Source organism: Triticum aestivum, chromosome 2D (genome assembly GCF_018294505.1).
Source record: "Triticum aestivum cultivar Chinese Spring chromosome 2D, IWGSC CS RefSeq v2.1, whole genome shotgun sequence".
Lineage (NCBI taxonomy): Eukaryota > Viridiplantae > Streptophyta > Magnoliopsida > Poales > Poaceae > Triticum > Triticum aestivum.
Genome location: NC_057799.1, coordinates 598,446,568 through 598,518,656, shown reverse-complemented (window position 1 = coordinate 598,518,656; position 72,089 = coordinate 598,446,568). Strand labels below are relative to the sequence as shown.

Genomic DNA, 72,089 nt, shown 5'->3' with positions numbered 1-72,089 from the left:
ACTTAGAATTACTGGATGAAAATCTATATAGATAGATTGAAGCATCTGATAATGCTAAGACATGTACTATGACAAAAGTTTTAAAGAAGTTTAAAAGGAGATAATGTTTTCTCAAAATGTCACATAGCATAACACTGTGCATAAATCAATAGTTGATGAGCATGTGTGGATGAATAGAGTTCATGTGCTTCAGAGATTGAATTCATCATTTATGCTATCAAACATACAAAGCCATATATTTCGTATAAACTAATCGTTAATAGTAAGCACCGTAGTGATCCCAGAGAGGCACACTATTTAAAGATTAAGTGCCTCAGTTGGACGAAGGTTTTTGCTTCTTGTCCATGGAGGAGATGAAGAGATTGTTGTAAATAGTTACACAAAATATTTGTTGTAATGGTTACACAAAGACATCCTCATAACTAATTAACTATCGGGCTATAATTTTGAAATAGTTTTCAGAAATGAACATAATTGTGGATCTACAAATGATATAGATTGAGGCTTGAGAAGTTTTTCAATAGAATATAATCTGGACCAATAAAAGTGTATTGATTGATCATGGTGTAGTTGCAAATGAATATTGACTATATGGAGATATAGCAAATGGACTATATGGAGATATAGTGTTACTATAGAATGGACTATATGGAGATATAGTGCTACCATTAATGTAACAAATGAATTAAACAATGGAACCAGATATTACCGACACAAATAACATTGGGATTTGAAGAATGTCAGATCCGGTAACGAAGGCTCTACCTCTAGCAAAGCATGTACTACACCAGATAGCCATTGGAGTTAGATAACTGAAGCGAGCCGAAGGTGTGCCGCCAATCGCCCCTCCCACACCAGAGCCGGGCATGACTTGTAGTAGATAGTCGGGAGGTTGTCGCGCTAAGGCCACATAGGACCAGCTCATCAGAACAGCAACCTTCGCCGATGACTAGTAGCGTAGACCGGAAGGATCCAACCTAAAGACATACGAACGTAGACGAACGATCAGATCCGAGCAGGTTCACCAAAGACAGATTCACCGAAGACACACCTACACACGCCCGCCGACGATGCTAGACGCAGCACTAGGACGGGGGCTAGGCGGGGAGAAATTTATTCCATCTTCAGGGAGTTGCCGCCCTCTCGTCTTCCTGAACAGGACAGAAACCCTAATAAAACTCAAAGAAACTTCTAAAAACGAAAACCCTCCTTCCGGCAAGGGCCGGGATCCACCGCGCCCCCATGGCCCTAAGGCCATCGGAGACAAGGCGGACCAGCGGCGACGTCAGTGAGAGGCAGAGAAACCCCAATCTCCTTTTTGGGAGGAGGTGGCGGCTGCGTCCGAAATCACTTACCCGATGACTATCCTCGTGGGTTTTTTAGCTTCGTAGCATTTAGAGGTAATAAATCTGATTTATTTTTTTCTAAGCTCTTTATTTGCACCAATTATTGTTACTAACCAACGTGGACATTGCGAACCAACCTGTGGTTGGATGGTTAGGTGCACAGTGGTATCCCCAACCCATCAGGGTTCAAGTCCTGGTGCTTGTATTTATCCTGAATTTATTTCAAGAATTCCGTCGATGCGTGTTCAGTGGGAGGAGACGCTCTCATCGACTACGAGGCGCCTGCGATGACTTCGTAAAATCTATATGCCGAGTCGGTCTCTCGGAGATGCTCATACGGATAAGGTGTGTATATATATATATATATATATATATATATATATATATATATATATATATATATATATGAGCGTTTTCGTCTATACTGTGCTAAACAAAACCTACGTGGACAGGGTTCCGGTATGTCACGTGACAACTCCAAAACTATATATACACACGTGTTGTACACTTTACATACGGACGGTGAATGCCCGCCTAGTATAGCTATCAAAAAGCGCGCTCCCTCCGGCCGGCCGGCGACATTCCGCGCGTGCAACGAAGCAAGATCATGAACGAATGACGGCCGTCAGCTAGGCTGCACAGTGACGGCAACCGAACCCTCGTGGCCAACCACCGTCCCTCGGCCAGTCACGCCGGTCGGTGCACCACAATCTGCAGCTCAGCCTCACCGGCGTCGAGCTCGGGGGTCACGGCGAAGGCATCCTCCTTGCCGTGCCGTGCGAGCTCTCATGCATGCTGACCCGGAAATGCATCCGTCGAATGCCGCTCCCTCGGTTCGTCACGCCGGTCGGCGCACAACGATCTGCATCTCCGCCTCGCGGGCCGGATACCACTCCGCGTCACCGTGATCCACGCCGGCCTCCAGCTTGGGGATCACGGCGAACGCGTCCTCCTTGCCGACGCGGCGGCGGCAGACGGGGCACGTCGAGTGCGCCTCCAGCCACGTGTCGACACAGCCCGCGTGGAACGCGTGGCGGCACTTGGGCAGCACCCGGAGCAGCTCGTCGGCCGCCGCGTCGAACGCGCCCAGGCACACCGCGCACTCCGGCTGCGCGGCCGCCGCGGCGCCGCCCATGTCCCCGAACCTGACCACCGGGAGCGCGTCGACGACCGAGAGGCTCAGGCCGGAGCGGCACCGGTCGCACGTCGACGACGCCCGGAACCCGAGGCCCAGGCGGCCGGCCGCGCCGCGGGCACCGCGTTGCCTGCAGTGCTTGGCGTAGATGAGGAAGAGGAAGAGCCCCAGGAGGACGCCCGTGAGCACGCCCACGAGGACGGACACGTCCGTGCCCGGCGGCGGCGGCAGCGGGGGCGGCACGCCCAACACGTCGGCGGCCGGCGTGGAGGACGCCGACGACGGCATCGCCATCATCTCGTGTCGGTCATGGCCGGCGCGCCCAAGTCAAACCATTCGAGGGAAAAGGAAAAGGTTGTTGCCTGGCACGGCGTACGAGTGGTGCAGGGCGTGCGAGCTGGTGGCGCGAGGGAGGCCAGCCGGCGCCTTAAAAATAGAGGAAAGCTATCTTTGATCCGTAGCTAATTTTCGGTACTTCCTTTCGGGAATTGGATTGTGAAATGGTGTGATCAAATGGTTGTATTGTCTATCTACCACGCTAATTTCCCAATAATAATACAACTCATTATTCATGCATCGAAACCACCCGATGTGACACTGCAACGTCGAGCAACTGTACTATAATAATGACAAACGAATCAACTGATAGAGATGTAACGAAACAGTGTTGACAGACAGTATCGTTGTTTGGCATTGAATGTGCAGTGGTTGATGTTTGGAGGGCGCGAAAGGGGTCACAGAGAACTTTATGCTTGTTAGAATTAATTACAATTTGTAATTAGGGGAAAATCTTCCCTTGCCCAAACCGTCGTGCGGTTTGTCCCGTACAGACGGCTTCTCACTCCTGCCCCCTGGAACCGACGCCTCCCTTCGATCGCGTCTCTCCAGATGGTATAAGTAGCGCCTGTAACCATCAATCAAGACAGAGATTTCACTTTCGATCTCAAACACGTTATCACGCACGTAGAATAGCCAGCGAGAGCAAAAGAAACATCAGAGAAAGGAGAAGAGAGGGAGCACTCGCCGCCGGTGAGATGCCTAACCTCGTTTCCTTCTTCCTCCGCCTGATCCGCGAGGACGGTCGTCGATACCGTCGTCGCTACCATGGAGTGGGTGGACTCCGGCGTTTCCGTCGCCGGATGCAAGCCATCCGTCGATTCGGCCGCCGCGCCGCTGGAGATGGCGCTCCTGGCCGCCACCGCGCCGCTGGACGTGGTGCTCCTGGCCGCCACCGCGCCGCTGGACGCGCCCCCCGCGGTGCTCCCCTCGCCCCTGGACGCACCCACGATGGTGCTCCCGGCGCCCGTGGCCCGGCGCCCATGGGGTTCGACCCCTGGCTAGTGGCCGGCCCGAGCGCCTCCATGGTGCACAGGGCTGCAGCCGCGCCTGCACCGCCCCCTGGATCTCAGCCTCCACCACCTCCTCCGCCGGCCGCGTGGCTCGCGCCGTCGACGCCAACGCCCGCCGCCGAGGCCGACGGCCCGCCCGGATACTGCCCCGTGCCGATGCGCGCCGTCGTGAACGAGGAGGAGGCGCTCGCCTTCGTCTCCGCGCCGACCGGTGCCTCCGGAGTCGTCCGCCTTGGAGCAGGCATGGAGGACGCTGACGCCACCGCCACGCCTCAACAGGAGACGGCCGCGGGGTCGAGCAGCCGCGCTGAGCAGCGCTTCGGTCGCCTATTCGGGCACGTTGTAGCAGCCCTCGACCGCCGTCCCGGCCGCCGCCAGCTCGTGGGCTCCGGCGAGCCTCGGCCTCGCCAGCGCCGCGCCTCCAGGAGTCCACCCGGACCCCGTCGTCGTTGCCTCATCTTCGGACGAGGAGAGCTCGGCGGGGCTGCGCCGGTAACCACTGGAGAAGAAGGGATGCGGCGGCGGCCACTCCTCCCCGCGGCGGCGCTGTGACCAGAGGGTGGGGATCGAGCAGTGGTGGGGGGGTCGGAGTATCCGACCCGTATCCGTAACCGCTCTCTCCCCTCTGCTTTATGCGGTGCGGCGGCGGATGGGCTGGCCAAAGGACGTGCAAGCCTAGGCCCAGACGCATTCGGGTCCTCGTGGTGGCTATGATTTTTTTCTCTGTTTCATTGATCATTAGTACTAATTATTGTATTAGTGCAGTTTTAGACTATGTTTAGTACTATTTAGTACCTAGTTTGACTGCTACTTACATTCTAGTCCTGTTCTAGATTACATCTGACTAGGACTTGTGTAATTATTAATGTGTTTATATTATGTAATGGATTGATAATATAAATAAAGTACCGGATTTCATCTGGGAAGTATGACATGTTCCATGTGTTTACCACATATCAAGTTCTCTTGAACATGTTTTAGCGATCGAGATCATCTTCTCTCGCACACCAAACTTGCAAATTTTTGAATATTTTTCTCCCTCATTATATTTGGAATCACAAGGTAATGAGTTGGGATCTACTGCTCATTTGCAGATTATCCCATCTTACTGTGAGGTCTACGCTTTGTCATTCTCGACAAGCGATTACCTCCAACGTGTATTCCTTATATCTGAATTGTAGCATACACAAGGTAATGGCGATATAGCCTATTACTGTGAGATCTAAATGATCTTCAAAGTGTTATGTTCACACAATTGAGGTTGAGAATTTTTCAAGTTTACACTTGAGTATCAAATTTTTGCATTCTTATTACAGAACCATGATGGTTTTTAATTTACCACCTGTAAATTAATTATCTCTGGTTTTCTCATGTAGGCAAAGATGACTGCCAAAGAGTTTGAGGAGCTTGCCCTCAATGGCCACAATTACCCTACATGGGCTATGGACATCAAGATCAGTCTTGCGTCCCGTGGGATAGCGCGTGCAATACAACCCCCGGAGACTCCTCTCCCGGCTGGGGCCACGCCGCTGACAGAACAGCAGAACTATGCTGCCTTATTCATCATTAGGCACCATATTCATCCAGATCTCAAGTCTGAGTATTTACAGGAGGAATCTCCTAGTACTCTGTTTCTGGCCCTCAAAACGAGGTATGAACAGCAGAAGGCAGTAGTCCTGCCAGAAGCACTCCATGATTGGACTCATCTCCGTCTTCAGGATTTCAAGTCCATCGGTGAGTACAATCATGCTGTTCATAAGATATGTTCCAAACTGCGCTTTTGTGAGAAGGAACCTACTGAGGGGGAGAAGATAGAGAAAACTTTGTCTACTATGCTCCCTTCAGATAGGATCCTCCAACAACAATACCGTGCTCGTAACTACACTGTCTATTCCGAGCTTATTCACATGTTACTTCAGGCTGAAAAGCATGATGAGCTACTTGCTAAGAATGGCTCTCAGCGCCCAGTTGGGGCACAACCTTTACCTGAAGTCCATCTGAATGCTGCAAATAGACAAAAGTTTAATGGTACCCCTGGGGGTAAACAATCCAATTTCGAGCATAAGCGAAAGCGCAATGGGAACAGGAGATCTAGATACCCAGGCAAGGGAAAAGGCACTTCAAAGCCCAGGCTTGATAAATCTAAGCTTTGCAACAAGTGTGGATGCTCCACGCATTCTACTGAAAAGTGCACAATGCCCAAGCATCTGGTTATGCTGTACCAGCAATCTCAGGGACACAAAGCACCTCAAGGGAAAAGGTTTGAAGCCAACTTCAACCTTCATCCGGATAGCGCAAAAGGAGCTGGTGGTTCGCACGATGTTCCTCCTGGACCGAGCAACGCCGTGGTTCCTTATCTGCCTGAGGCTACTGCTGAAATGGAGAACACGTTGATTGAGTACACCGCAAACAACGTGTTTGGCGACTTCGACTAGTCCCTCAATCTCCTAGTGATCTACTTAATTATGTCCATTTGTGATGATTGTAATAAGAACATAAGTTTGTTGTTGTCTTTATATTGTATTGTATCAGCACATTTGATATAATAAAGATTGTATTCTATATATTACTATGAGGTTTTCTTATTGAAAATTCTTTGTTTTATATAGTTTTCTACGGGGACAATCCGATGGAAGAGGAATTATGCCTTGTGGACAGTGGTGCCACAAACTCCATACTGAGGGAGATGAAATATTTCCAAACTCTGAAAAAGACGAATGGAGATATTCTAACTATCGCTGGACGCGATACTGTGATTGTTGGTACTGGACGTGCCATATTCACCCTCCCAAGTGGTACATATGTGACAATTGAGGATGCTTTACTATATCCCGATTCTGCACGTACCCTGATCAGTTATCGAGATATCCGTAAAAATGGTTTTCATATTGAAACCCATGAAGACAACAAAGAGGAGTATCTACTCTTTACTAAAGATGATAGATATGGCAAAAAGGTACATGAGAAAATTCCTTCTCTATCGTCTGGTTTGTACTATACGTACATCAAACCCGTGGAACATGTTGCATACAAAGTAATTTTCAGAATGTTAACGCATTCCAAACCTGGCATGATCGCCTAGGCCATCCTGGAATAGGGATGATGAGAAAAATTACTAGCAATTCCATTGGTCATAATTTGCTTGAGTCAAAATTTCCTCAATCTTCTGATTTTGTGTGCACATCTTGTGCCACGGGAAAGCTAATTTTGAGGCCCTCACACCTCAAAATACAAGCTGAACCACTTCAGTTCCTTGAAAGTATTCAAGGAGACATTTGTGGTCCCATTCAGCCATTATCTGGACCTTTCCGGTATTTCATGGTTCTAATTGACGCATCTACACGATGGTCACATGTGTGTCTTCTATCCACACGAAACCATGCATTTGCCAAGATAATGAGGCAAGTCATTAAGTTGCAAGCCCATTATCCTGAAAGTCGAATTAAATCAATTCGAATGGACAATGCTGCAGAATTCTCCTCACGTGCTTTCAATGATTATTGCATGGCTTTGGGGATTGAAGTTCAGCACTCTGTTCCATATGTCCATACACAAAATGGTTTGGCTGAAGCGTTGATTAAGAGGATCAAACTCATTGCAAGACCTTTGTTGACGAATTGCAACTTGCCAACCTCTTGTTGGGGTCACGCTGTTTTACACGCTGCTGACTTGATACAATTGAGGCCAACTGCATATCACAGTTCTTCCCCTCTGGAATTGGTACGTGGAAATCCTCCAAGCATTTCCCATCTGCGTAAGTTCGGATGTGCTGCATACATCCCGATCTCACCACCACAGCGGACATCTATGGGCCCACACAGGAAGTTGGGGATCTATGTGGGGTACAAATCACCGTCGATTATCAAGTACCTGGAACCCCTGACTGGGGATCTGTTCACAGCCCGTCACGCTGATTGCATATTTAATGAGGAACATTTTCCGGCATTAGGGGGAGATTTCAAGTACCAGAAAGAATGCCCAAAAATTGATTGGAATGCTCATGCCATTTCATCCTCTGATCCACGTACCCAAGAGACCGAACTTCAAGTTCAGAAGATCATTAATTTGCAACATCTTGCAAATAATCTGCCAGATTCATTTACTGATTTGAAAGGTGTTACAAAATCCTTAAACCCGGCCAGAAACGCGCCAGAAAGAGTGGAGGTACCAATAAAAACCACTCAACTCCCTATTCCTAAAAAGAGGGGGAGTAGTACAGCCTCTGACCCGAAGCATGCTTCTAGCAAGCAGCAAAGGAAATCGAGGAAAAAAACCTCGGAGTCAGTAAATGCAGGTCAACTCAACGTTGACAAACACCTGATGGGTAGTATACACCCGGTGGAAGGGCAACCTCCACCACCCAGTTCCAGTATGCACAAACTAACTGGGACATCGGAACACCCAGACTCGATCGTATTGGGAAATCACGAAGAGTCACTAGGGGTGCAGGAAATTTCCATCAACTATGTTGATTCTGGAGAATCATTTGACCGTAAGACTACGACTGTCGACATATATTTTGCTGAAAAGATTGCAGATACCCTTCTCACTGATCATGATCCAAGGTCTATCGTTGAGTGCCAAAAGCGCTCCGACTGGCCTAAATGGAAGGATGCAATCCAAGCAGAAATTGCCTCGCTTAACAAAAGAAAGGTATTCACTGAAGCAATACCTACACCTCCCGGTGTTTTCCCTGTGGGATTCAAATGGGTTTTTCTCCGGAAACGGAATGAGAACAATGAGGTGGTGAGATATAAAGCAAGGCTAGTAGCACAAGGTTTCACGCAAAAACCCGGCATTGATTTCACTGAAACATATTCTCCAGTAATGAGTGCAACCACTTTCCGATATCTTATATCCTTGGCAGTGCAATCGTCTATCTATGCAGTTGATGGACGTCGTGACCGCATACCTTTACGGGTCACTAGATTCGGACATATATATGAAGGTTCCTGATGGAATCTCTGTCCCGAATAAAAATGCAAAACGCAACATGTATTGTGTAAAGCTGAATAAGTCATTATATGGCTTAAGGCAGTCGGGACGGATGTGGTACAACCGACTCAGTGAGTTCCTTCTTCAGAAAGGTTACTCCAATAGTGCTGATTGCCCATGTGTTTTCATCAAGAAGTCCTCTACAGGATTTTGCATCATTTCTGTGTATGTTGACGATCTCAACATCATCGGCAGCACACCAGACATTGATGAAGCACGCAATCACCTAAAGATGGAATTTGAGATGAAGGATTTGGGTAAAACCAAATTTTGCTTAGGTATTCAACTTGAGCATCTTCCCTCAGGAATCATGGTACACCAATCTGCCTATATCCAGAAAATATTGGAGAAATTCAATATGGACAAATCCTATCCATCTAAAACTCCCATGGTGGTTCGATCTCTAGACATAGAGAAAGATCCGTTCAGACCAAGGGATGATGGAGAAGAGGTGTTGGGACCTGAAGTTCCATACCTTAGTGCTGTTGGAGCGCTTATGTATCTTGCAAATTGCACAAGACCTGATATTGCATTTGCAGTGAATCTACTTGCTAGACATAGCGCAGCTCCCACCAAACGTCATTAGTCTGGAGTGAAGAATATCTTTCGATATCTCCAAGGCACAAAGGATCTTGGCCTATTTTTCCAGTTCCAGAAAAATCAGGACTCTGATATGATTGGATATGCAGATGCCGGTTATTTGTCTGATCCCCATAATGCCAGATCTCAGACCGGCTTCGTGTTCCTACATGGTGGCACTGCTATATCATGGAAGTCTTCGAAACAGACTCTGGTGGCAACATCTACCAATCATTCTGAAATAATTTCATTATTTGAAGCAACATGCGAATGTGTATGGCTTCGCAGAATGATAAACCACATACAACAGTCATGTGGAATGGGTTCGATAAAATCACCTACCATTATCTATGAAGATAATGCGGCCTGTGTTGCGCAGATGCAAACAGGATACATCAAGAGTAATATCACCAAGCATATTTCTCCTAAATGGTTTTTCCCCCATAATCTTCAGAAAAGCGGGGAAATAAGCATTCTGCAAGTCAAATCATGCTACAACCTTGCTGATTTATTTACCGAGTCTCTACAAAATTCTACATTCCAAAAATGTGTTCATGGAATTGGTATGCGAAGACTTAGGGACTTGCAGGTGTCAGGGGGAGTCTCTTCTTGAGATATCCTCATTTTAATGACATCACATTATGCTATCTTTCTTTGTGAGTATATGTTTCAGGATCTCATCAAAGATTTTATGAAGAACTTTTGAAGGAGAATCTTTTGAGATGATAGAGCTTCCCGGATAATCGTGAAGATGGTTCTACATGGTCAAGTGTAGATTAGGGGGAGTGTTAGAATTAATTACAATTTGTAATTAGGGGAAAATCTCCCCTTGCCCAAACCGTCGTGCGGTTTGTCCCGCACAGACAGCTTCTCGCTCCTGCCCCCGGAACCGACGCCTCCCTTCGTTCGCGTCTCTCCAGATGGTATAAGTAGCGCCTGTAACCATCAATCAAGACAGAGATTTCACTTTCGATCTCAAACAATGCTGACAAAAAAATTAGGTAAACGGCATCAAGGTTTTCAGAGGTGCAATGGAGGTATCTAGGGCTTCAAAATAGATGAAACTATATTTGATCAGGTTAATTTTTGACCAAGTGGTACTACCGTATACCGCACAGAAAAACTTATCCCAATCATACAACTCAAAATACACGAGTTCAATCACAATTCAGAGCCATGCGACAGCGAAAATCGAGGCAACGTGAAACTATTGTGGTATCAAGGATGAATGAATAACTCAAAGAAAGATACTGTAACAAACTAGCTTTTCCACTATCATTAAGGATGACAATGACACTATGTTGTTGTCAGCAGCGGTACTGAAGCTCAGGCTGAAACGACACCCTGCAACAGCAAGTAGTAATTTTGGAGGACTGAAAGTTCCAGCTCAGGGATGATCAGCAACAGACAGAGAAATTCGCCGTAATCTAGACAAAAAAGTCTGAACACGACAAAGACAACATTGCGGAAGATAGCAAAATGCATACAATTGCTAGTCACACGACTGATACGATAAACCGACATAATTTAGTCACCAAATTCAACACTAAGCTTGTGAGTTCTGAATGTAAGATTACATAGGTACTCCACCGTTCACAAATATAAGATGTTTTGGATATTTCAATATGTACTACATACAGCTGAAATGAGTGAACACAATAAAACGTGCCTATATTACATCCGATTCAGAAAAAAGTTATGCATCCTGGGCTCAGAGTATTTGACAAAATAACCAACGACATCATTGTTTATATGATCCAAGTAATGCAGTCTGAATTGCAAGATGAACTTTACAGGTGCAGATTTAATTTACCCCTAAATTGAACCAAAAGTTGCAGAAGCTATCTAGTTGCTCATTTTTTGGGACCAGATCAACACAGGTACACGACCCGTAACAGCGATTTAACTACTTACCACAAAAATTTCAGATAACAACATCCATCAAAATATAGACAATCAGGGGGGGGCATCGCCCAAGACGCATATGACTGTTAGTCACCAAATTTGACAATGAGCTTGTGAGTTCAGAATGTAAGATTACATAGGAACATCCTGGGCTCAGGGTATTTGAACAAAATAACCTTACTACCTTAGACATATCATCATTCATACAATCCAATTAACTCATATTGAATTGCAAGATGAACTTCACAAGTATTACCCATGAATCGAACCAAAAGTTGCAGTCTTGCAGAAGACATCTAGTTGGTCATTTCCCAAACCAGGTCAAAACAGATGTACGACCAGTAAGAGTGATTTAACTACTTACCACAAAAATCTCATTTAAAAACATACATCCAAATATATTAGACAGAAGCAAAGTATACTGACAATCAGGGGGCATGGCAATTAAAGTATACTGACAGAAGCAGAATATACTGACAATCAAGGCTCAAGGGGCATGGCGATCAAAGCATACTGACAGAAGCAAAAAAACATAATGACAATCAGGGGCCATGGCAATCAAAGTATACTGACAGAAGAAAAATATATCAAGGGCTATCTTCATCATGCAAGGCTTCTAGATTGTGACGTCTAATCTAACTTAAAAGGAAACATCAAGGCACAAAGAGAACAATCAGCCTGATTCGCCACTACCAATACGAGATTGCGCCTGCAGTCTGTAGAAAGCAGCCCATGAGTATTGCCCATCAAAATATACCGACAATCAGAGGGGGGGGGGGGGGGGGGGGGTCCATCTGTACTGAAGGAAGCAAAATATATCAAGGGCTATCTTCATCATGCAAGGTTTCTAAGTATTGTTATGTCTAACTTCCTCCAAAGGAAACATCATGGAACAAAGAGAACAATCAGCCTGTCTTCAGCACTAACAATATGACATTGCATATGCAGTTTGTACTTTGTACGGATCAGTCAATTATAAATCATGAACTGCACTAAGCCAATGCCATGATGCAAATGAAGTTAGAACCAAAAGGGAATTATCAGAGAGCGAAAATCAAAAAGGCTCTGCTACTACGAAACAATAATCATCACATGATTATCAAGAATGCACTATGACAAGCACTAAGCCATTGCCACGATGCAAATGAAGCTAGAACCAAATAGGAATTATCAGAGAGCGAGAAATCAAAAGCACTCTGCTACCACAAAACAATAATTATCACAAGATTATCAAGAATGCACTATGACAAGACACATAATTAAGCAATCCATAAATAATGCAAAGGTAGCAAGCCAACAGTGTATAAGACTACCTAATGGAGAAGAATCAAGTTATGATGAGAGCACAATTTAAAAGGCAGAATGGTACGGCCGACATGCCATCATACATTCAAGAGTTTCACGCGGAGAAGGTTTGCAACTTCCGCAAGCGCTTCACAGCCGAGGAAGGGCTCTTCTTCAACATCTTCTTTGCAGACTTTGCTTTTGCCTTGGCCTTCTTCACCGGCGTGGAGCTTTCCTTTATAGGCCCAGGCCGAACTCCACTTTTTAGTGCACTCCCTCTTGGAGTAGCAGATGGTGGGAGCCTCAAGCACTGTGGTGGTAAAGGAGTAGGAGGGTTCCAAACTAGATTACTCTTCATTGAGAACCTCACTTTCTTACCACTCTTATCTCCATCCTGAGCAGGAACATTACCTTCGCTACCCACACCTCCACCAGAAACTTCTGATGACCTATCAGAAGATTTTGAGCGCTTCCTCTTCTTTGCCACTTTAGCAGTAACTGGTGTCACCGGCATCCCAGCTTCTGCGGCAGCCTTCTCAAACTGCTTTTGAAGATTGGACATCAAAGCCTCATCAAATGTAATGGCATCAGGGTCATCGCCCATCTGCTGGTCCTCTGATGTGGCATCTATACTCTGCTCACTGCTATCCCCTCCATCACTATCCTCAACCTTATTTTTCTTCTTCTTTTCTTTTTTCTCCTTCTTGTTCTTGTCTTTCTTCACCTTCTTCTCTTGCTTCAGAGCCTTGATCTCCTCCTCCTCCCCACCTTCAACTAATGCAGCCTTCTTTGCCTTCTTCTTCTTCCTCTTCTTTTCCACCTTTGCCTCATCCAAATCCATGCCATTTTCTACCACTGCCACCATTGGCACCTGAGTGCCCTGAAACTCTGGCTCAGAGATCTTAACCCCAGACAGCTCCAATCCCTTTTCGAGCTTAACAAAGGCATCCCTCAGCCCAAACACCACCTTCCGATTTCCCTGCACTGTCTCAGCACTCGCCCCGATATCCAGGAACCTCTTGCTGAATCCAAACAACAGCCCGACCTTTCCAAGCTTCTCCTCCACGCTCCCCTTCTCCACCCCTTCTCCTTTCCTCGCCATCTCAAGCAGCTGACTGCCGCTCTCCAGAAACCTCTCAAACAAGCTGGACCTAACCTTACTCACCAGCACCCTGTCGGTCGACTTCTCCAGCACAGTGAAGAAGGGGGCCAACAGCAGCTCCATCGACTGCAAGCTAACCGGGAGCACGGGCAAGATCTCGTCGAGGAACACATCGGCGACATGGTACCCGAGCCCACGACCGGTGGCGTTGTCGGCCTCCGGTAGGACGGCCTTCTCCGAGATGACGGAGACGATCTGGGCGGTGACGTCGGGCGCGAAGGAGCGGGCGCCGAGGAAGAGGAAGGCGTGGTGGAGGAAGCGGCGGTTGAGGAGGTAGAACTTGTCGAGGCGGTGGACGTCGATGGCGGACCACTCGCGGCGGATGGTGGCGAGGTAGGCGGCGAGGAAGTCGGCGGCGGCGGCGGGCGTCGCGGCGGCGGAGACGGCGGCGGCGAGGCGGGAGGCGAGGTCGGCCTGGTAGAGCGGCTTGTCGGCGTGCCAGAAGCAGAAGAAGAGGCCCTTCCAGAGCTTGAGGAGGTCGGTGGCTGAGAGGTGCGGCGCGGAGGCGGGGAGGAAGTCGGCGAGGAGGTGGCGGACGGCGCGCTCGCGGGCGCCGGTGTTGCAGGAGGCCAGGCGCCGCGTGATGGCGGCGGCCTCCGCGGAGGCGGCGGCGGCGGCCATGGGGGCGGGGGCGGGGGCGGGGTGGGGAGGAAACAGGGGATGGTGGAAGGAGCAAACCCTAGCGTTCGATTCGGGGAGGGTCTCGGCGTTTGAAATGACCCCGTTTCGTTTTTTATTTTCCGGTTCGGATCGGGTGCCCGTGTAGGTCGGAGTCTGACAGGCGGGCCTGGACGTGGGGTCAGTTTAGGAAACAGGGGACGTCAGGCGGGGAAAGGATATGAACCATGGATTTTTCGGTCCACCCCCTTTCGGCTCTAGACCGCTTTAATTTGATTCGGGTTTGGCTCCCTGTTCATGGGAATTTCCTTTGATTCATATATAAACCATCGTCCTATACTAAAGGACTACCAGAACACAAAGGCACCGTTGCCACACCGTCTATCGAGAAAGAGAAAATGTCGTTGATTTGGACTATATCTTTATCTTTACCTACTAATAAAGCAGTTATCGCTTCCGGTCGTCCGTCATTAAAATTACCCTCCAACTTAGTAAAAATTACCCATCAATGCCACCTGGAAAAACGATTTGATTTTTCGGACCAAAAATTGCCGCCTCCTTTGTTGTCTTATAGGGGCGCGACGATTATAGGTCACAGAACGACGAGCAGCAGAGTGGTTGGCCGATTGCTCCTTACGCGATCAGACCAGGGTTTGGTCCCCAAATTCCACAATTTTAATCTTTCTTTTCTCACGCATGTCCTACCCATGTGCGGGGCTTCACTCCCCTGTTTTTTTATTTTACATTTTTGTATTTTCTTTTCTCATTCTGTTTTCTTTCTTTTTTCTTCTTTAAATTAATTCGGGATTTTAATATTCTAAAAGTTGCGAGTTTTCAAAAAAAAGTTTGACAAATCATAAAATATATGTGAATTCAAAAAATGTTTAGAAAATCATAAAAAATTTGCAGATTCAAAAAATGTTGGTGGTTTTGCAAAACTGTTCGCAAAATAATTTAAAAAATCGCAATTTGGAAAAAAATGGTCGGGAAATTAAATCATGCTCATGATTTTGAAAAAATGATCGTGTATTCAAAACATATTCGGGAATCTGAAAAAAAATGTCCATGACATTTTAGAAAATGTTCACAAAAATAAAAATTAATATTTATTTCTTAAATTTTGTTCCCAATTTTAAAAAATGTTCATCGATTCAAAAATTGTTTGTTGAGATGAATACGAAACCGGTTCATACATTTAAAACAAATTGTAACAAAACTAATGTTCATGATTTTTTTTGAGAAAAACAAAATTAAAAAAATGTTAGTCCATTCGAAAAACTGTTCACTGATTCAAAAGTATTTCATGTCTAGGATTTGATTAGTTTTTCGAAAGTCTTTATATGTCTTGGCGTTGGGAGTAGTTCGTGGTCAATGAGATTTGTTTTTAAAGTTTTAAACGTTCCCTAGCACAACATAATGACAAGTGTGCCATGCACCGGCAAACTCATAGCCTTGGGATTTACCACGTCGAATGCATTGTGATCACGTGAACATCGCGACCATCATCGGCTAAGGTGAGAAAAAAATGACAACATGGTGAGCCACTGTGTTAGAATAGAGTACGCTCATATATCAGGATATTGAGTCATACTTATTTGGTTAGCCATAATTTTTTGTCTCCCATTGTAACGCACGGGCATATTTGCTAGTACATATACAAAGAATAGATATTCTTGTTGTTTTCCTAAAGCTCTCGAAATGTGGATTTCCTCAAAGATTTTTTTTTATTTTATGATCAAATTTTGTTGAATTTGAGCAAATCTTATAAGAAATGGAAAATACCGGTAGGTGTTTGGTTCTACCGGTGGTGGCCGTAAAAGCATCAAGAGTTTGTTGTGTAGTGATGTGTGAGAGGTGGAGAGGAACATGAGTACCTGTGGCAGGCTACATGTAGTACCCCTCTGTCCATATATACAGGGTCTAATGCGTTTTTTGAGGCTAATTTTGACCATATGTTAAAGCAATAATATATGACTTGCAAATTACACAAAGCATACCGGCAAATTTGTACGTGAAAGAATCTTTCAATTATATAATTTTCACATTATACATATCATATACTATTAATCTTATCAATAGTCAAAGATAGTCTCAAAAACACATTAGACCCTATATATATATGGATGGAGGGAGTATCCAAGAACAAATTTATCCCGCAAAAGGAATATCATCAATATGTAGATTGGTACTAGAAAGAGGCTCACAAGGAAGATATGTTGTCTCGTGTTGTGTACCGCCAGCCCAGATTTGACCCATCTTTCATTTCCAGCCTGGTCGGATATAACAGACCTAGGTAAGTTTATGTAGATTGTGCGTGCTTGTGTTGTGTGGGTGAGTGTATGTGAGTGTCTTCGATTGTATTGTGTTTAAAAGAACTTCTAAAAACAGGTAAGTTTGTGGAGCAGCAGCCGTAAAAACACTAGACGAGGCTTGTGGGCGACCAATTCGATCAAATTAGATGGCCACGAACGTCAAAACATTTTGAGCAATATATCTTGCTCCATTATACTGTTCCTAATATCATGCACTTTTGCCACATTGTTCTTCCATTTTCATTTATTATCATAGAAAAGGGAAAAGAAATAAAAAAGAAAAAGGGAAAGCATAAACAAAAAAGGAAAAATAGTGAAATAATAGAAAGGGAAAAGAAAACCAAAAGGACAAGGAAAGAGGGTGGGGGAGAAAAGAGATCCCACACTTATGGGGGCAGGCCCATGCGAGGGCAGAGTAAAAAGAAACGGCTTCGCTAATCTTAGCCGATTGAGATTTAACAGTATCAGTTGATGCTTTGGTCTTTCGTTTGTCCTTAAGATTCAGGTAGAAGGGATGTGTTAGATCCATGGGAGCAGCTTGCTAATGGTTACCCCTTGAGGGACAACCGCAAGGGTCACTTTCGTGGCGAGCACGTCAAGTGGTACATCCAGGTGACTCCCAGTGTCGCACTCTAGGAGTACCATCGGGATTTTATTTATTTGTCTTTCTTTCTGCACTCGTTTTTAGGTTTTACTAGCAAACATGCTCGTGCGTTGCAACGGGAGAACAAAATATCATGTGCTCGTCTATCACCAACCTCATGGTGCAACCATCACTTGTGTGCAAACAATTAGAGGTGCTTTTTTATACTTGCGCTTGTCCCTAATGTCTCGAATGAAAAATATTAATATCATAGATGTTTTTTTATATAAGATCTCATTAGGATCTACTGTCTTCGATTAAGAAGTTTCAGCTAAAATTAGAAAAGGTGCTCAAGGTGGAGAAGGAGAAAACTAATTGGAGAAGACATAGCTGGTGATTGGAAGTTATAGCTAGTTGTGCAAGCATTCATGTTTAAATTATACATGGTGGGGCAAAGGATTAGTCGTCAAGACCACCAGCACTATTGTGATTATGGGCCTTGCCATGAACATCTATCACGTCTCAGGTCGAGGCTGGCATGCTGCCCGATGTGTCGTCCCGCCACATGCATGTACAGTACCGCATCACGTCCAGCTGTGTGTGAGTGTGGCATCATATAGCTGAGTGTGTTCACGATGGCAGAGACCAGTGTCATGGTTGGAGAACCTGGTCCATGGTGTACATATGCGTAAGGCCATCTAGTTCGGCGTGATGCTCACACGGTCACACCAAGTAATCATGTGCTTTCACGATGGGATGGGAGAGACCGGTGTGCAGTCCCATGTCGAACACCTCAATGGCCACCTCAAACAGCTCGATGACAATCTGGATGTCACGCCCATAGCTTTGATATGCGATTAAGGCCCGAGGCGTACATGGAGGAGGCGATGGCATCATCGACCTAAAACGCCTGGAGCACGTGGGGAGAGGCGGTGGTTAGGGGACGATTGGGTCAAGGTTATGGGTATATATTAAATATAATAGCTAGCCTAATTGGTTGATTATTTCGGTCCAAGCCAAGACGTGGAGGACGTAAGTTTCAATAGCATCGTTTTGCATGCATTCGTTACCAATGCATTTTGATGACTCGATTAATTTTTGTGGGCACATGACAGCTCACATGGGACAGTTGACAATTTTTGAAAAAGGTGATCATGTTGGGAATCGTAGCATAATTTTAAATTTTTCCTACGCTCACCAAGATCCATCTATGGAGTATACTAGCAACGAGGGGAAAGGAGTGCATCTACATACCCTTGTAGATCGCGAGCGGAAGCGTTCCAATAAACGTGGATGACAAAGTCGTACTCGCCGTGATTCAAATCACCGATGACCGAGTGCCGAACGGACGGCACCTCCGCGTTCAACACACGTACGGTGCAGCGACGTCTCCTCCTTCTTGATCCAGCAAGGGGGAAGGAGAGGTTGATGGAGATCCAGCAGCACGGCGGCGTGGTGGTGGATGTAGCGGGATGTCGGCAGGGCTTCGCCGAGCTTCTACGAGAGAGAGAGAGAGGTGTAGCAGGGGAGGAGGGAGGCGCCCAAGGCTGTTGTCCTGCTGCCCTCCCTCCCCCACCCCTTTATATGGGCCCCCTGGGAGGGGGGCGCCGGCCTAGAACCCATCTGGAGGGGGGGCGGCGGCCAGGGGGGTAACTTACCCCCCCAAGTCAAGTGGGGCGCCCCCCACCCTAGGGTTTCCAACCCTAGGCGCAGGGGGGAGGCCCATGGGGGGCGCCCCAGCCCACTAAGGGCTGGTTCCCTTCCCACTTCAGCCCATGGGGCCCTCCGGGATAGGTGGCCCCACCTGGTGGACCCCCAGGACCCTTCCGGTGGTCCCGGTACAATACCGATAACCCCCGAAACTTTCCCGGTGGCCGAAACTGGACTTCCTATATATAATTCTTCACCTCCGGACCATTCCGGAACTCCTCGTGACGTCCGGGATCTCATCCGGGACTCCGAACAACTTTCGGGTTTCCGCATACTCATATCTCTACAACCCTAGCGTCACCGAACCTTAAGTGTGTAGACCCTACGGGTTCGGGAGACATGCAGACATGACCGAGACGCCTCTCCGGTCAATAACCAACAGCGGGATCTGGATACCCATGTTGGCTCCCACATGTTCCACGATGATCTCATCGGATGAACCATGATGTCGAGGATTCAATCAATCCCGTATACAATTCCCTTTGTCAATCGGTATGTTACTTGCCCGAGATTCGATCGTCGGTATCCCAATACCTTGTTCAATCTCGTTACCGGCAAGTCTCTTTACTCGTACCGTAATGCATGATCCCGTGACTAACGCCTTAGTCACATTGAGCTCATTATGATGATGCATTACCGAGTGGGCCCAGAGATATCTCTCCGTCACACGGAGTGACAAATCCCAGTCTCGATCCGTGCCAACCCAATAGACACTTTCGGAGATACCCGTAGTGCACCTTTATAGTCACTCAGTTACGTTGTGACGTTTGGCACACCCAAAGCACTCCTACGGTATCCGGGAGTTGCACGATCTCATGGTCTAAGAAAAAGATACTTGACATTGGAAAAGCTCTAGCAAACGAAACTACACGATCTTTTATGATATGCTTAGGATTGGGTCTTGTCCATCACATCATTCTCCCAATGATGTGATCCCGTTATCAATGACATCCAATGTCCATAGTCAGGAAACCATGACTATCTGTTGATCAACGAGCTAGTCAACTAGAGGCTTACTAGGGACACGTTGTGGTCTATGTATTCACACATGTATTACGATTTCCGGATAACACAATTATAGCATGAACAATAGACAATTATCATGAACAAAGAAATATAATAATAACCATTTATTATTGCCTCTAGGGCATATTTCCAACAGTCTCCCACTTGCACTAGAGTCAATAATCTAGTTACATTGTGATGAATCGAACACCCATTGCGTCCTGGTGTTGATCATGTTTTGCCCTAGGGAGAGGTTTAGTCAACGGATCTGCTACATTCAGGTCCGTATGTACTTTACAAATATCTATGTCTCCATTTTGAACACTTTCACGAATGGAGTTGAAGCGATGCTTGATATGCCTGGTCTTCCTGTGAAATCTGGGCTCCTTCGCAAGGGCAATAGCTCCAGTGTTGTCACAGAAGAGTGTCATCGGGCCCGACGCATTGGGAATCACCCCTAGGTCGGTAATGAACTCCTTCATCCAGACTGCTTCCTGTGCTGCCTCCGAGGCTGCCATGTACTCCGCTTCACATGTAGATCCCGCCACGACGCTTTTCTTGCAACTGCACCAGCTTACTGCTCCTCCATTCAAAATATACACGTATCCGGTTTGTGACTTCGAGTCATCCAGATCTGTGTCGAAGCTAGCGTCGACGTAACCCTTTACGACGAGCTCTTCGTCACCTCCATAAACGAGAAACATATCCTTAGTCCTCTTCAGGTACTTCAGGATATTCTTGACCGCTGTCCAGTGTTCCATGCCGGGATTACTTTGGTACCTTCCTACCAAACTCACGGCAAGGTTTACATCAGGTCTGGTACACAGCATGGCATACATAATAGACCCTATGGCCGAGGCATAGGGGATGACACTCATCTTTTCTATATCTTCTGCCGTGGTCGGGCATTGAGCCGTGCTCAATTGCACACCTTGCAAGACAGGCAAGAACCCCTTCTTGGACTGATCCATATTGAACTTCTTCAATATCTTGTCAAGGTATGTACTCTGTGAAAGACCAATGAGGTGTCTCGATCTATCTCTATAGATCTTGATGCCTAATATATAAGCAGCTTCTCCAAGGTCCTTCATTGAAAAACACTTATTCAAATAGGCCTTTATACTTTCCAAGAATTCTATATCATTTCCCATCAATAGTATGTCATCCACATATAATATGAGAAATGCTACAGAGCTCCCACTCACTTTCTTGTAAACACAGGCTTCTCCATAAGTGTGTGTAAACCCAAACGCTTTGATCATCTCATCAAAGCGAATGTTCCAACTCCGAGATGCTTGCACCAGCCCATAGATTGAGCGCTGGAGCTTGCATACTTTGTTAGCATTCTTAGGATCGACAAAACCTTCCGGCTGCATCATATACAACTCTTCCTTAAGGAAGCCGTTAAGGAATGCCGTTTTGACGTCCATCTGCCATATCTCATAATCATAGTATGCGGCAATTGCTAACATGATTCGGACGGACTTCAGCTTCGCTACGGGTGAGAAAGTCTCATCGTAGTCAACCCCTTGAACTTGTCGATAACCCTTAGCGACAAGTCGAGCTTTGTAGATGGTCACATTACCATCCGCGTCCGTCTTCTTCTTAAAGATCCATTTGTTTTCTATGGCTCGCCGATCATCGGGCAAGTCAGTCAAAGTCCATACTTCGTTTTCATACATGGATCCTATCTCGGATTTCATGGCTTCTAGCCATTTGTCGGAATCCGGGCCCGCCATCGCTTCTTCATAGTTCGAAGGTTCACCGTTGTCTAACAACATGATTTCCAGGACAGGGTTGCCGTACCATCTGGTGCGGAACGTGTCCTTGTGGACCTACGAAGTTCAGTAGTAACTTGATCCGAAGCTTCATGATCATCATCATTAACTTCCTCCCCAGTCGGTGTAGGCACCACAGGAACATTTTCCCGCGCTGCGCTACTTTCCGGTTCGGAAGGGGTGACTATCACCTCATCAAGTTCCACTTTCCTCCCACTCAATTCTTTCGAGAGAAACTCCTTCTCCAGAAAGGACCCGTTCTTAGCAACGAAGATCTTGCCTTCGGATCTGAGGTAGAAGGTATACCCAATAGTTTCCTTAGGGTATCCTATGAAGACGCATTTCTCCGACTTGGGTTCGAGCTTTTCAGGTTGAAGTTTCTTGACATAAGCATCGCATCCCCAAACTTTTAGAAACGACAGCTTAGGTTTCTTCCCAAACCATAATTCATACGGTGTCGTCTCAACGGATTTCGACGGAGCCCTATTTAAAGTGAATGCGGCAGTCTCTAAAGCATAGCCCCAAAATGAGAGCGGTAAATCGGTAAGAGACATCATAGATCGCACCATATCCAATAGAGTGCGATTACGACGTTCGGACACACCGTTTCGCTGAGGTGTTCCAGGCGGCGTGAGTTGTGAAACGATTCCACATTTCCTTAAGTGTGCACCAAATTCGTGACTTAAATATTCTCCACCACGATCTGATCGTAAGAATTTTATTTTTCTGTCACGTTGATTCTCAACCTCACTCTGAAATTCCTTGAACTTTTCAAAGGTTTCAGACTTGTGTTTCATTAGGTAGACATACCCATATCTACTTAAATCATCAGTGAGAGTGAGAACATAACGATATCCTCCGCGAGCCTCAACACTCATTGGACCGCACACATCGGTATGTATGATTTCCAATAAGTTGGTTGCTCGCTCCATTGTTCCGGAGAACGGAGTCTTGGTCATCTTACCCATGAGGCATGGTTCGCACGTGTCAAATGATTCGTAATCAAGAGACTCCAAAAGTCCATCTGCATGGAGCTTCTTCATGCGCTTGACACCAATGTGACCAAGGCGGCAGTGCCACAAGTATGTGGGACTATCGTTATCAACTTTACATCTTTTGGTATTCACACTATGAACATGTGTAACATCACGTTCGAGATTCATCAAGAATAAACCATTGACCAGCGGGGCATGACCATAAAACATATCTCTCAAATAAATAGAACAACCATTATTCTCGGATTTAAATGAGTAGCCATCTCGAATTAAACGAGATCCAGATACAATGTTCATGCTCAAAGCTGGCACTAAATAACAATTATTGAGGTTTAAAACTAATCCCGTAGGTAGATGCAGAGGTAGCGTGCCGACGGCGATCACATCGACCTTGGAACCATTCCCGACGCGCATCGTCACCTCGTCCTTCGCCAGTCTGCGTTTATTCCGTAGTTCCTGTTTTGAGTTACAAATATGAGCAACCGCACCGGTATCAAATACCCCGGAGCTACTACGAGTACTGGTAAGGTACACATCAATTACATGTATATCACATATACCTTTGGTGTTGCCGGCCTTCTTGTCCGCTAAGTATTTGGGGCAGTTCCGCTTCCAGTGACCACTTCCCTTGCAATAAAAGCACTCAGTCTTAGGCTTGGGTCCATTCTTCGACTTCTTCCTAGTAACTGGCTTACCGGGCGCGGCAACTCCCTTGCCGAACTTCTTGAAGTTCTTCTTACCCTTGCCTTTCTTGAACTTAGTGGTTTTATTCACCATCAACACTTGATGTTCTTTTCTGATCTCCACCTCCGCTGATTTCAGCATTGAATATACCTCAGGAATGGTCTTTTCCATCCCCTGCATATTGAAGTTCATCACAAAGCTCTTGTAGCTTGGTGGAAGCGACTGGAGGATTCTGTCAATGACCGCGTCATCCGGGAGATTAACTCCCAGCTGAGATAAGCGGTTGTGTAACCCAGACATTCTGAGTATGTGCTCACTAACAGAACTATTCTCCTCCATTTTACAGCTGAAGAACTTGTCGGAGACTTCATATCTCTCGACCCGGGCATGAGCTTGGAAAACCATTTTCAGCTCCTCGAACATCTCATATGCTCCATGTTTCTCAAAACGCTTTTGGAGACCCGGTTCTAAGCTGTAAAGCATGCCGCACTGAACGAGGGAGTAATCATCAGCACGCTGCTGCCAAGCGTTCATAACGTCTTGGTTCTCTGGGATTGGTGCTTCACCTAGCGGTGCTTCTAAGACATAATCTTTCTTGGCTGCTATGAGGATGATCCTCAGGTTCCGGACCCAGTCCGTATAGTTGCTGCCATCATCTTTCAGCTTGGTTTTCTCTAGGAACGCGTTGAAATTGAGGACAACGTGGGCCATTTGATCTACAAGACATAGTGTAAAGATTTTAGACTAAGTTCATGATAATTAAGTTCATCTAATCAAATTACTCAATGAACTCCCACTCAGATAGACATCCCTCTAGTCATCTAAGTGAAACATGATCCGAGTTTAACTAGGCCGTGTCCGATCATCACGTGAGACGGACTAGTCAAGATCGGTGAACATCTCCATGTTGATCGTATCTTCTATACGACTCATGCTCGACCTTTCGGTCCTCCGTGTTCCGAGGCCATGTCTGTACATGCTAGGCTCGTCAAGTCAACCTAAGTGTATTGCGTGTGTTCCGAGGCCATGTCTGTACATGCTAGGCTCGTCAACACCCGTTGTATTCGAACGTTAGAATCTATCACACCCGATCATCACGTGGTGCTTCGAAACAACGAACCTTCGCAACGGTGCACAGTTAGGGGGAACACTTTCTTGAAATTATTATAAGGGATCATCTTACTTACTACCGTCGTTCTAAGCAAATAAGATGCAAAAACATGATAAACATCACATGCAATCAAATAGTGACATGATATGGCCAATATCATTATGCTCCTTTGATCTCCATCTTCGGGGCACCATGATCATCTTCGTCACCGGCATGACACCATGATCTCCATCATTGTGTCTTCATGAAGTCGTCACGCCAACGATTACTTCTACTTCTATGGCTAACGCGTTTAGCAACAAAGTAAAGTAATTTACATGGCGTTATTCAATGACACGCAGGTCATACAAAATAATAAAGACAACTCCTATGGCTCCTGCCGGTTGTCATACTCATCGACATGCAAGTCGTGATTCCTATTACAAGAATATGATCAATCTCATACATCACATATATCATTCATCACATCTTCTGGCCATATCACATCACATAGCACTTGCTGCAAAAACAAGTTAGACGTCCTCTAATTGTTGTTGCAAGTTTTTTACGTGGCTTGTATAGGTTTCTAGCAAGAACGTTTCTTACCTACGTAAAACCACAACGTGATTTGCCAATTTCTATTTACCCTTCATAAGGACCCTTTTCATCGAATCCGTTCCGACTAAAGTAGGAGAGACAGACACCCGCTAGCCACCTTATGCAACTAGTGCATGTCAGTCGGTGGAACCTGTCTCACGTAAGCGTACGTGTAAGGTCGGTCCGGGCCGCTTCATCCTACAATACCGCCGAAACAAGATACGACTAGTAGCGGCAAGAAGAATTGGCAACATCAACGCCCACAACTGCTTTGTGTTCTACTCGTGCATAGTAACTACGCATAGGCCTGGCTCATGATGCCACTGTTGGGAATCGTAGCATAATTTTAAAATTTTCCTACGCTCACCAAGATCCATCTATGGAGTATACTAGCAACGAGGGGAAAGGAGTGCATCTACATACCCTTGTAGATCGCGAGCGGAAGCGTTCCAATGAACGTGGATGACGAAGTCGTACTCGCCGTGATTCAAATCACCGATGACCGAGTGCCGAACGGACGGCACCTCCGCGTTCAACACACGTATGGTGCAGTGACGTTTCCTCCTTCTTGATCCAGCAAGGGGGAAGGAGAGGTTGATGGAGATCCAGCAGCACGACGGCGTGGTGGTGGATGTAGCGGGATGTCGGCAGGGCTTCGCCGAGCTTCTACGAGAGAGAGAGGTGTAGCAGGGGAGGAGGGAGGCGCCCAAGGCTGTTGTCCTGCTGCCCTCCCTCCCCCCCCTTTATATAGGCCCCCTGGGAGGGGGGGCGCCGGCCTAGAACCCATCTGGAGGGGGGGCGGCGGCCAGGGGGGTAACTTACCCCCCCAAGTCAAGTGGGGCGCCCCCCACCCTAGGGTTTCCAACCCTAGGCGCAGGGGGGAGGCCCATGGGGGGCGCCCCAGCCCACTAAGGGCTGGTTCCCTTCCCACTTCAGCCCATGGGGCCCTCCGGGATAGGTGGCCCCACCTGGTGGACCCCCGGGACCCTTCCGGTGGTCCCGGTACAATACCGATAACCCCCGAAACTTTCCCGGTGGCCGAAACTGGACTTCCTATATATAATTCTTCACCTCCGGACCATTCCGGAACTCCTCGTGACGTCCGGGATCTCATCCGGGACTCCGAACAACTTTCGGGTTTCCGCATACTCATATCTCTACAACCCTAGCGTCACCGAACCTTAAGTGTGTAGACCCTACGGGTTCGGGAGACATGCAGACATGACCGAGACGCCTCTCCGGTCAATAACCAACAGCGGGATCTGGATACCCATGTTGGCTCCCACATGTTCCACGATGATCTCATCGGATGAACCACGATGTCGAGGATTCAATCAATCCCGTATACAATTCCCTTTGTCAATCGGTATGTTACTTGCCCGAGATTCGATCGTCGGTATCCCAATACCTTGTTCAATCTCGTTACCGGCAAGTCTCTTTACTCGTACCGTAATGCATGATCCCGTGACTAACGCCTTAGTCACATTGAGCTCATTATGATGATGCATTACCGAGTGGGCCCAGAGATACCTCTCCGTCACACGGAGTGACAAATCCCAGTCTCGATCCGTGCCAACCCAACAGACACTTTCGGAGATACCCGTAGTGCACCTTTATAGTCACCCAGTTACGTTGTGACGTTTGGCACACCCAAAGCACTCCTACGGTATCCGGGAGTTGCACGATCTCATGGTCTAAGGAAAAGATACTTGACATTGGAAAAGCTCTAGCAAACGAAACTACACGATCTTTTATGCTATGCTTAGGATTGGGTCTTGTCCATCACATCATTCTCCCGTTATCAATGACATCCAATGTCCATAGTCAGGAAACCATGACTATCTGTTGATCAACGAGCTAGTCAACTAGAGGCTTACTAGGGACACGTTGTGGTCTATGTATTCACACATGTATTACGATTTCCGGATAACACAATTATAGCATGAACAATAGACAATTATCATGAACAAAGAAATATAATAATAACCATTTATTATTGCCTCTAGGGCATATTTCCAACAGATCAAATATTTGAAATACATGAAGAAACTTTTCAAATTATGAATATTTATTGATTTTTTATATATGATGTACAATTTTTACATATATATATATTGAAATTTTTTGTAATATACGCTGAACAATTCTAAAGTACGCACCATTTTTTGATATACACTGAAAAATATTTAAATACACATTGAAAGTTTTTGTGATATACACTGAACAATATTCTAATACATATTGAACATTTTAGAGATATATGGTGAATAATTTTAAAATACAAAATGAAGATTTTCACAATATAGGGTGAGAAATTCCTTAAATACAATGAATATTTTCGTATAAACACACAATGAATTTTGAATAATACACAAAAACTAAGAAAAATAGAAAAGAAATAAGGAAATACGGAAAGCAAAAGGAACAAAAAAGAAAAAAAACAGAAAAGAAAAGAAACAACAGAGCATACATGGGCCAGACCAAACTGGGGCGTCTGGAGGTCAGCCCAGTTAAATTTTATCTTTACCTAGAAAATGTTAAATTATAGCAGACCAAACTGGACATGAGGCTGGACTTCCTAAGTTTTCTCAAAAGCATTGGCTGGGTGAGTTGGCTCGTGCGATGCATTCGCATGACTTGCCATCCTTGTTCGGCTCCCACTGCGTGCATTTTTTTTTTAAGGTAATATCAGTGACAGTCATATCTTTATCTTTACTCTTATAAAAAATCGAGTTGGTGATGATGGTGTGCCTGCCATCTTGTAATATAGACCATCCGATCTATATCTGACGGATAGAAAGCAAACTATGACAATTTTACAGAAAAACCCGCACCTCTCTCCAAATTTACAGATAAGGCCTTGCCTCGTTCATCCTTATCTTCCATAACTTCATTGCTGAGCAAATAAAAAAGGAAGTCTCTGGAACAATCTGACATGGTGGCCGCTGCCGGCGCTGTCCATCCCCATGCCTCCGCCCAGTCCAACCACCAGTCACCACCACGCCCCACTCCTCCTCACCTTATCTCTCATCTTTCTCGAGATATTATTTTCTCGATGAAATTCTCGAGATACCATTTTTCCCATAAAATTCTCGAGATATCATTAGTTTTTACACATGAGATTACTCCTGCATGGGTCAATCACAACAGGTGTTTTGTAAAAAAATGCATCTTGATGTTCCGTGCAATGCACGGGCATCTTGCTAGTAACTTGCATCTAATATTCAGTTTGGTGCTAAAACTTGTAAAATACGTCATTGTGGTCACATAACTTGCCTATGGGTGCAGATACGGTCACTTCTTTCGTATCCAGCCATATTTTGTGGTCACGTGTTGTGTCAGCATGAATACGGCCCACATGTCAGTGGTTGTGAGTGGTGAGGCGTTGGGTGAGCCATGCATTATCTTTCTTCTATAAAAAATCCTCGATTTTTATTTAATTACGCACATGTAGGCACATAGTATCTTTCAAGAACGAGGAATAAAAAAATAGCGCTAGGGGACTAGAACAGACGTCCTGCAAACTAAGAGATAACTGCACTAACCACTCGAGTACTCGACCAAGGATAAATTGATATCAAACTTACAAATGTGTTCGCTCAGCCCAACAAAGGAATAAACGAAAACTAAAAACATGTTCGTGTATTCCCCGCAGGAATAAAATGATGTAAGAAAACAACATATATTTTGTTGTTTGTGACATTTCAAAAATGTTCATATGTTGCAAAAAAAAAGTATGTGATATTTAAAAAAATTAATCATTTAAAAATATATTTGTGTAACCAAAAAAGTAAGTTGCATTTTAGAAATGTTCACGAATTTCAAAGAATTATTTATGCGGGGAATAGAAATGTTCGTGTGTATGTTGTTATTAATCTTGTTCTACTTAAGAAAACTATGCAGGTAATAGAAATTTATGCACATTATCACGCAGAGAGTGGAATCATTCTGTTTGAGCGATCAATTCTTTTTCAAATATAAGCTTATTCAAATTTTAAAATTCTTTTGGACAAATCAGCTGAACTATATTTTTTTATCTAGATTTTTAAATTTAAAATTATTTGAATTCGAAAAAACCTCACTAATTTGCCTGAAAGAAATTGACGTACATTTATTATGCACTATATCTTCTTTTATCTAGATTTTTAAATTTGCAATTATTCGAATTCAGAAAAAATAGTTCATTTGTCCGAAAAATTTACGTACAAGCGTTCTGACCTATATTTTCCTTTATCTAGATTTAAAAACTTAAAATTATTTGAATTCGATAACAATTTCCGTTGACTTGTCCAAAAAATACGTGCATTCATTCTGCACTAGATTTTTTAAGTTAAAATTATTCGAATTTACACAAAAGTTTAGTTGATTTGTCTAAAAAAATATGTACATTCATTCTGCACTGTATTTCTTTTATCTATATTTTTAAAATTTATTATTATTCGAATTCAAACAAAAGTTTAGTGATTTGTCCGAAAAGTTTATCTAGAATATAAGTTATTTTCTTACATAGAAAAACAGAAAGAAGAATACAGAAGATAAATTGTGTATATCTCTTTAATTGCACATGCGGCGAGCTAGCCAGGAGGTCATAGGTTTGAACCGGGGCTATATCTGTTTTGCACAGCTTTTCCCGTTTTAATTTTTACTTTCTCGTACTGTCCATATTATATGCAGCTAACTGTGCGTACTAATCACCAACAATCAGGTTGGTCGAGTAGTTCGAAGCCCAGCATGTACCAGCGTTTTCAATTTCATTTGAGAAATGTCCGTGTAAATAAAATGCAAGGGTTCAGAAAAAGTTTGGTTTTAATTTTATTTGAGAATTTTCTGCATAAATAAATAAAATGCAAGGGTTAAAAAAACACTGACAATGGGCCCCCACAACGTTGGCACGCCACGTGTGTGTGGGATACGGCCGAATACGATAGAAAGCACTGTCTATGAATGAGAGGGCAAGTTAGATGACCAGAAACACGAATTTTACAAGTTTATGCACCAAACTGAACGTCACATGCAAGTTTTATGACTCCCGGTGTATTTACCTCTTTTTTTTATAGCAGACGAATTTTTTCTGAGTCTATTCCTGAGGAAACAGCGGATGAACCAAAGAGATTTCAATCACAGCTGTCAATCTCTATAATTAATATAAAATCAAGGGATATAAAAGAATGACCTGTGGAGAACTATGAACGCGTCCGCCCTTTAATATTAGGTATAGAATAGATATAGATTTGTTTATTTCCAAATTTTTCGGTTTTTGCTTGTTTTTTACTAGGTTTTGTTGAAAGTAATTTTGTTTTTGTTTTTTAGGAAGCAGTGTTTTTTTTGCGAGAAGCACAACATGTGCTTTTACAGAAAAGCATAGTTGTGCTTCTCAAAAAGGAAAAACATAGCCGCGAGAAAAACATCTGTGCTTCCACCGAAAAAAGAAAAAAAATCCAACATGTGCTTATGTGAGAAGCATAGTTATAATTACGCGAGAATCACAACTTTGCTTTCACGGGAAGCACATGTTATGCTTCTACGCTTTTCCAAAAAGAAAAGCGCATATATGCTTTCATCGAAAAATAAGAAAAGCACATCTATAATAAGAGTAAAAATACCCCTAGGAGTTGTTACTGTTTGAGTTGTCATATCGCATTTCAACTTTTATCCTTTATTAATTGTAAAAAAACGGTTATCCTTTATTGTCGGCTAGGTTCTAGCAGTACAACCTAGAGGAAAGCACAAGGCTATATCTCCAGATCCATGATGAATCAACAGGTTTCCAAACAAGTGTAAATTGGCATACAATCGAGTGTGGCGTTTTGGTGGCCGAGCACCCTGCAGGCCGCAATCTCCCGCCGTGGAGTATAGCGCTGCGATGTGTGCATGGCTTTTTAATCGGAAGGTATACGATAGCTGTCAGATTAAAATACATGCGTGCCGTGGGCTCGTGTGCTAGTGTTGTACGTGGGCCTCGGGTGCAGGCACCTCTTGTCCTTGCTGGGCTGGTTTAAAAATAGCACATATAGCTGGTGGCAGTTATGGGCTGGTGCGACATTAATTCCGGGCCCATCTGGCACAGCACCTAGCTTAACCCCGGATGTGATGTTTGTGGTCAGTTCATTCATCCCCTTCCCGTGGAATGTGGAAAAAAAAGCTATGTGGCACGGCGATTCGCCATGGATGGCCTCGAGTTCTTTGAGGAAGCAGAATCAGGGTAAGAACCGATCTGGCGTCCATATTTCTCTTGCCGTTGCTCACTCCAAAAGGGGATCTTTCTTTGGTTGGTGTTCTGCTCATTGATTTCACCGCAGTTCGTTCTTGAGTTCTTCTCCCTGATGTTGGATGGATCTGACTAGATGAGACTTTTGTATGTGCCACAGATTGGTTCCTAGGGCTCATGCGGGTGATATTTTGGTTGGCGGGATCAATGTTGTCATTCCTTTGCTGTTAGACCATAGATTGTAGCTTCCTGTAATCGCCTGTAACAAAAACACACGCGTGCAAAGAGTTTGCAGCCCCATGGATGAATAATTCTCTTTTTTCCCCTGTTACAGCATTCATGCTAGCTTGGAACCATAATTTTACAATCAGGTGTCGAGTGAAAAAAATGCTGCTAGATCATATTTATTATTTCTGTATCAATAGATCGACTTTTTTTTTCAGAAGTGCTTTGCTTATATCGGTCTGTACCAGTGGGAATTACATTTAACACCGATTTTGGGGAAAATGCAGTGTTAGGATTGGCAACGCGCCAGAAGAGAGGGATGCCAACCCAAGCAGGTCCCTGCCCTCGATGCTTCAATGCAAGCTTATGCAGACAACAAGGTTGGCACTGTTGTTAACCCGGCGCTCGGGACTAGCTTTGACACAGTTGTAGAAGCATATGAGTTTTACAACTTATACTCCTGGGAGACTGGTTTTGGCGTCAGGTATGCCAAAAGCAGGCTGAACGTCCATCGGAAAAAATGTATGCAGGAGTTTGTGTGCGCGTGTGCGGTGAGGATGATTCATTAATTCAAAAAAGAGAAATTGTTTCCTCACACCTAATTTTTTCCTATTATGTTCTCATATGTTATAGAAAAACACTGCAGGGCAAGCCATTGCAATCGAATAGCCGCTCGACGATGTGTGGATGCCCTGCGTTGATGCGGATTCTTAGGTCTGATGATAAAGGATGGTACATATGTGAGCACAAAGCAGAGCACAACCATGCACTCTCAGTTAACTGTATGGAGAAGCTGCACTGGAAATCACACTGGCACATAGATAGATGGAGCAACTAAGAAATGTGAAAACATTGCCGGAGTCGGTGGCTGCTGCACGCGATGGCACGGGTTTATCTGACAGATAGGTGGCAGGTGATTCTGCAGGTTCAGCTACAGCAGAGAAGCAACATTTTGGTCCAACAAAAAATAGGTGCAAAGTGCCTCGCAATGTTCAGATAGCTTTGGGGCGCCATCAAAGAAGAGACCAGCGGGGCGCCCTACGACAAGCTGCGACAAAGCACCATACGAACAACCAGCTAAGAGGAGTAGGTTCTGTTCGATCTGCCGGGCCCAGGGGCACAAGAGCACAACATGTCCGCGGCACGGGGGGTCTTCCAAAGGCGCCAAGGAAATCACCTCGCTGCTCCAGGTGCAGCCTGAAAGGCCACAGAAGAAACACTTGCACCAACACGCCCAAGGCTGATTTCTATGGTTGATTTCATTTGTTTTCTATGCTTGAAACATGACAGTTTCATGTAACCGTGCTAATGTGGATGTCAGACTGCTAATGACTACTCCACATATTAGTGTATCTCTATATCTGTAGTATCATTTGTTGTCGGAGAATTGCTTGGAGACAATGTGTGTTTGGTGTGAAAATCACTTGTTTGATCCTTTTCGCTTCAAGTTGTGTTGCTTTGATTGGTGTACCATTTAGGATGAGCGGTCTCCACCTGAACCTTGCCGCAGTCCGGGCACATGATGAGCGGCAGATGCTGTCGCCTTTCCCTGCAACGAACTAAGGATGAAGATGAAGCCATGTCGATTTTGTTTGAGCTGGGTGCGGCAACGATGTAGAGCCAACTCCTATAAGTAGCCCATGAGGCCAAGGCAACGGCAGGATCCTCAACGTTCAACCCAAACGGCTAGCTCCCTGCCCGTTTGCCAAGCGCACATGTTGACGGAGTCAAACCCGTGCCATGCAGCGCGTGACCGCGACATGCAACTGTGCTGCACTCATGTGCCTGCTAGAGTTCGTGAGTCTGCACGGTTTATTTAATAGCAAATACGGGGCTGTGCAGCCGACTCTCCTATAAATACAGTAAAAATATGGCAGCGTCATACTCACGTGGCACCGATCACAACGAGCACCAACGGGGCTGATTCCGACCTGCAGGGTGCTCGGCCACCAAAGGCCATTTTCGCATACAATCCACCAATAAGATGCTCCACCAATAAGCTAGAAATTCCAAAGTAGGCTTACCTAGCTCAACAACAACACCATATATGTGCATAACAGCAATATATACACATGCTTTGTCTTGTATCATAGTACACACAAGACCATAGTTAAGAAAAAACGAGCATATGCTAGTGTTGTACTCCCTCCATCTGGAAATACTTGTCGCTCAAACGGATGTATCTAGGTAGTATATCATAGTACAGGAATTAGCAGACAAGTTCACGATGGAACAGTAAACATGATATCAGATGCATGGCTTCATCATCACCGAGCGCCTTCTATCACTAGTGCAGAACCGAGCTTTAGCGCCGGTTCGTAAGGGCCTTTAGTGCCGGTTCTGCAACCGGCACTAAAGAGTGGAGAATAAAGGCCTCCCCCTTTACTACCGGTTCGGCACGAGCCAGGCACGGGTGCTGGTAGACCATTAGTACCGCTTGGTAGCACCAACCGATACTAAATGTTTGGGGGGGTTGGTTTTAATTTTTATTTTTCCATTAATTTTGTGTTTTCCATTTAATTCTTTTTTGTTTGCTGGTATTTTACGATACTACATATTGTACACGTTATGCATATATATAAATAGATTTTCTCGTAGAACCGATCATATATATATATAATCGAATGTCTCACAACCACCATTAATTATTCACACATACACATGTATATATATACAATTTCTCCTACATGTTGCCTTGGTGCCTTTGGAGCACGATGACAAGTGGTTCATGGGGCGGTAGCGGGTAATAGTAGTCTCCTTTGGGATCTATGACCTGGTCGAGCAAAAATCCCGCTATTTCCTCTTGAAGTGCTCGTATGCGCTCCTCTGGTGGAGCTGGTCCCGCACCTCTTTGAACTGTTAAGAAGGAGATCAATATGCATGTGTATTAATTCTGTGACTAGATATCAACAATCATGTAAGATTTGTGAATAGTGTTCTGGCAAACGTACCCAGTCCTGTCTATCAGATCTGCTCCTTTCGGACGCCATCATGCGAATGTTCTCGCAAACGTAGTATGCGCACACTTCAGTCCCCGGCGCCTGCTTCAGGGCCTTTACGAGAATAGAATTTAATCAGATAATAATTAATCAAGCATGTTAATTAATTAATGGTATTGAAACAAGAATTAAAGAGATGGTAGCTAGCTAGCTAGTACTACTTAATTACTTACCTTGGGTCGATACCAACATAGCTTTTGTCGCCATTTTCCTGGAGTCACCTTGATGTACTTTGCCCAAGCCCTGCCCGCCAGCAAAGAAAATTAATAAAGAGGTTATTAAAAATAGTTCATATCAGGAAATGACGAACTAAATAGGCTGAGATATAGTTAATAATGATTGAAATAACCTGTCGACTATCCCCTTCACGATGCTGTAGTCACTATCTTTTTTAAGTAATGAGTCCAGTACTTCAACTTTTCCTTCATCAACTTTAATGTCTAACAAGATCCAGTGGAAGCTGCATGCGCATACGTTTGCATGTATAAATTAAGCGGGCATGTGCATAACACTAATCAATTATAACCCTAAACCCTATACACTTATTAACATCTAGCTAGTAAGCAAAAACAGAATTTGTAGTACAAGACAGTGTGACTCACTCGAAGTTGTAAGGAAGTAGTATATCTTCATTGCTATTGAGGCGCTTCAAGAACTCTACCATGTTTTTCTCTACATCTTGTCTACACCATTCCAATTTCCATGTGTATTCATTAACGGTATTTGGGTCAATGAACCCAATGCCATAGCGTCCAGCTTTTTTCATTTCATACATCTTCATCCTGCATAATACCACAGAAAAGAATATATAGTGAGGATATATAATTACAGGTAATTAATGATCAATCAATGAGCACTAGAGCTAGCTTGAGACTTAAATTACAGAAAGAAATCACTTACAGACAATAGCAACTGACGATAGATTTGTCGAGTGCATCTTGATTGAATAACTGAAATAGTTCTGAATACTCAACGGACAGAGCTTTCTTATTGAAGTAATGATCTTCCTCGACTTGCACCATGAGGGACTCTCGATTGGAAATCTTGGTAATTTTCATGTACCAATCATGCGATTCATACATTCTCGTTGGGAGGTTCTTGACCTCCTCGGGCTCGACCAAAGGTTGGCCCCGGACATATTTCCGTTTTATTTTCTCCTCTCTAAGCGGAGACATGGGCTCGATATCGAGGAGTTGTCCAACAGTGATCTTGAGCATTTCAGCCTGCATTATATGCTCCTCAGTTATTACCACATCGCCCAGCTCGGGAACATAAACGGTTTGCCCACAATAATATTGGGGGCGCGCACTCTCATGTGTTGTTGGCACAACAAGCGGGGGGGGGGGTCGATTGCGCCGCCTGTTCTCCTAGGTGGGGAACGGTTTTCCCACATTTTTTGACAGCTGCTTGTTGGCTCGAGCTCGAGCTCGCTTCTTTCTGTAGTCGTGCTCGATGCGCCTTCCTGATTTGGCGCTGATAGTCTGAGTCAACAGGCTTGGGAGTTGGTGGTCTAGCCATACGAATGAAGTGATCAATCTTTTCCTCAGGCACTTTCTCCCTCGGCGGCGTTGCCGGTTTCGGTCCAAAATGAGCGTCCACTTCGGCCTGCACTATTGCATCATTTTGCTTCTCGGTCATGTCGTAAGGCCTCTGAGGAAGAGGAGCGAGGCTGCTTGGACCATATTTATATCGCTTGTCTCCGCCTGTACTTCCTGTACTACCTCGACTCGTACCGCTACGCACCATAGCTGCGGCGTGTCTCTTCTGCGATTGCTTAGGCGGCGGAGACGGCTGACGTGGCTTAGTTGGAGCAGGAGGAGTGGCCTGACGCTGTGCCGGACTTGAAGCAGGAGGTGTGGCCTGACACCGTGTCAGACTTGAAGCAGGAGGTGTGGCATGACGCTGTGCCGGACTTGAAGCAGGAGGTGTGGCCTGACACGGTGTCGGACTTGAAACAGGAGGAGTGGCTTGACGCTGTGCCGGACTTGAAGCAGGAGTCTGCTCACGCGTTCGTGGACTTGGAGGAGCGGGAGTCTGCTGACACGGTGGCGGACTTCGAGGAGGAGTCGGTAGATGCGGTGTCGGTGGACTTCGAAAGATGATGCAATCCTTTCTGCAAAGCATAAAGGAGTGTTTGAAAGGAGTTTTTCAAAGATAGACCTCGGTGAAGCTGCTTACATATTGAGCATCAAGATCTATAGAGATAGATGAAGACGCTTGATAAGTTTTTTCAATGAGTACATACCTTAACAAGATTTTGAAGTAGTTCAAAATAGAACAGTCAAAGAAAAGAGTTCTTGCCTGTGTTACAAGGTGTGAAGTTGAGTAAAGACTCAAAGCCCGACCACGGCAAAAGATAGAAAGAGAATGAAAGTCATTCCCTATGCCTTGGCCATAGGTTCTATAAAGTATGCCATGCTGTGTACCAGATCTATTGTATACCCTACACTGATTTTGGCAAGGGAGTACAATAGTGATCTAGGAGTAGATCACTGGACAACGGTCAAAATTATCCTTACTGGAATAAGGATATGTTTCTCGATTATGGAAGTGACAAAAGGCTCGTCGTAAAAGGTTACGTCGATGCAAGTTTTGACACTAATCTAGATGACTCTAAGTCTCGGTCTAGATACATATTGAAAGTGGGAGCAATTAGCTAGAGTAGCTCCATGCAGAGCATTGTAGACATAGAAATTTGCAAAATACTTACGGATCTGAATGTGACAGACCCGTTGACTAAAATTATCTCACAAGCAAAACATGATCACACCTTAGTAAACCCTTTGGGTGATGGTCACATGACGATGTGAACCATGGGTGTTAATCACATGGTGATGTGAACTATTCATGTTAAATCACATGGCGATGTAAACTAGATTATTGACTCTAGTGCAAGTGGGAGACTGAAGGAAATATGCCCTAGAGGCAATAATAAAGTTATTATTTATTTCCTTATATCATGATAAATGTTTATTATTCATGCTAGAATTGTATTAACCGGAAACATAATACATGTGTGAATACATAGACAAACAGAGTGTCACTAGTATGCCTCTACTTGACTAGCTCGTTAATCAAAGATGGTTATGTTTCCTAGCCATAGACATAAGTTGTCATTTGATTAACGAGATCACCTCATTAGGAGAATGACGTGATTGACTTGACCCATTCCGTTAGCTTAGCACCCGATCGTTTAGTATGTTGCTATTGCTTTCTTCATGACTTATACATGTTCCTCTGACTATGAGATTATGCAACTCCCGTTTACCGGAGGAACACTTTGTGTGCTACCAAACGTCACAACGTAAATGGGTGATTATAAAGGTGCTCTACAGGTGTCTCCAAAGGTACTTGTTGGGTTGGCGTATTTCGAGATTAGGATTTGTCACTCCGATTGTCGGAGAGGTATCTCTGGGCCCACTCGGTAATGCACATCACTATAAGCCTTGCAAGCATTGTGACTAATAAGTTAGTTGCGTGATGATGTGTTACGGAACGAGTAAAGAGACTTGCCGGTAACGAGATTGAACTAGGTATCGAGATACCGACGATCGAATCTCGGGCAAGTAACATACTGATGACAAAGGGAACAACGTATGTTGTTATGCGGTCTGACCGATAAAGATCTTCGTAGAATATGTGGGAGCCAATATGGGCATCCAGGTCCCGCTATTGGTTATTGACCGGAGACGTGTCTCGGTCATGTCTACATAGTTCTCGAACCCGTAGGGTCCGCACGCTTAAAGTTACGATGACAGTTTTATTATGAGTTTATGTATGTTGATGTACCGAAGGAGTTCGGAGTCCCGGATGAGATCGGGGACATGACGAGGAGTCTCGAAATGGTCGAGACGTAAAGATCGATATATTGGACGACTATATTCGGACTTCGGAAAGGTTCCGAGTGATTCAGGTATTTTTCGGAGTACCGGAGAGTTACGGGAATACGTATTGGGACTTATTGGGCCATACGGGAAAGAAGAAAAAGGGCCTCAAGGGTGGCCGCACCCCTCCCCTTGGTCTGGTCCGAATTGGACTAGGGAAGGGGGGCGCCCCCTTCCTTCCTTCTCTTTTTCCCTTCCTCTTTTCCTATTCCATATGGGAGGTGGAATCCTACTAGGACTAGGGAGTCCTAGTAGGACTCCACACTTGGTGCGCCCCCTCCTAGGGCCGGCCTCCTCCTCCCTTGCTCCTTTATATACGGGGGCAGGGGGGCACCCCAGAGACACAACAATTGATCCTTGAGATCTCTTAGCCGTGTGCGGTGCCCCCCTTCACCATATAACACCTCGATAATATCATTGCGGAGCTTAGGCGAAGCCCTGCGTCGGTGGAACATCATCATCGTCACCACGCCGTCGTGCTGACGAAACTCTCCCTCAACACTCGGCTGGATCGGAGTTCGAGGGACGTCATCGAGCTGAACGTGTGTAGAACTCGGAGGTGCCGTGCGTTCGGTACTTGATCGGTCGGATCGTGAAGACGTACGACTACATCAACCGCGTTGTGATAACACTTCCGCTGTCGGTCTACGAGGGTACGTGGACAACACTCTCCCCTCTCGTTGCTATGCATCACCATGATCTTGCGTGTGCGTAGGATTTTTTTTGAAATTACTACGTTCCCCAACACGGCGTCCGCCACCTTCATGGATATGTTCTTCATTTTGAAGTGTAGCTCACAGTTAGTGTTCTCTATGATGTCATCCACAGGGTATGTATCCAGCAGTGCGTCGCCCGGGGCGGAACCAACGCTGCTTCTCGGCATGGATGGGACGGTGCTATCCAATGCTGGATGATCATCCGCTTGCTGCTGCCGCTACTGAGACCCCCCTTTCCTGGCTAAGTGAGTCGATCTGCTGTTGCTGCTGCTGGAATTTGAGTGCCAAGTCCGCGTGCCTTGCTTCTAGGCCTTGAAGGCGTTCCGCGTCCTGCTTCCTCTACTCCTCCTCCAGCTTCCTCTTCTTCTCCTCCTCCATCTTCTTTCTTGCACGGGTCCTGTAGTCGTCGTTGCATTTCGAAAAGCCCCCATACTAGGGAATAACGCCCTTGCCTCGTGTTCTTCCCGGGTGTTCAGGATTTCCCAGGGCGTGCGTAAGCTCGTCGTTCTCTCTGTTGGGCGTGAACACCCCCTTTCGAGCATCTTCTATTGCGTCAAGTAACTTTTGTTCTGCTCCTTTTAGACTTGCCTTCTTCGAAACCAGGCCTGTCTTCGGGTCCAACGCCCCCCCATGCGCATAGAACCAAGTTCTGCACCTGGGGGGCCAGCTCCTAGTAACCGGAGTGACCCCTGCATCCTCCATCTCTTGCTCAGACTTATCACACTTAGGCATTGCCACCGCGTAGCCACCTGGACCCAGCCTATGGAACTGCGTCTTTTTTGCGGCATTGGCCTTGTTTTTTCTCGACCGTTCCTTAGATAATTCTGATTCCTTGAATTTCACGAAAGCGGGCCAGTGATCTCTTTGATTCTCCAGTGTTCCCTTGAATTCTGGAGTCTTCCTTTCTGCAGCGAGGTAGTTGGCCCATACAATTTTCTTGTGGGTGTTGAATGCAATTGCCATCTTCTTAAGAGCAGCGTCCTTGACTTTCTGCACATCTGCACCAGTGAAATAATCTGGTAGGGTGAAATGTTCCATCAGAGATTCCCAAAGCTTTTGTTTTGCTCTGTCGTCGACCCAAGTAACATCTGGGCGTTTAGTTTTTGGCTCTTTCCATTCTTGAATGGAGATCGGGAGTTGGTCCTTCACAAGAACTCCGCACTGACGAACGAACTTGTTCGCAATATTCTTAGGTGTGAGGGGTTCGCCACTAGCTTTGATGGAATCGATGTTGTACTTTACACCCTCCTTCAACTTTTTGCCCGGGCCGCGCTTTGTCCTGCTGTCTATAGAAGCAGATTTGCTCGATCCGGAGGGCTGAAAGAAAAAAGATCGATTCGTTAATATATCTTCAAATAAAAAAACATGTGATGATCACTAGATGCCTGCTTATATAAATATACCTCGCCGGTAGTCTTTGTTATTTCAAGATCAACATTGTATTCGTCATCATAATCATTGTCTGCGTCATCATAATCATAATCATAGTTCATGACTTCATCAGCTCGGTCGTCGAGATCGAATATCTTATCATCACCCTCCCCGGTATTGTTCAGATATTGGGAGCCGTCATTTGCTTCATTCAGATCATCTGGCCTGTTAGGGCTGCGTATGATCTCGAACAGGGCCTCTTCTCCCTCTCTGCCGGTATTGTCCGCCATAGCTTTTATTTAACTAATACAGAAGAAATATAAAACAATTTAGTATTCAAATTACAATGCATGGATGCAATCAATAAGGAAAAACTGAATCATATAGTACATAATATGCATCGTCTCGAATACATCGTCTCGAATAATATATAATCTCGAATACATCACTGGCTAGGTAACTATAAAGATGGAATACTATAGAAGAATCTAGGCCACTCGCGGTTCCTGGGGCACGGGCGGTGGACACCCAAAGACAAGGAACCAACACAGGATCATATCTCCGGTCATCTGCCCAAAGAACCTGCCAGGTATTGGAGAACCTGACGTCCATAGCAGCCATGTAGCGATGGACGTGCTCGTCCTCCTCCCTGACACGACGACGCACCACCTCCGGCGGGGCCGGCTCCCTCTGCACCGTATGTGGCCCACGCGAACGCCACCAAAAGAGATCAGGGTCGATGACGGGACCCGAGGCCGGGTTCTCACCAAGCGGCGCGCCCCTCCAGGTAGCACCTCCCAGTGCCAGCCCGGCGGAGCCCAATCCCGGACATGGGTCAGCTGGACGTCGTCGCGAACGGGTCGACGGCGAGGATGCGGGCCGGGCATCGTCGAGAACAAATACTATATGCCCGCAAAAAGTAACATTTTTTAAATGATTGGATTGTGATAACTAAAATTCTATATGCAAATTCTAACAATTTGACATTAATCTAATTCATCTAACTAAAACTAATTCTAAAATTTCTATATATATAACTAACATTTCTATAACATTTCTAATATTTCTATAACTAAAAAACAGAAAAATTGCTAACATTTCTATAAATATTTCTATAACTTAAAAACAGAAAAATTTATAACATTTCTATATAACTAACATTTCTAATATTTCTATAACTAAAAAACAGAAAAATTTCTAACATTTCTATAACTAAAAAACAGAAAAATTTCTATAACTAAAAAACAATGTGTGTGTGTGGACATGGCGGCCGAGGCAGGAGCTCACCGGCGAGGCGAGGCGACGGGGGGCGGCGACGGGCGGCGACGACGGGTTTGGGGACGGGGTGGTGACGACGGGGACGGGGACAGGCCGGGCGGGGACGACGGGACGACGGCGCGGGGCACGGCGACGACGGGGACGGGGACGGGGTGGGGCGCGGCGACGACGGGGACGGGGCGGCGATGGGGGCGTCGACTAGGGGTGGCGACGGGGGCGGCGACGGGGCAGAGGAGAAGAAGCAGATGAGAAACTGAATTTTTTGAAGTGTTTTCTTATATAGGATGGGCCTTTAGTACCGGTTGGAGCGACCAACCGGTACTAAAGGTCAATTTTGGCCAGGCCAAGCGGCGGGAAGCGCCCACCTTTAGTACCGGGTGGTGGCTCCAACCGGTACTAAAGACCCTCCCTTTAATACCGGTTTGAGCCACCACCCGGTACTAAAGGTGGTGCGCTGGCGCAGGTGCGGTGCGTCATGTTTAGTCCCACCTCACTAGCCGAGGGGCGTCCGCACTGGTTTATAAGCCCCAGTGTGGTAACTCTCTCGAGCTCCTCTCCAAAGCAGGCCTACTGGGCCTAAATGTTCTGTGCTGCCCTGTGGTCCTACTGGGCCTTTGCGGGCCTGCATCCTGGCCCAACAACAGGTTGGGTTTCTAGTCGTATGCAGGCCGCTGTGGCGCAGTAGGTGGGCTTTTTTATTTTCTTATTTTTTTTTGCTTTATTTATTTTTGTTTTATTTATTTTTGAGTTGTTTTTTGCTGTATTTAGAGTTTCTTTGTGAATATTTTTGCTTTAGGTACAAAAAATTACAAACTTTCTATTAGTGCCGGTAGTTTACAAATTTGAATAGTTTACATTTTGAATTATTTGAAATTTGAGTGAATCACTAGTTTGTGAATAACTTGACTTTGAAAATAGATTTTTTAGTGATTCTTTTTTCTTATGTTTAATATTAGTGTGTTTTATCATTATATTCAATTTGGTAATGCTTAGGTTATTTAAAAAATAAAATGCCTTTGTAACGGATGAGTTTTCGTCCGAAACCCTGATACTTCGAAAGAGATTGTCCATTTTGTACACGAAGTGCATCCAGTTTTTGCGGTAACCCTCTCTACTTTTTTGCACATGCTATGTGGGTGAAATTATGATACCATGCCAACTTTCAACCTTTTCGGAGTTCATTTGAAATGCTTTTCAATTTCAGGGTCATTTAGCTGAAAAAATCAGTAAATGCATGAAAGAATTTGTTTGCACATAAAATTTCTTCGCGTTTCAAATGCCAAAACATAACTCCCCTAACTATTACAGAGATTCCCTCCTGGGTGTGAAACACAGAAGAAAGTGATGATAGTGAAGCCGATCACATCCCAGGTCTTTGGGTGTGAAACTTTTTCTTCGCGTGTGTCCCTTTGTGCTGTAGCCATGGAAAAATCTTCATCATTTAACTGGATGCTCGGGTCAATATTCACTGTGAATGGAGCAATTTCATCAAACTTTTCATAATCTTCTGACATGTCTGTCTTGTCATCCACTCCCACGATGTTTCTCTTCCCAGAAAGAACTATGTGGCGCTTTGGCTCATCGTATGATGCATTCGCTTCCTTATCTTTTCTTTTTCTCGGCTTGGTAGACATATCCTTCACATAGAAAACCTGTGCCACATCATTATCTAGGACGAATGGTTCGTCTGCATACGCAAGATTGTTGAGATCTACTGTTGTCATTCCATACTGCGGGTCTTCCGTTACCCCGCCTCGTGTCATATTGACCCATTTGCACCGAAACAAAGGACCTTCAAACCACGTCCATAGTCAAGTTCCCATATCTCCTCTATGTAACCATAATATGTTTCCTTTCCCGTCTTGGTTGTTGCATCAAAGCGGACACCACTGTTTTGGTTGGTGCTCTTCTTATCTTGGGCGATCGTGTAAAATGTATTACCATTTATCTCGTACCCTTTGAAAGTCATTATATTCGAAGATGGTAACTGGGACAGCGAGTACATGTCATCTTCAATAGAGGCGTCATGCATGGTACGTGTCTGCAACCAGCCGGCGAAACTCCTGGTTTGTTCACGTGTAATCCAGTCATCAGACCGCTCCGGGTGTTTGGAGCGTAGAAAATTCTTGTGTTCGTCCATATACGGAGCCACCAAGGCGGAATTCTGTAGAACTGTGTAGTGTGCTTCAGTGAGAGAATGTCCGTCCATACATATTTTTGGATTCCCTCCTAGCGTGCCTTTTCCATCCAGTCTGCCCTTATGCCGCGATTCAGGAACACCAATCGGCTTAAGGTCAGGAATAAAGTCAATACAAAACTCAATGACCTCCTCATTTTCATGGCCCTTGGAGATGCTTCCTTCTGGCCTAGCACGGTTATGAACATATTTCTTTAAGACTCCCATGAACCTCTCAAAGGGGAACATATTGTGTAGAAATACAGGACCCAAAACGTTAATCTCTTCGCATAGGTGAACTAGGACGTGCGTCATGATGTTGAAGAAGGATGGTGGGAACACCAACTCGAAACTGACAAGACATTGCACCAAATCATTCTCTAACCTTGGTATGATTTCTGGATCGATTACCTTCTGAGAGATTGCATTGAGGAATGCACATAGCTTCACAATGGCTAATCGAACGTTATCCGGTAGAAGCCCCCTCAATGCAACCGGAAGCAGTTGCGTCATAATCACGTGGCAGTCATGAGACTTTAGGTTCTGGAACTTTTTCTCTGTCATGTTTATTATTCCCTTTATATTCGACGAGAAGCCAGACGGTACCTTAATACTGAGCAGGCATTCAAAGAAGATTTCCTTCTCTTCTTTGGTAAGAGCGTAGCTGGCATGACCCTGATGTATGCCGTCTTTTCCATGCATACGTTGCTGGTCCTCCCGTGCCTCAGGTGTATCTTTTGTCTTCCCATACACGCCCAAGAAGCCAAGCAGGGTCACGCAAAGATTCTTCATCACGTGCATCACGTCGATTGCAGAGCGGACCTCTAGGTCTTTCCAATAGGGCAGGTCCCAAAATATAGATTTCTTCTTCCACATGGGTGCGCGTCCGTCAGCGTCATTCGGAACAGGTTGTCCGCCAGGACCCTTTCCAAAGACTACCTTCAAATCCTTGACCATATCATGTACATCAGCACCAGTACGGTGGCGAGGCTTCGTCCGGTGATCCGCCTCACCTTTGAAATGCTTGCCTTTCTTTCTTACGGGATGCCTGCTCGAAGAAATCGACGATGTCCCAGGTACACATTCTTCCTACAATTGTCCAAATATATACTGTCGGTATCATCCAAACAGTGCGTGCATGCGCGGTATCCCTTGTTTGTCTATCCTGAAAGGTTACTGAGAGCAGGCCAATCATTGATGGTCACGAACAGCAAGGCCTTTAGGTCAAATTCTTCCCCCATGTGCTCATCCCACGCACGTACACCTGTTCCATTCCACAGCTGTAAGAGTTCTTCAACTAATGGCCTTAGGTACACATCAATGTCGTTGCCGGGTTGCTTAGGGCCTTGGATGAGCACTGGCATCATAATGAACTTCCGCTTCATGCACAACCAAGGAGGAAGGTTATACAAACATAGAGTCACAGGCCAGGTGCTATGGTTGCTGCTCTGCTCCCCAAAAGGATTAATGCCATCTGCGCTTAGACCAAACCATACGTTCCTTGCGTCATCTGCAAACTCCTTCCCGTACTTTCTCTCGATTTTTCTCCACTGCGACCCGTCAGCGGGTACTCTCAACTTTCCGTCTTTCTTACGGTCTTCTCTGTGCCATCGCATCGCCTTGGCATGCTCTTTGTTTTGGAACAAACGTTTCAACCGTGGTATTATAGGAGCATACCACATCACCTTGGCAGGAATCTTCTTCCTGGGGCGCTCGCCCTCGACATCACCAGGGTCATCGCGCCTGATCTTATAGCGCAATGCACCGCATACCGGGCAAGCGTTCAAATCCTCGTACTCACCGCGGTAGAGGATGCAGTCATTAGGGCATGCATGTATCTTCTGCACCTCTAACCCTAGAGGGCAGACAGCCTTCTTTGCTTCGTACGTACTCTCGGGCAATTCGTTGTCCTTTGGAAGCATATTCTTTATCATTACCAGCAACTTTCCAAATCCCTTGTCAGATACACCATTCTCTGCCTTCCATTGCAGCAATTCCAGTGTGGTGCCCAACTTTTTCTTGTCAGCTTCGCAATTCGGGTACAACAATTTCTTGTGATCCTCTAACATGCGCTGCAACTTCTTCTTCTCCAAATCACTTGCGCAGTTTCTCTTTGCATCGGCAATGGCCCGACCTAGATCATCAGCGGGCTCATCTGATGCCTCTTCTTCAGCTTCTTCCCGCATTGCCGGCTCAGCTTCTTCCCCCATTGTTGTATCATCGTATTCAGGGAACCCATGGCCAGGATAGCTGTCGTCGTCCTCTTCTTCTTCATTGTCTTCCATCATAACCCCTCTTTCTCCGTGCTTGGTCCAAACATTATAGTGGGGCATGAAACCGGACTTAAACAGGTGGACGTGAATGGTTCTTGACGTAGAGTAATTGTGATCATTCTTACAGACTAAACATGGACAAGGCATAAAACCATCCGCCCGCTTGTTTGCCTCAGCCGCAAGCAGAAAAGTTTGCACGCCATTAATGAACTCGGGAGAGCATCGGTCATCGTACATCCATTGTCGGCTCATCTTCATTACACAACACCGAAAAGACCAAATTAATACAAGTTCATACATAAAGTTCATACAAGACTTAAATGCAACAAACAAATAACTCTCTAACTAAAGAATTTAAATGCAACAACAAATGCGATCAAGATCGCAACTAAGGTAACAATTGATCCAACAGCATAATGATACCAAGCCTCACTATCAATGGCATATTTTCTAATCTTTCTAATCTTCAAGCGCATTTTCTCCATCTTGATCTTGTGATCATCGACGACATCGGCAACATGCAACTCCAATTCCATCTTCTCCCCCTCAATTCTTTTCAATTTTTCTTTCAAATACTCGTTTTCTCTTTCAACTAAATTTAACCTCTCGACAATAGGGTCGGTTGGAATTTCCGGTTCACAAACCTCCTAGACAAAAATATCTATGTCAACTTGATGGGCATAATTTGTCATAAACACGAAATGCAACAACTAGTTTTAAAAGAGAATATACCACATCCGAATCATAACAAGGACGAGGGCCGACGGGGACGGATATCAAAACCATGGCACTATGTATAACAAACAACGTACGGGTAAGATAATTATACGAGTAACTATATATCCAAATCACACAAACATCAATTTGGTAATGTAAAACATTCATGAACAAGAGGCTCACCACAAGGTGGTGCCGGCGACGGAACGGTGCGGGCGATCGACTGTGGTTACGACGGAGATTTAGAAGGCACTAAGTAAACCACACCTACATATGCAAACTAAGTGTTATTTTTGACCTCAAATTGCATATAAATCAAATACTAGCACATATATTTCCTCCCAAATTACTAAACTCATAAATTAATCACTATACAAAGCATTGCAAGAGCTAATCTAGCAATGAGAGATGAAAGGACAAAGTTGCTAACCTTTGTGATCATTTGAATGGATGGGGGCCTTCAAATCTTGACAAATTTTGGGCAAAATGTGTGATGAGCTCGAGAGGAAGAGGGGAAGAACAAAGAGGAGAGGGGAAAGGGGAAGAACAGAGCGAGCTCGGGTGGACGAAGGGTTTATGTAGGACGACCTTTAGCACCGGTTCGTGCCACGAACCGGTACTAAAGGTGCTGGAGGGGCCCCGGACTGACAACATCCTGCCACCACTCACTTTAGTACCGGTCCGTGGCACGAACCGGTGCTAAAGGTCGGCCACGAACCGGTACTAATGAAAGCGGCCGGCTAGCCGTTGGAACCGGCACTAATGCACACATTAGTGCCGGCTCAAAAGCAAACCGGCACTAATGTGCTTGACATTTAACCCTTTTTCTACTTATGTATAAAGCTTCATGACGGGCAAAGGTGGAATTAATTCTCTGCGTAAGGCGCTATATATCCCATCACCAAGATATCATGCTGGCTTTCAACAAGGAGGGACCAAGCAACAGTTATCTCCACTTCACAATCACCAAGACGACATCTTCCTCGACTTATGTTGCTGTCTTCAGCTTTGAAGACGACACTTCCACTGATTTCTTCGGCCTGTATGAGAATTTCAAGTCTTCCTCTTGATTTTACGGATACAGCTTGCCTTGACAGATCTAGATAACCACCCACAGGCACTGTTCCAGCTTGTGAACCAAGCAGCAAAACACGCCCAGATGGGCACTTGACACTGCCTTCAGTTTTACCTTCAGGTAGAGCGGAGCAAACGACCTTGATGCCATTGCCACAACGCAATGGGCCCTTTACAACACGAGCACCAACGATAGTGGCTTGGACTGACTGTTCAAGATGCTCACAGCATAACTCTATTGAACAAAGGCCCTGGAGAAGACACGTAGAAATAACATCACCACTACCAAGATCATCTTCGTCATAAATGAAGGCTTTACTGATCAATGTTCTATCCTTAGACTCCACTGTGTCCTTTAGTGTTAGGTGGACTTCAATAGTAACATTGCTCTCCAATATGCCACCAGACATAATTGCACGAGAAGGGCCAGTCAAGTGCAAAAATGAATCCTGCAAACATCAGTATTCTCCATTAACTTGTTAACAAATATGCAAGGAATAACAAAAGGAACAGGTGCATACCTCTCTTGTGAGGATTTGGCAGTCATCCCTAGCGCGAAGGAAGAGAATGTTGCGACGATAGTCAACAACATCTCGTGCAGTGACTACACCGTATACCTTCAGCGGCCACTCAAGGGCATAGCCTTCTGTTTCTGTGACTTTAATAGAGTAGACCTGCATAGTCCTCCCGACTTCAGCACCCAGTTGGGTGTGGCCTGCTATGTAGTGGGTAAAGAGCAAGGGGCTCAGTACCGCTGCATGCAACCAAGTGAAGTATGTGTTAGAAATCTAACGTGAACTAACTAAAGAGTGCACAGATTGCTTTTACTATACATTCAAGAAGAATAAAGAAGAGTCAATCTGAGTAGAGTAAATCCCTACGCTTACAGAACGAATTCGCTTGCTTGAGACATGCAGTAAGTGGAAGAAGAAAAGCATACTAACTACGACCATATCAGTAGCACATTTACTCACTTGGGTCTTCAAAGCTGCCAAAGTTGTTGCGACTAAATTCCCAGTTTTCACGGTGGGCATTGAAATAGAACTCCTCAGCCTTCTTCTCCTCCTCATACTCATTCACAACCTTCCTATCCTTATCCACGTCCTCCATCTCCTCGTGTTCCCTTATCGATCCCATTGCTGATGTCAAATCTGGCACCCATTGACAAAGCCGGTTGAAAACTTCAGAGATAAACTTTAGTGTGGAGCAATAGCATGCGAAGGGCTCATGAATAAGCATGCATATCGCTAGAAACTTTGCTTCTGTTGAGACTAGCTGGCCCATGTTGTCCCACAGCTCATCAAACTGCCTGGAGAGCAAATGTAATTTGAAGCTGACCATCGGCACCACCCCTACCGTCTCTGTCTCTACCTCCTCCTCAATCATGTTTCTGACAGATCTGGCTACAAACATTGAGAAATTGACCAGCGGCTCCATGAACTGCTTGGAGACCAATTTGCCCCCGTCACCAATCTTGCTCAGTGTCTTCAACATTCTGCCTTCGTTACCAATCCTCAACAATTCAACATCGCCACTCCTTCCCTTCAAAGGCTTCCCTCCAGTTTCCATCTTACCGTAGTCGCCAATTTTGAAATGGGTCTCGTACTCGGCCCGACCGAAGATCTTTTCCGACAACTCCAACATATCAAATTTCAACTTCAGAAGATTCGAGTCTTCCACGGAGTTGCAAAGTCCAATCTCTAACATCTTCTCCTCCCGGGCCTGGACCCAGCGGATACTCTCCTGCATTAAGATTCCAGCCTTACATACCTCCTCACTTAACATGGACCCGCCAGTCCTTTCCTTTGAATATCCTCCGGTCACCATCCCACTGTCCTCACGACTGTCACCTGACTGTAGCATCGTCGAGGGAATGAGGGACCAAGCAACAGTAATCTCAACCTTAGAGCCATCAGGGAGGTAACATTCACCTTTACTTATGTTGCATTTTTCGGGTGCGAAGAGGAATTGCGCAGCAATCTCAGCATTTTGTGATGGTGATTCAGCCATTATGAGGACTTGCAGCTTTCCTTTTAACTCCACAGAAACTACACATCTTGCCAGACTAAGGTAGCCATTACTAGTCAGAGACATTCTTCCACCTTTCGAATCAAGCAGCAAGACTTCCCTAGATGGAAGCCCAGCGATATCTTCATTACCATCCTGAGGCAGTGAAGAGCAAATAACTCGGCCACCATATGGAAAAGGCAATGATTCCTGTTTGGGTGTAACAAACACACCCATGATAGTGGCCTGGACCGACTATTTAAGTTGCTCATAGCATAACTCCACTGTGCACAAACTGTTTTTCAGGAGATAGGTACCAGAACTGTCACCATTGTAAAAGCCGAATGTACTGATCAATGTTGTATCTTCAGATTTTGTTGCGCCCTTTACTTTTAGTTGGATTTCGATGTAAACAGTATCCATCAACACAATTGCACGAACCGGGCCAGTCAAGCGCAAAAATGAATCCTGCAAGCATCGTTGTTTGCCATTAACTAATCAACAAGGATGCAGGCAGCCAGGCAACAAAGAAAAGATTAAGAACACAAAAATACCATACATACATTTCCTTCAAGGATTTGGCAATGTGTTCTTGAACAAAGGAATAGAGGGTTGCGATGACGGTCCACAGCATCTTGGACTGCGACCACTCCATACACCTCCAGTGGCAATGTGAGCTCTTTTGCTGTTGAGATTTTGATGGAGTGGATCTGCAAGGTACTCCCGGCGACAGCTTCATTCGGGATGCGGCTTGCTGTGCAATGTGTAAAGAGCATGGGGCTCAATAATGCTGCATCCAAGTTAAGTATGAGTTAAAGATTGAACATGAAGTAACTATATAGCGGCCAGAATCCTTTTACGCATACAAGAAGAATAAAGTAGAATCAATATGGCTACATACTACAAGTGGAGTAAATTCCAACTTTTAAGGAATCAGCTTGCTTGAGACACGCAGTAAGTATAAAGAAGAAAACTAACTAAGAGTAGATAACTAGCAGCATGCACGTTTTACTCACTCTGGTCTTCGAAGCTGCGGTCATTGCCCCATAAACGTTCCCAGCAGCGGCGGTAGGAAGCGAATCTCTTCTCCTCCATCTCCATGGAAACTTCTTGGTCTCCACGACCTTCTCCGGCGATTCCTTCCCTGCCGCTCCCCTCCTCCTCCTCCTCCTCCTCCTCCTCCTTCAACTCCTCCATGGCTAACAAGAAGGATTCCGATTTCAGCTTGATGATTGTTGACTTCACTTTGGAGTCGAAGTCTGGGTCCATTCGCTAGAGCATACTGACACGTTCAGAGATCCACTGCAATTTGCAGATACGGCCTAGGTATGGCTCAGAGATAAATTTGATCATGGTGCTCCTTATATCTTTGTTTTCCGGCGAGAACGATCTCAGCAACTTGCACATCTCGTGCCGCAGCTCATCGATCTGCTCGGAGAACAACTGCAGTCTGAAGCCGAAGCTCAGCGCCGCCAGTGCCTCTTTCCGGGTCTCCTCTGCTTCGAGCACTGAAGCGACGTCGCCGACCTTTGCTTCGAATTCCGGCATGACGATGTCGCTAACCAATCTGTGCACGGTCTCCTCCAGGATGAACACCGAGTTCTCGTCGGAGTCGCCGGTGATCCTCCACTCGGTCTCGACTGCGGCGGCAAGATTCAGGGACTCGCCGCCGCTCCTTCCTGTCGAAAGCTCCCCTCCGGTTTCCATCTTGTCGTCCTCGTCGCGAATCTTGCTCTGGGGCTCCATCGATTCCCCTTTATTGCCGATCCAACCGGCGGACTGCAACGCGCGGATCCTCTCCTACATGCAGATTGCGGCCTGATAGAGCTCCTTGCTTAACTCGGACTTGCCACTCCCATGTCTTCGAACTCCCAGCGGTCGTCATCTCACTGCCCTCACCTCCGTCGTTTCTTCTCCGGCTGCCGCCGCCGCCGCCGCTATTTTCGTTTTTTGGGGGGAGAACACGCTATTTTCCTTTTTTTTGAGCAACACACGATATTTTCCTTTGTTAGGGGGAAGGCAAAGCACCCAACTCTCCGCTCAGCCCGGCCCAGTAGAATCGCAGGTGCACCGGACTTCAAAGCCATATTCGGCACGGTCCACTAACAGCACAATGTTTTTTCATTGCAAACTCCAAATTTATATTGAATTTGTAATAATCTATAAATTGGTTAGAAAATGAAATTATTGTTGTAAAAAAATGTTCATGCATACCAAAAAATAAATTCGTGTATCCAAAAAATGCTCATGCACTCGAAACACGATGATGTGATAATTCTACTATCTACCCCATCCACCACACATATGTTCTATTCTCTTTTTTTTTCACTCCTACCCGCCGAACGCTTCTCTTCGTTCCACACACATTCGGCGGGGGCTTCTTGGAATTGATTTCTCAAATGAGGAACTGGTCAAAGCGGAGACGAACCAGTGCCCGAAAGGTAACATCTGTTTAATGCTAGTACCTCGCATTCGTTTCTTAATATATTTTTCTCTCTTTATGAGGTGATCAATTATTAGAAGTGGAAGGCAGCCCTACTACCTTGTGCATTCATTCTCGCCATTTTGCTAAGATGGGGGTGTGTGTGTCACTACGTTTGTAGTACATCTCCATCCATCTCTATAATTTTTTGACATGGTCACAGTTGGAGTAATTAGCTTCTCGTAGGCATATCCATATGGGATTAAAAACATCTTTTATTTTTTTGTATTGATTGATTTGTTTAATCTTATGATTTTTTCCTCACAATTATCAATGGTCTTCATCAATATGACAAGAGTTAATTATCTGAAATGTTTGGTAAAATACACAAGACACTGAGTTTCCACAGTATGTTCAAAGGAATAAAATAACCCAGCTGTTCAGTACATCTAGTTGCCCTTTTTGTGTGCAAGATGCTTATATATTAAAGTTTTCAGTTTCTTGAAAAAGAAAACTGCATGTCATATTTAAGGGCATCTCCAATGCACGGGCGCTTATTTGGACGCTTGCGTTAAAAAGAAAATTAATTTAGGGGGAAGCACCGGTGTAAGCGACTGGGCTTGCAAACGCACGAGCGCTATTTGAGCGCTTATCTGATTTTCTTTTTTTCTGGACGAACGTGTGAAGCGCCCGTCCCTCCAACGCACAAACCGAAGCGTCGACGCCACCGTCTGACCGAACAACGAACCAGCTCTGCCAGCCTGCTACCCACTCAGCTCAGTCCTCATTCAGCTAGCTCTCTCCTCTCGAACTCTCCACACCCTTCTGCACAAGACCATCTCTCGTCAGATCCAGCGAGTGGGACAAGACCCAGGCCGACCTCCCCCACCCTTAGATGGCAGCCACGGCGAACGGCGGCGCGCGGCCGGAGGAGGCAGCAGCCCGCCTCTTCCTCCATGGAGACGAGGCCGGATGGGATGGCGGCGAGGCTGACGGATAGGAAGAGGGCGTCGTGTGCACGGAGGAGGAAGCAGCCACGCCGCATGGGCATGGGGACGAGGCCGGACGAGCTCGCGTCGAGGCTGATGGTCAGGAGGGGGGAGGAAGCAGTAGAGCAGAGCAGGCAGCAGCCGCGCCTTCCGGCATGGAGACGACTCAGACGAGGCCGGGGAAACTCGCGGTGAGGCTGGCGGACTGGAAGGTGGGAGGAGGGAGCGGCACTCGAGCACGAGGCGTACAGGACGACCAAGCTCACCCGGCAGCGCCATCACGTACGGCGTCGAGGTAATCTCCGTACCCCTCGCTGTACTAATCCCTGAATTATTGATTTGGTTGGTGCTGAGATGCACACATGAAACTATATATGGGGATCTGTAGGCGCCATGTTCTTTCTGGATAGAACAATACTTGCATGAAGGAAATTTTAATTATCATATGAGAACAATATTTGGTGATCTAAACTTTTGGCATATTCCAAACTGACTGATCTTTGATTTACATAGTCCTAAAAAGAAATTTGGGGAATCGCCAAAAAAAACTCGCAAAAAAAAACAAATTTGGGGAGTACAACTTGGAATGAGAACAACAATTTATTATCTAAATCATGGCTTTTTGACTCGACAGTACATTGCATTCCACTGGGGATAGTTCCGTATGAACATCCACATGTTGAGAAATTTGAATGATTGATTTTGTTCTAACCTATACATCTCTAGAGATTTGGAAACCAAGTCCTGGTTATATTGTCCAGTAGCTGTGAATGCATCGTCAACCCTGCGCCACATGCCATCGAATAGCAGAATTTCTGAGCTCATCTTACTCCAACGGCGTTTGATTTGGATAGGTTGTCTTCTTCGATTATCGGCGGTATTTGCGTTATATTCTTCAGCGACTTGATTCCAAAAATCCCGTGCAGTGTTTTCATTGCCAATAACAAAATCAGTGGGAACATTTAACCAAGCATTTACCTACTCAATTCAGAAAATGTTGTTAGGCCAAGCTTTTCATGATATAGTAACTACTAATAATTAAACAAATGACTTACCAGGCATAGATTATCCTCTTCGGTCCATTGTAAGTGTATGTCTCCGATGTTGGCATGGCCGATATCCATTGAAAGATGTGATGTGTATGAACAAAAACTTGTACCAGATTTGAGTAGGATTGTGCTTGTGTATGAGCAGAAATTTTTGGGATGGGCGTGGAACTGGAACCTGCAACTAGGACTATATATAACGAGATAGCTTTACTGCATGCATGATTTAGTCAGCACTGCATGCATGATTTAGTTAGGCCGATTTAACCGTGTATGACTGAAAGAACGGTTGAAGTAACTTGGCATATATTTTTCTAACTTTATCTCACCGTGCTTTCAGGTTTTAAGATTGGGATCTTTGTCCCTGTTGGGCCAGCTTGGCAACCACAAGCATTTCATTTTTACACATTTATTTTGTATCAATTCAATTTTTATTGTAAGTATTCAGGTTTCATGTAGATTTATAATAGATTGACAAGCTCTATAGTTTATTCTAGATTATTGTTGTGCGTGAAGAGGGAAGAAAAGAATTATTTGTCCAGCTGCAAAACGAAATCATCTAAGTTAGTTGAGTAGAGCTGGTTTTTAGTACAACGACCAGCTGAGTTAGTTGAGCGGTTGCCGATTTGTAGCGCTGTAGGTAGCGCCCGCTGCCAGATCCGAACGGAGAAAAAGGGTCGCGTGAAAAAAAAAATAGGCTAAGCGCTCGGCGACTGGCTCGGCATCGATGCCAGCCCAAATCCTGGGATCTGGGGGATTTGACCAAATCGGACGGGAATCGAACCCTGGCGCCGATTGTAAGCGCCCCCGTTGTACATGCCCTAATGCATTATTAATAAAATGTATTTTATTTATTTATTCAGTAGCAACACGCATGTTACCCTTAGTTTTCATGAGGTGGCGTGTTCCTCCGGCACAACGATGCGGTATTGTCCCCTGATGGCAATGCTTAACTGCAACGGCACGGGTGCTGTGGCGGCAGACTCAGGTCACTGCGGATTTGGCGTGCGGCAGCTCGCGAGGCGGGCGGTGACTTGTTCGATTATGGCAGCGGCAATGCAATAGCAACAGCGGAGACTCGGGGCGGTACATCTGGGATGGTGTGGCTATGGCTTGCCGCATCTCGGCCTCTATGTCTCATCAGACTGGCTCTGGAGCACATGCACGCAAGATGTTGAATCTGTCGATGATGTTTGACCCTCTCCAGAGTATCATGTCTCAAACTTCGGGGTGAAAATCAAGGGTTTCGCCTTTGGTGGTTGCATGTGGTAGTGGCGGTGTCTATGTGTTGTTTCCTTCTTGAAGGCATTGCTTTAGATATTCCTCAAATGTGCACTCAAGATGAAAACCCTTGTTCTGATCTTCAGCAGTTCGATTCGAAGGCGGGGAGCTTGTGCGTCCTTCCTTTCCTGAAACATTGCTTTTGGAAAATATTTCGCATAGTTCCCGTGTTGTCAATGGCGTCATATGGTGTTGTTGCTTGTTGTGTGTTGTTGGTCATGTCGGCTCTTTTTTTTATCATTGTTATCTTTTTTCATTTTTGGCTATGGACTATGGTCAGATATTTGTGTCGTTGCAGGACCGGCTGTAATTGGTATCATCTCATATCAATACACTAGTAGGAAAAGGGGCTTTTACCCCGGTTCATAAGGGCCTTTAGTCCCGGTTCTGAAACCGGGACTAAAGGGTCGTTACTAATGCCTCCCCCCTTTAGTCCCGGTTCTTACACGAACCGGGATAGAAGGTCCTCCACGTGGCCGCTGCTGCCAGCCCAGGCAGGGGGCCTTTGGTCCCGGTTGGTGGCACCAACCTTGGTGTCACCAACCGGGACCAATAGGCATCCACGCGTCAGCAGCTGGCAGTAGCTGAGGTTTTTTTTTGAAAGGGGGTGGTTTAGGGGTTTTGGGGGGTTAATTTAGGTGTTTCATATATTGTGTTAGCTAGCTAATTAATAGAGAGAAGTGTCCTCTCTTATCTCCGTGCTTGGTCGACGCTACGTACTATATACGTATGGAGAGGAGTAGACACGCTAGCTAGTAATCAAATGAAGGAAACAGAAGATCGTCATGAACATATGCATACAGAGAGAAGTGATATCGACCACCTCTCCTTCTCCGAGATATTGGTCGAACAACAAGTTCTCGTATATCTATCCGACACTACCGGCTACATATATACAATAATTATCTCTTACAATACAATCTCCTAATTATATTGTAGGAACACAGGGTCCACATAGTATTCTCCGTTTTCAGCGATCACGTGGTCAAGGAAGAATGCCGCCAATTCCTCTTGAATTCCTCGCATACGATCTTCTGCTAGGAGTTGATCCCGCTTCCGAAAAATCTAATTTGAAGAAGGGGGTCAATACATATATATATGAATAAATGAAACTCAACACAAATGATGGTAATAAAATAAAATTGTGAATATTATTGCTTACGCACTTCATATTGTTCTTCAGTGTAGCCCCGCTCACAGGTATGGTAGCGGATGGACTCGCAAACGTAGTATCCACAGTAATTATTCCCGGGTTGCTGCCACAACCACTTTTCAAGAAATAGAGGTCAATCAAACTGATAAGCAAGCATGCTAAATGGTATTGATCAAACTAGCGCTTGAATCACTAGGAGATGCGCGGAACATGCTACTATAGTACTTACTTTCGGGTGTCTAAATTGCAGCTGGTTCGGCAGTCCCGGGGCTTTTGAGGTGAATTTTCTCCAAACCCTGCCAGACAAAGAAAACAATTACTTGATATCAGGAAATGAACAAAGTTGCTGATATGGTGAATAATGATCGATTTAACTTACTTCTCGAGCATTTGAGTCATGTTCGCATAGTCCTGGGGATCTTTTCGTCTCGAGTCTAAGACGGTTACTACTCCCGGCTCAAGCTTAATCTCTAGGAGAATATAATGAAAGCTGCGCATGCATGCATAAGTCATCAATTACATTACCATAACCTGGACTAATAAGGGAAACCGAATATGCAGAAGACAGTAACACTCACTTGAAGTTGTAAGGAAAGAGTATTATATCTTTGTTTTGATTTAATACCAACGATTGTAGCAAGTTGGCCTCGGCTTCTTTGGGATGTTTTTCAACCGTATATGCATCTATGAGATTTGTGTTAATGAACCCAATATCACCGATTTGTCTTTTCTTCAATTCGGCGATCTTCAATCTGCATAATATAGTGAGGATAAGTATAAATACATGCAATGAAAGAGCTGACCTATATAGAGAGACTTAATGACAGAAGTAGTACTACTTACAGACAGTAGCAAGTGATCGTTGTTTTATCGAGGGACTTTTGATTGTAAAACTGGAAGAAATCCTCAAATGGAACATTCAGCAGTTCAATTCCAACGAGGTCATGCTCCGGTTTAACTCTCAGCGTCAAAGTACTCATCCCATCAGACTCTCTGCAGGTTTTCATGTACCAATCATGTAGTCTTCGCATCATCGTGCTTAGAGATCTGACATCTTTGACGAGAGGCTTCCCGTAATGGTATTTGTGTTCGTCCACCTCCATGATTTCATAATGTACATCGTCGGGCAGGTAATCTCCAAGATTGCTATAACCGGGCACCATACCCGGATCATTAGTGATGATGTCTTTTGACACCTTGAGCGGGGGGCACGATTGGTTCGCTTGTTCGCCGAGCCGGGCAATTTTTTTCCCAGCTCGTCGTTCTTTCATCCTTTTATCACTGACAGTACTTCCCGACCGCTCCGCTTCGGCATATGCCTTTCCAAGAACGCGCTCATAGTTGCCTCTCGGCGGAGACTTTGGTGGTTTTGTCAGGGCAGCCAGAGTGCGCTTTGCTTTCACCGGATCTACCTTTTACTCCGGAGGTGGATGTTTCTTTGCTTTGACCCCTTCAAAGAAGTTCTTCACTTCAGCTCGCACGATCTTCGCGTTCTCCTCCTCGGTCCTCTCATATGGTAACTTCTCTGGAGTCTTCAGAGAAGGACCGAATCTGTATTGCCTCCCGCCTCTGGCAGCTGTACTGCTAGACGCCGGCAGAGCAGACGGAGCGGCTGTCTTCTTTCCTTGCTTACGAGGCGGAGGAGAAGGACTACGACGCGCCGGAGCAGCCGCAGCGGCGGCGGGTCTCTTCCGCCCTTGCTGACGAGGCGGAGAAGGAGGAGGCTGGCTGCTCTGGCGCGCCGGCGCTGGCGGAGAAGGAGGCGGAGTGCCGCCACGCGCCGGAGAAGGAGGCTGAGTGCCCTGATCACTCGCCGGAGGAGGAGGCGGAGGAGGAGGCGGAGTGCCCTCACTCGCCGGAGCCGTCCAGTTCGGAAGCTTGATGAGCTCCTTCCGCCATAGGCATGGAGTCTTCAGAGCTAAACCTAGCCGAGTCTCCCCTTCACCGGTAGGGTGGTCAAGCTGGAGGTCCTCAAATCCCTCCGTTATTTCATCCACCATCACCCTAGCATATCCTTCTGGAATCGGCCGGCAGTGGTAGGTTGCGCCGGGTTCAGTAGGTAAAACAGAGCCAACAACCGCCTTGACTTTCAAGTTCTGCCATTCCGCCATAAGGTGGCAATGTTGAGACTCCGTGATAGCATCCACGGGGTAGCTAGGAGTAGCCGCATGCTCCAGCTGAGGCTGCTCGGTGGAAGCCACGCTGCTTCTACGCTGAGATGGCGGTGTAGCTTCGGGGGCAGTTTCAGCATCTCTATTGCCGTCTCGTTCCTCTAGCACTTGAAACCTTTCGTGCAGACGCTGAATTTGGATCTGCTCCACTTTTTTCCTCCTCTCCTGGGTTTTGTAACCGCCCGCGTCCGGAAAACCAGCCTTCCACGGAACGGAGCCTGGCGTGCCTCGTGTCCGTCCAGGGTGCTCAGGATTCCCGAGGGCCATTGTGAGCTCGTCGTTCTCTCTGTCTGGAACGAACGTCCCTTGCTGCGCTGCATCGATATAGTGCTTAAGCTTCTTGACGGGTATTGCAAGTTGCTCGTCCGTCCAACGACACCTCCCTGATACAGGGTCCAAGGTTCCGCCAGCCCCGAAGAACCAAGTCCGGCAACGGTCTGGCCAGTTCATTGTCTCTGGTTCGATCCCTTTATCAAGCAGATCCCTCTCAGACTTGGCCCACTTAGGCCGGGCTTTGAGGTAGCCACCTGACCCCGTGCGATGATGAAGCTTCTTCTTCACAACATTCTTCTTGTTTGTCGCTGACATCTTCTTACTCTTTTCCGATGTCTTGTGGGCCACAAATGCGGGCCAATGATCTCTGATCTTCTCATACCCGCCGATGAATTCTGGTGTCTCTTCTTTGTCGACAAACGTTTTCAGCTCATTCTTCCACCTCCTGAATAGGTCTGTCATCTTCTTAAGAGCATGAGACTTGATTAATTGCTCTATAACTGGCTTCTCCGGATCCTCCTCTGGCGGTAGGGTGAAATTTTCCTTCAGCTCAGTCCAAAGATCATCTTTCTGCATATCATTGACATAAGACACCTCAGGGTCTTCCTTCTTAGGCTCATACCATTGGTGGATGCTGATCGGGATCTTGTCCCTAACTAGAACCCCGCACTGAGCAGCAAAAGCATCCTTTGTCCGGAGGGGTTCAATCGGTTGGCCGTCGCGCACGATTGCTGTGATCTCAAACCTTTCATCTGAGCGCAACTTTCTCTTCGGGCCTCGTCTCTTTACCGCAGTTGTGCTCGATCCGGAGGGCTAGAAAAAATAAGAAAGACGAGTGTTAATTAATATGTGTACATACCAAAACAATGAATGCATCAATTAGCTAGTCAGCACAGGCTTAACTAATATATTTACCTGGCCGGACTCTGCTCGGTCACCGGAGCCGTCACCACGGGCTCCTTCTTGCACCAGCATTGGGTCACCGAAGCCATCATAATCATGTCTTTCCTCCTCCACTCTTCGATCACCGCAGCCTGCTTCTTCACCCTGTTCTTCCAGACCATCATTGTCGTTAAGATACGACAAGATATCACCTCCGGCTAAGATTATGTCCCCCAACACACCTTCTGCTTGCTCATCTCGTCCGTGCTCCATTGTTTCTGCAAATATTACAACATGGCAATTATTACACAAACATGACAACAGGTGGATATATTAGTGCAAACATAGACCTAGCTTATTCCGGGTTTGGGGTGGCCTAGGCAACGCTTCAAGGGTAGGGGCGCGGTGGGAGGGGGTAGGAGACCGACATCGTTTTTTTCTAGGGTTTGGGTGTCCTCGAGAGTTTTGGTCAAGCGAGAGGGCCGGGGGGTGCTCCCGTGGTATAAGTTATCACGGTCGAGAGGGGGTATACATATCGACCGTCCATCATGTCGAAGTTATCTGGGAGGGAGTTATATATATCGACAACGACGACATACATACACGGGAAAATAATGTTATCGGGGAGGGGGTATATATCGACCCCCCCCACGTGTTGAAGTTATCGGGAGGGGGTTTTATATCGACAACGACGACATACATACACGGGAAAATAATGTTATCGAGGAGGGGGTATATCGACCCCCCCTCGTGTTGAAGTTATATCCCCCCTCGTGTTGAAGTTATCGGGAGGGGGTAATATCGACAACGACAACGTACATACACGGGAAAATAATGTTATCGGGGAGGGGGTATATTGACCCCCCCCCCACGTGTTGAAGTTATTAGGAGGGGGTATATATCGACGACGACAGGCCCGATAAAACATAAGAAAACAAAGAAGAAATAAAAAGAGGAGAGAAGAAGAAAGGAATAGAGGAGAGGATTGAAGAAAAAAAAGAAGAAAAAAAAAGAAGAAGAAAAAAGAGGAGAAGAAGAAAGGAATAGAGGAGAAGAAGAAGAAATAGAAGAAGAAAGGAATAGAGGAGAAGAAGAAGAAATAGAATATTCTATTTCTTCTTCTTCTCCTCTATTCCTTTCTTCTTCTCCTCTTCTTTTTCTTCTTTTTTCCTCTTCTTATTTATTTCTCCTCTTCTTCCTCTCCTCTTCTTCTTTCTTTCCTCTTCTTATTTTCTTCTTTCCTATCCTTCTTTTTCTTCTTCTTCCCTTCCTAGCTAGATATATAAAACTTTTCTAAAATTGTAACTTTTGCATATATAAAACTTTTCCATGGATCATCATTTCTCATATATATCGAACAAAAAAATTTCTCACATATATATCATTTCTCATATATATATATATCATTTCTCACATATGAACAAAAAAAATTCTCACATATATATCATTTCTCATATATATCATTTCTCACATATATAAAACTTTTCCATGGATCATCATCATTCTCATATATATCATTTCTCACATATACATCACATATGAACAAAAAAATTAAACTAATAAATAAAAATTAAACTAATAAAAATCGGCAGGGGGCTTGGGGCGCCGGGGCAGGGGCGGTGTGCGGCGGCAGGGCAGGGGCGGCGCACGGCGGGGCGGCGTGTGGCAGCAGCGAAGGGCAGGGGCGGCGCGCGGCGGCAGCGAAGGGCAGGGGCGGCGGCGCGGTGGCAGCGCGCGGCGGCGACGGCGGCCAGTACAGGGGGAGGAGCAGGGGAATGGGGCGGCGCTCACAGCGAGGTGGCGTCGGGGGCGAGGGCAGGGGCGCGCGGGCTCGGGGACGACGTCGACAACGGCGACGGAGATGGCGACGGCGCGGTCGGGGGCGAGGGCAGGGGCGCGCGGGCTCGGGGACGACGGGGGCAACTGCTAGATGAAAACTGAAATTTTCTAAGTGTTTGCTATATATACATGAAGCATTGGTCCCAGTTGGTGCGCCCCGGTTCGTGGCACCAACCGGGACCAATGCCCCCTTTAGTCCCGGTTGGTGCCACCAACCGGGACCAAAGGCCCCTTTTCAGCAGCCCAAAGGGCGGGAAGCGGCGGCCTTTGGTCCCGGTTGGTGGCACCAACCGGGACCAAAGGCCTTGCGCTGCCCGCGGCCAAAAGTTTAGTCCCACCTCGCTAGTTGAGGGGGGCTCGGAGTGGTTTATAAGCCCCACTGCGGCTGCCCTCTCGAGATCCTCTCAAATGCAGGCTTACGGGCCTAATGTCACACTGTGCTGTCTGTTGGCCTATTGGGCCTTCCGCGGGCCTGAATCCTGGCCCAGGTTGGGTTTCTAGTCGTATTCAGGCCGTGGTGCCCAATAGGTGGCAGTTTTTTAATTTTTTTTCCAGTTTTTTGGTTCTGTTTTTTGCATTATTTATTTTCTTTTGTTTTTTGCTTTATTTTTTAATTCTTTTTGCTTTTAGGTCAGCAAAATTATAAACTGTCTGTTAGTGCCATTAGTTTTAGAAAACATATAAACTTTCTATTAGTGCCATTAGTTCTTTATGAAAATTCTTTTTGCTGTATTTAGTTTGTTTGTTTTCTTTTTTGCTATATTTATTTTGTTTTGTTTCTACTTACAACAAAAAACTTATTTATTTTAGTTTATTTTGTTTCTAATTACTTATTTATTTTACTTTATGATAATTCTTTCTGCTATTAAAGTTTCTATCAAAAAAAGTTTTTTATGAAAATTCTTTTTGCTTTTAATGATTAAAAATAAAAAAGAGGTGCAATGCGCGTTGATTTGCTTCAAGCCTTTCGGAATAGTGTAGACTGCACTACACATAGCTCGATGCAGTCTACCTTATTCCTCAAGGCTTGAAGCTAAGCAACGTAAGCATTGCGCCTCTTCTTCATCGTCTCTGCACTCAGGGCTTATAAACCGCTCCTAGTGCCTCTCAGCTAGCGAGGTGGGACTAAAAAACTGCTTAGCTAGTAAGAAACTCTAGTACCGGTTCATGCCATGAACAGATACTAAAGGTGCTCGTGGGCCACAGCCTCGTTAGTACCGGTTCGTGGCACCAACAGGGACCAAAGGGTGGAATTGGTCCCGGTTCGTGCCACCAACCGGGACCAATGGCCTTGCACAGCGGCGTGGTGGTGAGTTTAGTCCCACCTCGCTAGCTAAGAGAGAGTCGCACCTGTTTATAAGGTGCGGTGCGCCTGAGCTGTCGAGCTCCTCTCTAAAGCAGGCTTACGAGCCTAACCTCTCTGCACTCAGGGCTTATAAAGCATTTCAAATGAACTCTGAAAAGGTTGAAAGTTGGCATGGTATCATCATTTCATCCACATAGCATGTGCAAGAAAGTTGAGAGGGTTACGGCAAAAACTAGATGCACTTCTTGTACAAAACGGACAATGGTATCATACTCGTCTATTACAAAGTTGGCATGGTATCATCATAATAGTTGCGGGAGAAAGTCTTCACTTTTTCTTCGCTTGTGTCATTTGCTTATTGCACCGTAACCATGGATAATCTTCATCGTTTATCAGGATGCTTGGGTCAGCCTTGACTTTGAAGGGAGGAATTTCATGAAACTTTTCATAATCTTCAGACATGTCTGTCTTGCCCCCCACTCCCACAATGTCCCTTTTTCCTGAAAGAACTATGTGCCGCTTTGGCTCATCATATGATGTATTCGCTTCCTTATCTTTTCTTTTCCTCGGTCTGGTAGACATTTCCTTCACATAGATAACCTGTGCCACATCATTGGCTAGGACGAACGGTTCGTCAGTGTACCCAAGATTGTTCAGATCCACTGTTGTCATTCCGTACTGTGGGTCTACCTGTACCCCGCCTCCTAACAGATTGACCCATTTGCACTTAAACAAAGGGACCTTAAAATCATGTCCGTAGTCAAGTTCCCATATGTCCATTATGTAACCATAATATGTGTCCTTTCCCCTCTCGGTTGCTGCATCAAAGCGGACACCGCTGTTTTAGTTGGTGCTCTTTTGATCTTGGGCGATCGTGTAAAATGTATTCCCATTTATCTCGTATCCTTTGTAAGTCAATACAGTCGAAGATGGTCCCCTGGACAACGAGTACAACTCATCACAAACAGTGGTGTCACCTCTGAGACGTGTTTCCAACCAACTGCTGAAAGTCCTGATGTGTTCACATGTAATCCAGTCGTCACACTGCTCTGGGTGTTTGGACCGCAGACTATTCTTGTGTTCATCGACATACGGGGTCACCAAGGTAGAGTTCTGTAGAACTGTGTAGTGTGCTTCAGACCAAGAATATCCGTCCCTGCATATTATTGAGTTCCCCCCTCTAAGCGTGCCTTTTCCAGTCAGTCTCCCCTCATACCGCGATTTAGGGAGACCTATCTTCTTAAGGCCAGGAATGAAGTCAACACAAAACCCAATGACATCCTCTGTTTGATGGCCCATGGAGATGCTTCCTTCTGGCCTAGCACAGTTACGGACATATTTCTTTAGGACTCCCATGAACCTCTCAAAGGGGAACATATTGTGTAGAAATACGGGCCCTAGAATGACAATCTCGTCGACTAGATGAACTAGGACGCGCGTCATGATATTGAAGAAGGATGGTGGGAACACCAGCTCGAAACTGACAAGACACTGCGCCACATCACTCCTTAGCCTTGGTATGATTTCTGGATCGATCACCTTCTGAGAGATTGCATTGAGGAATGCAGATAGCTTCACAATGGCTAATCGGACGTTTTCCGGTAGAAGCCCCCTCAATGCAACCGGAAGCAGTTGCGTCATAATCACGTGGCAGTCATGAGACTTTAGGTTCTGGAACTTTTTCTCTGGCATATTTATTATTCCCTTTATATTCGACGAGAAGCCAGTCGGGACCTTCATACTGAGCAGGCATTCAAAGAAGATTTCTTTCTCTTCTTTCGTAAGAGCGTAGCTGGCAGGACCTTCATACTGCTTCGGAGGCATGCCATCTTTTTCGTGCAAACGTTGCAGGTCCTCCCGTGCCTCAGGTGTATCTTTTGTCTTCCCATACACGCCCAAGAAGCCTAGCAGGTTCACGCAAAGGTTCTTCGTCACGTGCATCACGTCGATTGAAGAGCGGACCTCTAGCTCTTTCCAGTAGGGTAGGTCCCAAAATATAGATTTCTTCTTCCACATGGGTGCGTGTCCCTCAGCGTCACTCGGAACAGCTAGTCCGCCGGGACCCTTTCCAAAGATTACGTGTAAATCATTGACCATAGCAAGTACGTGATCACCGGTACGCATGGCGGGCTTCTTCCGGTGATCTGCCTCGCCTTTGAAATGCTTGCCTTTCTTTCGACATTGATGGTTGGTCGGAAGAAATCGACGATGGCCCAGGTACACATTCTTCCTGCTTTTGTCCAGGTATATACTTTCAGTGTCATCTAAACAGTGCGTGCATGCGTGGTATCCCTTGTTTGTCTGTCCTGAAAGGTTACTGAGAGCGGGACAATCGTTGATGGTTACAAACAACAACGCGTGCAGGTTAAATTCCTCCTGTTTGTGCTCATCCCACGTACGTACACCGTTTCCATTCCACAGCTGTAAAAGTTCTTCAACTAATGGCCTTAGGTACACATCAATGTCGTTGCCGGGTTGCTTAGGGCCTTGGATGAGAACTGGCATCATAATGAACTTTCGCTTCATGCACATCCAAGGAGGAAGGTTATACATACATAGAGTCACGGGCCAGGTGCTGTGATTGCTGCTCTGCTCCCCGAAAGGATTAATGCCATCCGCGCTTAAACCAAACCATACGTTCCTTGGGTCAGCTGCAAACTCAGCCCAGTACTTTCTCTCGATTTTTCTCCACTGCGACCCGTCAGCGGGTGCTCTCAACTTCCCGTCTTTCTTACGGTCCTCACTGTGCCATCGCATCAACTTGGCATGCTCTTCGTTTCTGAACAGACGTTTCAACCGTGGTATTATAGGAGCATACCACATCACCTTCGCAGGAACCCTCTTCCTGGGGGCTCGCCGTCAACATCACCAGGGTCATCTCGTCTGATCTTATACCGCAATGCACCGCATACCGGGCATGCGTTCAGATCCTTGTACGCACCGCGGTAGAGGATGCAGTCATTAGGGCATGCATGTATCTTCTGCACCTCCAATCCTAGAGGGCATACGACCTTCTTTGCTGCGTATGTACTGTCGGGCAATTCGTTATCCTTTGGAAGCTTCTTCTTCAATATTTTCAATAGCTTCTCAAATCCTTTGTCAGGCACAGCATTCTCTGCCTTCCACTGCAGCAATTCCAGTACGGTACCGAGCTTTGTGTTGCCATCTTCGCAATTGGGGTACAACCCTTTTTTGCGATCCTCTAACATGCGATCGAACTTCAGCTTCTCCTTTTGACTTTCGCATTGCGTCCTTGCATCGACTATGACCCGGCGGAGATCATCATCATTGGGCACTGGTTCCTCTTGATCTCCAGCAGCTTCCCCCTTTGCAGCATCATTGGGCACATCGTCTGGTTCCTCTTGATCTTCAGCAGCTTCCCCCGTTGCAGCATCACCGTATTCAGGGGGCACATAGTTGTCATCGTCCTCTTCTTCTTCGTCGTCTTCCATCATAACCCCTATTACTCCGTGCCTCGTCCAAACATTATAGTGTGGCATGAAACCCTTGTAAAGCAGGTGGGCGTGAAGGATTTTCCGGTCAGAGTAAGACTTCGTATTCCCACATATAGGGCATGGACAACACATAAAACCATTCTGCTTGTTTGCCTCAGCCACTTCGAGAAAATCATGCACGCCCTTAATGTACTTGGAGGTGTGTCTGTCACCGTACATCCATTGCCGGTTCATCTGCGTGCATTATATATAATTAAGTGTGTCAAAAACCATTACAGAACATCATGAATAGATAATTAAGTGACCAAATTAATAGAAGTTCATCATCACATTAGAACCAAAGTACATACATAGTTCTCATCTAACAACATATATATAGCTCTCCAGAGCATCTAATTAATTAAACCATACATTGAAACTATGTAAAACATTTCAATGCGAAAACAAATCAGATCATAATCGCAACCAAGGTAACAATTGATCCAACGGCATAATGATACCAAGCCTCGGTATGAATGGCATATTTTCTAATCTTTCTAATCTTGAAGCGCATTGCATCCATCTTGATCTTGTGATCATCGACGACATCCGCAACATGCAACTCCAATATCATCTTCTCCTCCTCAATTTTTTTTTTATTTTTTCCTTCAAATAATTGTTTTCTTCTTCAACTAAATTTAACCTCTCGACAATAGGGTCGGTTAGAATTTCCGGTTCAACCACCTCCTAGATAAATAAAATCCATGTCACGTTCGTCGGTATATTTGTCATAAACAATAAATGAACCAAACAGTTATAAAAAGATAATATATACCACATCCGAATCATAGACAGGACGAGGGCCGACGGGGGCGGATACCAAAACCATCGCACTATGTAATAAGAAGGAATAATAAAAGTAACAAAATTAGACAAGTAACTATCTAAAGTAAGAATTTTTTCCTTTCAGAAAGAAGATAAGAACAAGAGGCTCACCACGGTGGTGCTGGCGACGAGATCGGCGCGGGCGATCGACGGCGGTGAAGACGGGGACGGGACGTGACGGACCGCTAAACCTAGACAAATCTCGGGGAAAATGGAGCTCGGAGGTCGAGTTTCGAGAGGAGAAAGATTAACTAGTGTGGCTAAGACATTTCATCGAACACCTCATGTGCATAGGAGGTGAGCTAGAGCACCCAAATGCCCTCCCCTCGCCGGCCAGAAAAAACAGAGCACTCTGGGGTGCTCTGCTGTGGCGATGGGGTATATATAGGCAACTCATTGGTCCCGGTTCGTGGCACCAACCGGGACTAAAGGCCTTTGGTCCCGGTTGGTGCCACGAACCGGGACCAATGCCCCCTTTAGTCCCGGTTGGTGGCACCAACCGGGACCAAAGGCCTTGTGCTGGAACTGGCGCGGTGCGGCCGAGAGGCTTCGACAGTGGTTTATAAGCGCAGCTGCGCTGAACACTTCGAGCTCCTCTCAAATGCAGGCTTACGGGCCTATTCTGTCACTCTTTTCCTATGGGGCCTACTGGGCCTTCTGCGGGCCTGAATCCTGGCCCATGGATGGGTTTCTAGTCGTATTCAGGCCGTGGTGGCCCAGTAGGTGGCATAATTTCTTTCCTCTGTTTTTTTCTCTTTTGCTTTATTTGTTTTGTTTTGTTTCTACTTACAACAAAAAACTTATTTATTTTATTTCTAATTACTTATGTATTTTACTTTAATTATTTTATTTTTATTTATTTTACTGCTGCTATTTTTACTTAATTTATTAAGGTTTATTTATTGTAGTTACTATATTTTATTTTATTTTATTTTATTAAGGTTTATTTAGTTTTATTTATTTTATTAAGGTTTATTTATTTTATAAATATAAAAAAATGAAAATAGATGCGCTTATAGAGAAAATTCAACCTAAATTCATAATAAATTTCTATGAAATTTACTGTGAATTTAGGTCAAATTCCCTGTATAAGGGCATCTATTTTTACTTTAAAAGGCAGAGAGGGGCGGGCTTATAAACTGGTGTGAGCGTCCTTCGTTTGACGAGGTGGGACTAAACACTGGCCGCAACTAGGACCAGCCCTTTAGTCCCGGTTTGTGGTATGAACCGGGACTAAAGGGTGGTGGGCCAGGAGCGTGGCCCTTTGGTCCCGGTTTGTCCCACCAACCGGGACCAAAGGGGCCGGACGAACCGGGACCAATGCCCCCACGAGGCCCAGCAGGCCCTGGCCGCACGAACCGGGACCAATGCTCACATTAGTCCCGGTTCATGACTGAACCGGGACTAATGTGAATATTGCCCTATGACCAAAGCCCAGTTTTCTACTAGTGATATATTACCGTTTGTCAAAAAAACATGCGTGAAACATAATTTCAAATTACATGCATGTATTGTACCTGCCTTCCCGGGCTGGAAGATATTAGTGAAAGTACTCGTGTGGGCACGAGATCACATTTGGAATAGTAAAATTCAAAAAAATTCTAAAACTTTTGGCAACAAACAATGATATGTGTTTCACATGCATGCAAAATTTCGCGATGAGTGACATTTGTGGAGAACAGGCAAAAAAAAATCATGAAGTTTTGCACACATGTGAAACACACATCGAATGTTTGTTGCCAAAAAATTCATTTTTATTTGTTTTACTATTTTTCGGAATTTTACTGTTCCCAAGGGTGAATGTGAGCTTGTGCTCATAAACTCCAGGTCGATACCTAGCTACTTCTACCCGCAAAAAAAAGATATCTAGCTACTTCTGTCGTGAAACAAAAATAAGCAGATACAATACTATGTACTGCTTCCCTATATTTTCTGTTTCTGTATTAAGTTTTCTTATTATTGATAAGGTTGATGTAGAAATAATATCATTCCTCATAATATGTTCATCCCTTTACAAGACTGTCACCGCAAGTTGAATCCAGATTAACATGTTATGTAAACATTACAATTTACAAACATTACTTTTCAAGGAAGACTGGGCCAAGTCTCTACAATATACTCCCTCCGTTCCGAAATATAAGTCTTTTTAGACATTTCAAATGGACTACAACATACGGATGTATGTAGACATATTTTAGAGTGTAGATTCACTAATCTTGCTCCGTATGTAGTCACCTATTGAAATCTCTAGAAAGACTTATATTTTGGAACGGAGGGAGTACGACTGAATTTTGCCTATGTTGTGCTGCTAAAATGGTCATGTGAAAGTAATAATTGGAGCATTCTTTTTAGCAACTGGAATCATATATTCATATGCTTGTCAGGCCAAAGAACGCTAGCATCTTCTACACAGAAGATGTAGCAAAAGGCCCTGTTCTTTGCAAACGGAGCAGAGAGAATTGTACACTGAATGATAATTCTTTCGTTTTATATACGAAGACACGGTTAATTGTATTGAAGAAACCTACATATTTGGAATGCAGCAAACATTGGGTGCATGAAAGTTGTCATCGAGTCTGATAGCATGCGTTGGAAGCATTAAACAAACCTGAAGCATATTTTGGTCCTGATCGATCACAACTGAGTGCACTCAGTTGGCGATGGAATTTGCTAGTGTCAGATATGTTTTATTGTAGCAGAGAGGCCAACCAGGTAGCTGATCGCCTAGCTAGACATTCTTTTAGTTTGAGTTCTTCTGAATTCTGGGATTCTGATACTCCTGACTTTATTCTTCCCGAAGTTGTAAACGACATGACTATTATTTAAGGAATAAAGTTAGTTGGACCATTGAATCATAGGATGATCTATTTAACCATGGCATTCAAGTGTAGGTGTTCTGGATGACTAAAGACAAAATGCCAAAGTCTTATCTACATGGGAGAAGTAGAAATTGGGTTTTCATTTTTTGTAAGACTTTGGGCTGATTGGAGAAAGGATGTTCCATAGAAATTCAATATTTGAAAAGTGAAGCCCCATATTTGTGTGTATATAGGCATTCTATGAGTATGCGGAGCTCCATGAATTTTCTTGGAATTTTTCAATTAGTGGAAATAGGGGTTGCTTCATTATGGTAGAATAAAATATGATTTTCTTTTCACTTAAAAAATGATTTTCTTTAACAGGGAAAGAATTATTTCGCATGGGCTATGACTTTGGCTTTGGAATATGCGTGGTGTCATGGTTGTGACAAGGGATCTATGTCGATTTTATCATGCCAAGTGACCAAAGTTTGAGGTAGCCAATGAAAAAACAAGAGAAATTCAAAAAGAAAACCGGCCACAAAGGAAAACAAAATAGAAGCCATAGAAAACCAAGAAGTAAATATTGGTATGTTACACGACATGTCCTAGGTGGCGCTTGCGAAGGATGCGGTGAGCTTGGCAAGGAGGATGGGGTGGCGCGAAGAATGTGACATTCGTGGCGAGCTTGGAGGAGAAATGCGGCCAGAAGCGGTGCGTGCCTCTGCTCCCTTCCTCCACCTCCAAGTTGAGGCCGTGTGAGCCAGCGGGGAAAGAATTGGCACGAGACCCCCCAACCACATGCCGACGATGATGGTCGATTCCTTGAGGTGGGACTCAATTGCGGGCAAGATAGTTGAGGAGCACACCTAGATACTCCCGCAGTTCCATAATTCTAGTAATTATGAAGTGTTTTTCTTCAAAAAGGAAAAGTAGTTATGAAGTTCATGTCAAAACATCCCACCTTCCTTCAAACATGTAGGCTTAATTTAAAGCTCTCCCAAAAAATATTAGCGGCGACCGATTCGAAATTTTGCTAGAGTGAAACTTTGAAACGTGTTCTTTATAAAACAATATTTCTAGAGATCGGTCCATTTTGAAGAATCTACTAGAGCTTCAACTTCAAGCTTGATCTGATCTAAAAATAGAGATCGGTCCATTGTGCTGGGTTGATACGTGTCGGCATGCATGTGGCCCGGTAATGCCCCATATATTTCCTCCCGAACATTGGGCTTTGGGCCTTTGGCACACCGAGCCGTGCGGCACGGCGAGGGGCTCGTTGTGGCCGCCGTACAGGAGCGACCCGTTGCTGCCTGACGACGCGCCGGCGCCGGTGCGGTGCGATGGATGGGCCCATGGTCAAGCCCCTGTCAATGGTCTCTCCCACTGACAGCACGGGCCCAGCGTCAATGTCTCTCCCACTGCCAGCACGGGCCCAGTCCAGATCAACAGCACAAGAGAGAAGCGACGGCGCCGACTTGAGCCGCCGGCTGGGGGTGGCGACCTGCCCCGCGCGGCCTTGGATCCCGTCTCCCGAACCCAAAACCCCATTCCT

The 72,089-nt window shown here is 45.5% G+C and overlaps 2 protein-coding genes, 2 long non-coding RNA genes and 1 pseudogene across 4 annotated transcripts; 1 reads left to right on the top strand and 4 right to left on the bottom strand.

The window, feature by feature from the left end:
- Window positions 1-1,805: 1,805 nt before the first annotated feature.
- Window positions 1,806-2,856, bottom strand: LOC123050287 (RING-H2 finger protein ATL43-like). Its single transcript, XM_044473108.1, has one exon. It carries the CDS (start codon window positions 2,776-2,778, stop codon window positions 2,185-2,187), a length of 594 nt encoding a protein of 197 aa, XP_044329043.1. The 5' UTR covers window positions 2,779-2,856; the 3' UTR covers window positions 1,806-2,184.
- A 9,709-nt stretch (window positions 2,857-12,565) lies between these two features.
- On the bottom strand, window positions 12,566-14,456 carry LOC123054845 (ribosomal RNA processing protein 1 homolog). Its single transcript, XM_044478711.1, has one exon. The coding sequence runs from the start codon at window positions 14,374-14,376 to the stop codon at window positions 12,709-12,711; it is 1,668 nt and encodes a 555-aa protein (XP_044334646.1). The 5' UTR covers window positions 14,377-14,456; the 3' UTR covers window positions 12,566-12,708.
- Window positions 14,457-31,251: 16,795 nt separating this feature from the next.
- On the top strand, window positions 31,252-32,949 carry LOC123050286 (uncharacterized). Its single transcript, XR_006423741.1, has 3 exons — window positions 31,252-31,329; window positions 31,848-32,111; window positions 32,207-32,949. It is a non-coding gene; the product is annotated as an uncharacterized lncRNA (long non-coding RNA).
- A 14,884-nt stretch (window positions 32,950-47,833) lies between these two features.
- On the bottom strand, window positions 47,834-52,015 carry LOC123050285 (uncharacterized; annotated as a pseudogene).
- A 2,038-nt stretch (window positions 52,016-54,053) lies between these two features.
- On the bottom strand, window positions 54,054-54,987 carry LOC123050284 (uncharacterized). Its single transcript, XR_006423740.1, has 2 exons — window positions 54,522-54,987; window positions 54,054-54,444 (listed from the first exon to the last, which is right to left on the bottom strand). It is a non-coding gene; the product is annotated as an uncharacterized lncRNA (long non-coding RNA).
- Window positions 54,988-72,089: the final 17,102 nt, after the last annotated feature.

Bases quoted from the DNA above. Each gene is read 5' to 3' on its own strand.
- LOC123054845 (XM_044478711.1), bottom strand. From the start codon at position 14,376: ATGGCCGCCGCCGCCGCCTCCGCGGAGGCCGCCGCCATCACGCGGCGC.
- LOC123050287 (XM_044473108.1), bottom strand. From the start codon at position 2,778: ATGATGGCGATGCCGTCGTCGGCGTCCTCCACGCCGGCCGCCGACGTG.